This window comes from Cyclopterus lumpus, chromosome 11 (assembly GCF_009769545.1).
Source record: "Cyclopterus lumpus isolate fCycLum1 chromosome 11, fCycLum1.pri, whole genome shotgun sequence".
NCBI lineage: Eukaryota > Metazoa > Chordata > Actinopteri > Perciformes > Cyclopteridae > Cyclopterus > Cyclopterus lumpus.
In genome coordinates, this window is record NC_046976.1 from 21,251,428 (window position 1) to 21,323,516 (window position 72,089).

Here is a 72,089-nt window from a genome sequence, read left to right on the forward strand (position 1 = left end):
TAGAGCATCCTCTCTCCTCTGTCCTTATCCTTCACACTAGAGCATCCTCTCTCCTCTGTCCTTATCCTTCACACTCTCTCATCCTCTCTCCTATGTCCTTATCCTTCACACTAGAGCATCCTCTCTCCTCTGTCCTTATCCTTCACACTAGAGCATCCTCTCTCCTCTGTCCTTATCCTTCACACTAGAGCATCCTCTCTCCTCTGTCCTTATCCTTCACACTAGAGCATCCTCTCTGTCCTTATCCTTCACACTAGAGCATCCTCTCTCCTCTGTCCTTATCCTTCACACTCTCTCATCCTCTCTCCTCTGTCCTTATCCTTCACACTAGAGCATCCTCTCTCCTCTGTCCTTATCCTTCATACTAAAGCATCCTCTCTCCTCTGTCCTTATCCTTCACACTAGAGCATCCTCTCTCCTGTCCTTATCCTTCACACTAGAGCATCCTCTGTCCTCTGTCCTTATCCTTCACACTAGAGCATCCTCTCTCCTCTGTCCTTATCCTTCACACTAGAGCATCCTCTCTCCTCTGTCCTTATCCTTCACACTAGAGCATCCTCTCTCCTGTCCTTATCCTTCACACTAGAGCATCCTCTCTCCTCTGTCCTTATCCTTCACACTAGAGCATCCTCTCTCCTGTGTCCTTATCCTTCACACTAGAGCATCCTCTCTCCTCTGTCCTTATCCTTCTAGACCTTTCCGCTGCCTTTGACACAGTGAACCACCAGATCCTCATGTCCTCCCTCCAGGACCTGGTATCTCAGGCACCGCACTCTTACCGGGTAACCTGGAGAGGATCTGTGTCTGAGCCTTGTCCTCTGACTACTGGGGTCCCTCAGGGTTCAGTCCTTGGTCCTCTTCTCTTCTCTCTGTACACCAACTCTCTCTCTCTGTCATTCTCTCTCATGGCTTCTCCTACCACAGCTATGCTGACGACACCCAACTGATCCTCTCGTTTCCCCAATCTGAAACACAGGTAGCAGCACGAATCTCTGTCTGTCTGACTGACATCTCTCAGTGGATGTCTGATTGACATCTCTCAGTGGATGTCTGATTGACATCTCTCAGTGGATGTCTGACTGACATCTCTGACTGACATCTCTCAGTGGATGTCTGACTGACATCTCTCAGTGGATGTCTGATTGACATCTCTCAGTGGATGTCTGATTGACATCTCTCAGTGGATGTCTGATTGACATCTCTCAGTGGATGTCTGACTGACATCTCTCAGTGGATGTCTGACTGACATCTCTCAGTGGATGTCCGCTCACCACCTGAAAATTAACAGGAAAAGTCTCTCCCACCCACGACCTAACTATTAACTTCAACAACTCAGTGTTGGCCCCGCCCCCGACTGCCATGAACCTCGGTGTGACACCTGTCAGTCAACTCTCCCTGACTGACAACATTACCACAACAACACGCTCCTGTAGGTACATGCTGTACAACATCAGGAGAATACGACCTCTTCTCACTCAGAAGGCAGCACAGGTTCTGGTCCAGGTTCTGGTCCAGGCTCTGGTCCAGGTTCTGGTCCAGGCTCTGGTCATCTCATGGCTAGACTACTGTAACTCCCTCCTTCAGGTCTACCTGCTAATGTCATTCGACCTCTACAGCTCATCCAGAATGCAGCTGCTCGACTGGTCTTCAACCTCCCGAAATTTACCCACAATCCTCCGCTCCTCCGCGACCTTCACTGGTTACCGGTGGCCGCAGCATCCGCTTCAAATCATTGGTACCGTGCTGCGAACAGATCGGGTCCGGTCTACATCCAGGACATGGTCTAACCTCACATCCAGGACATGGTCTAACCTCACACCCAGGACATGGTCTAACCTCACATCCAGGACATGGTCTAACCTCACATCCAGGACATGGTCTAACCTCACACCCAGGACATGGTCTAACCTCACACCAGGACATGGTCTAACCTCACACCCAGGACATGGTCTAACCTCACACCCAGGACATGGTCTAACCTCACATCCAGGACATGGTCTAACCTCACATCCAGGACATGGTCTAACCTCACACCAGGACATGGTCTAACCTCACACCCAGGACATGGTCTAACCTCACACCAGGACATGGTCTAACCTCACACCCAGGACATGGTCTAACCTCACATCCAGGACATGGTCTAACCTCACACCCAGAACATGGTCTAACCTCACACCCAGGACATGGTCTAACCTCACACCCAGGACATGGTCTAACCTCACACCCAGGACATGGTCTAACCTCTACCAATCAGCTTGTAGCTCCTTCACTTCGAGCTAAACACTCAAAGTCCCGACTGTTTGCTGTGCTGGCTCCTCATTGGTGGAACGAGCTCCCCATTGACATCAGGACAGGAAGTCTCTACAGACTAAAAACACATCTTAGTGACTACACCTTGAATAGAGAAGGTAGAGCCGTAGTAGCACTTTAGTAGCACTTAAATGTCCCTTACCGAAAGCACACCTGGAATAAAAACATTTAGCACTTGAATGGCACTTACCTATGGTATTACCTATGGTATTACTTATGGTATTACTCGTGGTATTACCTATGGTATTACTTATGGTATTACTCGTGGTATTACCTATGGTATTACTTGTGGTATTACTCATGGTATTACCTATGGTATTACTCGTGGTATTACCTATGGTATTACTTGTGGTATTACTCATGGTATTACTTATCGTATTACTCATGGTATTACTTATGGTATTACTCATGTATTACTTGTAGTATTACCTATGGTATTACTTGTGGTATTACTCATGGTATTACTTATGGTAATACTCGTGGTATTACTCATGGTATTACTTGTGGTATTACTTATGGTATTACTCATGTATTACCTATGGTACTACTTGTGGTATTACTCGTGGTATTACTCGTGGTATTACCTATGGTATTACTTATGGTATTACCTATGGTATTACCTATGGTATTACTCGTGGTATTACCTATGGTATTACCTATGGTATTACTTATGGTATTACTTATGGTATTACCTATGGTATTACCTATGGTATTACCTATGGTATTACTTATGGTATTACCTATGGTATTACTCATGGTATTACTTATGGTATTACTCATGGTATTACTTATGGTATTACTCATGTATTACTTATGGTATTACTCATGTATTACTCATGGTATTACTTGTGGTATTACTTATGGTATTACTCATGTATTACCTATGGTATTACTTGTGGTATTACTCGTGGTATTAATTGTAGTATTACCTATGGTATTACTTGTGGTATTACTCATGGTATTACTTATGGTAATACTCATGGTATTACTTGTGGTATTACTTCTGGTATTACTCATGTATTACTCATGGTATTACTCATGTATTACCTATGGTATTACTTGTGGTATTACTCATGGTATTACTTGTGGTATTACTCATGTATTACCTATGGTATTACTTATGGTATTACTCATGGTATTACTTGTGGTATTACCTATGGTATTACTTGTGGTATTACTCATGGTATTACTCATGTATTACCTATGGTATTACTTGTGGTATTACTCGTGGTATTACTTGTAGTATTACCTATGGTATTACTTGTGGTATTACTCATGGTATTACTTATGGTAATACTCGTGGTATTACTTATGATATTACTCATGGTATTACTTGTGGTATTACCTATGGTATTACTTGTGGTATTACTCATGTATTACTCATGGTATTACTCATGTATTACCTATGGTATTACTTATGATATTACTTGTGGTATTACTTGTGGTATTACCTATGGTATTACTTGTGGTATTACTCATGTATTACTCATGGTATTACTCATGTATTACCTATGGTATTACTTGTGGTATTACTCGTGGTATTACTTGTGGTATTACTCGTGGTATTACTCATGTATTACCTATGGTATTACTTATGATATTACTCGTATTACTTGTGGTATTACCTATGGTATTACTTGTGGTATTACTAATGTATTACTCATGGTATTACTTGTGGTATTACTCATATATTACCTATGGTATTACTCATGGTATTACTCATATATTACCTATGGTATTACTCATGGTATTAGTCATGTATTACTCATGATATTACTCATGTATTACCTATGGTATTACTTGTGTATTACTTGTGTTATTACTCCATGGTATTACTCATGGTATTACTTGTGTATTACTTATGGCATTACTCATGGTATTACTTATGGTATTACTTATTACTCATGGTATTACTTATTACTCATGGTATTACTTATGGTGTTACTTGTTACTCATGGTATTACTCATGTATTACCTATGGTATTACTTATGGTATTACTTGTGTTATTACTCCATGATATTACTCATGTATTACCTATGGTATTACTTGTGTATTACTTATGGTATTAATCATGGTATTACTCATGTATTACCTATGGTATAACTCATGGTATTAATTGTGGTATTACTCATGTATTACCTATGGTATTACTTGTGTATAACTTATGGTATTACTCATGGTATTACTCATGGTATAACTCATGGTATTACTTGTGGTATTACTCATGTATTACCTATGGTATTACTTGTGTATTACTTATGTTATTACTCATGATATTACTTGTGTATAACTTATGTTATTACTCATGGTATTACTTGTGTATTACTTATGGTATTTTTGTAGTTTAACTTTTTTGAAGAAATGTTACTTTCTTGATTCTTGTAGTTCTGAGTTTGGACTCATGGTTTTTACTTATTGTAAGTGTCTTTGGATAAAAGCGTCAGCTAAATGACATGTAATGTTCTATTAGATTTTGTATATATATATATAAATAAATATACTGAATTGTATGAATAACATGTCCTTAAATGTTAAATATTTAATTACAAAGTAGAAATGCGTGTTTGATACTGTTTTGCATTGAATCATTATGGGATGTTTGCTGAAATTGATTGGATGGCCCTTCAAAAATAAATTCCTCCTGCCGCCACTGGATATGAAGAGTTTACCGACTTCAAAGTGTTTGAGATGATTTTTGGGGCGGTTGCAAAAAAAATAGTCTGGAGGGTTGAAGACAAGCTGCCATAATCAATACCAAGTAAACCTAGAAAATAACAACACGACAAATTATACAAAAAAACTATCAGTTATCCTAACAAACAGAAATCTAAACCAAATAAACAAACAGCTAGAATAATTAAACAATACTACTTGTGAATAAAATAACAAAATACTAACATCAAACAAATAGCTCCTACAACAGGTATTACGAACAATATCACTTTAATCAATACAAATGTATTGTGATTAAATATCAGTTTGTTTTTAAGGACAAATCTTAATGTGAAACATATCCATTTAATAGGAGAACAATCTTTCTCTCTAAAATATAGAGTAGAAATGTAAAGTCATGCCCTTTGAAGTCACGTCTGTGCAGCCTCGGTTCCCCTTTAGAACCACGTATCAGGAACATCCCTCATGAAGAGTGTGTCGTCAGTAAATCTTCAGTTATGGAACACAATTGCAATTTTTACAGTGAAATAAAATCAAATAAGTCATGAATTTAAACCAGAGAGAAAATGTTGCTGAAGAGAAAGAAAGTTAAACACTTTACATTTTTTTGGATTAATATAAACATGACAATACATCACATATGAGTCAATATCATAGAAGCAAGCTTCATCTTAGCTGAATAAACTGTATCAGCCTGACAGTTAAGTGTTTAACCAGGTCTCATTTATTTCTGATGCTCTCACAAATACAATGGTGAGTTTTTAAATAGCAGAGACAAGAGAATCTTTTATAGCAAACTCAACGACTAACTAGTTTTTCCCATGTGGACTTTAAATGTCGTTTCATACTTTTCTGTGTTGTCAATTTTTCACTTGATGTTGGACAACTAAATGCTTTCTCCCCCCTTGTGGAGATTGTTGTGATAGTGTAGGTGTCCCTTTTGTGCAAACACTTTACCACAAACTGAACAACTAAATGGTTTCTCCCCTGTGTGGATGCGTAAATGTCGTTTCATATTTTGCTCTTGTGGGAATGCTTTACCACACACTGAACAACTAAATGGTTTCTCCCCTGAGTGAACAATTGCGTGTTGTTTCAGAGCTTGTGCTCGTAGAAATACTTTACCGCACACTGAACAACTAAATGGTTTCTCCCTCAAGTGGCCAGCTAAGTGTCGTTTCAGAGTTAGCTCTTTTGGGAAATGGCTATCACACATGAAACAACTGAATGGTTTACCCCCCGTGTGGATAGTCATGTGTATTTTCAGGTTTCCCTTTTGTGAAAATGTTTTACCGCAAACTGAACAACTAAATGGTTTCTCTCCTGTGTGGACAAACATGTGATAGTTCAGTCTTCCCTTTTGTGAAAATGTTTTACCACACACTGAACAACTAAATGGTTTCTCCCGTGTGTGGACAGTCATGTGTGTTTTCAGGTTTCCCTTTTTTGAAAATGTTTTACCACAAAGTGAACAACTGAATGGTTTCTCCCCCGAGTGGACGGCCATGTGTCTTTTCAGAGCACGATGTAGTTCAAATCTTTTGCCACAAACCGAGCATTGAAATGGTTTCTCTCCTATTTTGGATTCAGTGTGTTTCTCCAGACGTCCCTTGAGGTCAGAGATTGCAGCCCATTCAGACAACCTAATTGATGCATTTCCAGTATTACAGTCCACTTCACTTACGTCATTGTTTTGCAGATGATTTAAATCTGACTGAGGTTCCGGAGTCTCCTCCCAATATCTACTGCCATCAGTCTCACCAGCAGCTGGTTGTGAAGGACTCATTGGATCTGAGCTGGATCTCACTTCCTCTCCACCAGCTTCTGTTTTAAAATGCTCGGCTTCTCTGTTCTCAGTATGTGAGAACTGAGCTTCCTCCTCACTCTTTACAGGACTGAATGAGAACCTGATACCAGCCTCCTCCAGGCCTTGAAGCTGCTCTCCCTCCTGACTGGTCCAGAGTTCCTCCTGTTCCTCTTTAATGATTGGGGGGTCTGGGTCCTCCTGTTCCTCTTTAATGTGTGGGGGGTCTGGTTCCTCCTGGTCCTCTTTAATGTGGGGGGGCTCTGGGTCCTCCTGGTCCTCTTTAATGTGGGGGGGCTCTGGGTCCTCCTGGTCCTCTTTAATGTGGGGGGGCCCTGGGTCCTCCAGGTCCAGACTGAAGATCCAGTCCTGCTGCTCAGGGGGAACCTCTTCTTGAACCACCAACAGCTGCTGGAGGTCTGTGGAGAATAATAAAATACATTCATACATCTGAGAAACCTCAAACAATGAAATACAAGCCTATATAATGATGATCATGAAAGATGAAAACTGATTCTCTGTGTCGGTGAGTTAGACATCGTGTAAAAATATAAAATATCAACTGCACAAAAACGGTCACCAAATGAAGACTGGGGCTGCAATTGTAGCGTTGTGGCTGGTAGCGGATTAAAAAATATATTAATTAATATCGAAATATGTTACTTTAATTAATATTTAAATTATGAACCAAGATTATGCCATAAAACACCATTAGTAACAGAAACTACACTGAGATTACCAATTTTGGAAGATTAGGGAAAACTTCCAAATTTGTTAATAATCACTTAAATTAAATCTCAGGGTAAATAAAGAGTTCTTGTCATGAAGTACAGCGACCAATTATTTTAATAACTGGCTTGTTCATATTGGGCTTAGGAGCTTAAAACTCATTTGAACGTTTTATTGATCCACCTGATGGCGCCGATGGGCAGAAGGAAGGTAGAACTGAACCAAGTGGTCAAAACTGTGATTAAATCTGAAGAGACGCGGAAAGAAGGAACCAACAATCTGGAATTAACCCATTAAGAACATGATTGAGGCGAAAACACGTACGGTAATAATAATAAACATTTAAAGAATTTAAGAACAGTAGGTCCTCCAACGAAGTCAGTACTCGGCCCTAATAATAATAATAATAATAATAACAAATATACATTTTCATTACATACAATATGGTTAAAGTCATTCATGAACCAACTTCCTTTTTTTGACCTTCAAGGACTGGTTTGCGCTGCTGACACTATATATATATATATATATATATATATATATATATATATATATATATATATATATATATATATATGACACCCTATACAGGACTGTCTCAGAAAATTAGAATATTGTGATAAAGTTCTTTATTTTCTGTAATGCAATTAAAAAAACAAAAATGTCATGCATTCTGGATTCATTACAAATCAACTGAAATATTGCAAGCCTTTTATTCTTTTAATATTGCTGATTATAAGATAAGATAAAATAATCCTTTATTAGTCCCTCAGTGGGGAAATTACAGGATTACAGCAGCATTGCTCACAGTAATAAGTAAAACAAGTAGTATAACAGAATTAAGATAAGAGTAAAAAAACAAGAAGAATATTATATATATATAGACGGACTAGAAATAGAATGAAGTGTATAAAATAAATTTTAAAAAAAAATAAAAAATTTAAAAAGTACTTAAACGTATTAGTACTGGGCAACTGGGCTAAAGTGCTGTTCAGTGCGAAGTCCAAAGTGTTCAAGTGTTTGTGGCCTACTGGGAGCTCAGCTTGTTGTGCAGCCTGACAGCAGCGGGGAGAAAGGACCTGCGGTACCTCTCCCCCAGACACCGGGGATGAATCAGCCGGTGGCTGAAGGAGAAAGGACCTGCGGTACCTCTCCCCCAGACACCGGGGATGAATCAGCCGGTGGCTGAAGGAGAAAGGACCTGTGGTACCTCTCCCCCAGACACCGGGGATGAATCAGCCGGTGGCTGAAGGAGAAAGGACCTGTGGTACCTCTCCCCCAGACACCGGGGATGAATCAGCCGGTAGCTGAAGGAGAAAGGACCTGCGGTACCTCTCCCCCAGACACCGGGGATGAATCAGCCGGTGGCTGAAGGAGAAAGGACCTGCGGTACCTCTCCCCCAGACACCGGGGATGAATCAGCCGGTGGCTGAAGGAGAAAGGACCTGCGGTACCTCTCCCCCAGACACCGGGGATGAATCAGCCGGTGGCTGAAGGAGAAAGGACCTGCGGTACCTCTCCCCCAGACACCGGGGATGAATCAGCCGGTGGCTGAAGGAGAAAGGACCTGCGGTACCTCTCCCCCAGACACCGGGGATGAATCAGCCGGTGGCTGAAGGAGAAAGGACCTGCGGTACCTCTCCCCCAGACACCGGGGATGAATCAGCCGGTGGCTGAAGGAGAAAGGACCTGCGGTACCTCTCCCCCAGACACCGGGGATGAATCAGCCGGTGGCTGAAGGAGAAAGGACCTGCGGTACCTCTCCCCCAGACACCGGGGATGAATCAGCCGGTGGCTGAAGGAGCTGTGCAGCGCTGCCAGAGTACCCTGCATGGGGTGGGAGGTGTTGTCCATCAGGGACGATAGCTTGGCCATCATCCTCCTGTCTCCCACCACCTCCACAGTATCCAGAGGACACCCCAGCACGCTGCTGGCCTTCCCCACCAGTTTGTCCAGTCTCCTCCTGTCAGCTGCTGTGATGCCGCTGCACCAGAAGACCACTCCATAAAAGATGGCTGATGCCACCACCGAGTCGAAGAAGGTCTTCAGGAGTGCTCCCTGCACCCCAAAGGACCTCAGTCTCCTCAGCAGAAAGAGTCTGCTCTGTCCCTTCTTGTAGAGTGCATGAGCGTGGTCAGACCAGTCCAGTTTATTGTTCAAGTGAACACCCAGGTACTTATAAGACTTCACAATCTCAATGTCCAGTCCCTGGATGCTCACTGGTGTTGGAGGAGAGCGTTTACCCCGGCGGAAGTCCACCACCAGCTCCTTGGTCTTGCTGGAGTTGATCTGGAGGCGGTTCCGCTGGCACCATCCTAAGAAGTCCTGGTTCAGTTCCCTGTACTCCCTGTCATCATCGGCCGAGATGAGGCCGACGATCGCAGAGTCAGTCGGCAGAGAACTTTTGCAGGTGGCAGTTGGCAGAGTTGTGTTTGAAGTCCGATGTGTAGATGGAGAAGAGGAATGGAGCCAGAACGGTTCCCTGTGGAGCCCCTGTGCTGCAGTACACCCGATCTGACTCACACTCCCGTATCCGTACATACTGTGGACGGTTGGTGAGGTAGTCCAGGATCCATGCATTGAGGTGGTGTTCCACCCCGGTCTGCTTCAGCTTGTCCCTCAGGAGCAAAGGCTGAATGGTGTTGAAGGCACTGGAGAAGTAATGTAACATGACTCTCACAGTGCTTCCAGCCTTTTCCAGGTGAGAGAGGCATCTCTGCAGCAGGAAGATGACGGCGTCATCCACCCCGATGCCAGATTGGTAGGCGAACTGAAGTGGGTCCAGGGATGAGCTCACCAGGGGGCGGAGATGGACAAGGACCAGCCTCTCCAGGGTCTTCATCAGGTGGGATGTCAACGCCACCGGCCTATAGCTGTTGAGGTCCTTGGGCTGCGGGGTCTTTGGTACCGGTACCACGCAGGATGTCTTCCATAGCTGTGGTACTTTCCCCAGCCTCAAGCTCAAGTTGAAGATGTGCTCCGCTATCCCGCACAGTTGGTCTGCGCAGGATTTGAGGAGCCTTGAGCTGATGCCATCTGGACCCGTGGCCTTCCTCACCTTGATCCTCCTCAGTTCCTTTCTCACCTGGTGACGGGACACGCTGGGGGGTGTGGTGCTGTGTGGTGTTGGAGTGGGGGTGGGTTGCCGGTCGTAGAGTGCTGAGTATGAGTATGAGAGGTGTGAAGGGGGGCCGAGTGCTGTAGAAAGGGGGGAGGTGCAGGGGGGCAATAATCCGCAGGGGGTGCAAAAGATGGGGGCTGCAGCGGCCGCAGCAGGGAGGTCTGGGTGGGGGGAGGGGAGGATGGCTGGTCAAATCTGTTAAAAAATGAGTTCAGATCATTCACCCACTTATGGTCCCCCTCAGGCTGTTTGTTGAGCCCCTTGAACCCTCCCTGATCTCCACCCTCAGCTCCCTCTGCACAGTCCTCAGCGCCTCCTTGTTGCCAGATCTAAAGACCCTCTTCTTCTCCTTGAGGAGGGCCTTTATCTTTGGAGAGATCCAGGGTTTGCCATTTGAGAAGCACCGTACAGTCCTGGTGGGTACGGTGTTCTCAACACAGAAGTTGATGTAGTCTGTGATGCAGTCGGTGAGACCGTGAATGTCTTCCCCATGGGCATCACTGAATACCTCCCACACAGTTGTCTCAAAACAGTCCTTCAGAGCCTCCTCGGCTCCATCGGTCCATTGTCTAACTGTGCGGGTCACAGCTGGCTGCTTCTGTGCAAGAGTGGTGTACACAGGCAGGAGGTGCACCAGGTTGTGGTCAGATCGGCCCAGGGGAGGGAGAGGTGATGATAAGTATGCCTCCTTGGTGTTGGCATAGAGGAGATCCAGTGTCTTATTGTCTCTGGTGTGGCATGTGACGTACTGGGTGAATGTGGGCAGAGTGGAGGACGGAGGGCATGGTTAAAGTCCCCAGAGAGAAGGATGAGGGCATTGGGGTGTTGTGTCAGCAGCCTGCTCGTCGCTGAGTGGATGACGTCACAGGCCGCTTCAGCGGCAGCAGAGGCGGGGATGTACGCAGCCACCATGATAACATGTGAGAATTCCCTTGGCAAATAGTATGGCCTCATGCTAACAGCTAACAGCTCAATGTCCGTTGTGCAGGTCTGCTCTTTAACAGTGATGTGCCCAGAGTTACACCATCTATCATTAACAAACACTGCCAGTCCTCCTCCCTTCCTCTTACCGCTCTCCACTGTCCTGTCCGCCCGTATGATGCGGAACCCGTCCAGCGTAGCGTGCGTGTCCGGAATTAGCTCCGTTAGCCAAGTCTCCGTGAACACCATGAGGCTACACTGCCGGTATTCACTCTGATGGCGAGTTAGAGCCGCTAGCTCGTCCATCTTGTTGGAGAGAGACCTCACATTTCCCATGATGATGGAGGGTAGGACGTGTTTGTAACGCCTTCTCCTGGCGCGACGTTCCGCCCCCGCCCGGCATCCACGTTTCTTCCTCCTCAACTCACGGGGAACATCGGGTCTCTCCACGGGTAGTAGCACCGCCGCGTCCCGGAATGCCAACAGTTGGTCCCTTGAAAAAACAACAACTGGACCATGGCTGCATGCTGGGTCCCCAGACACGGAGGTGAAAAGTTCAATTAGCAGCAGATAGACCACGACAAGCTTGACGTGTCTAGCTGCCATAATGTACCGATTAGGAACGGTAACTAATATGACGGGGAAAAAGCGACAAGAAGTAACAAAATAACATAATGTAAGAAAAAAAAGCTAGGTAGTGAGCTGGAGCTACTGTAAAAGGCAGCCACACGAGCGGCGCCGATTGTTTTTAGGATTATGGCTTACAGCTTAAGAAAACTCAAATATCCTATCTCTAAATATTAGAATATCATGAAAAAGTATACTAGTAGGGTATTTAACTAATCACTTGAATCGTCTAATTTACTCGAAACACCTGCAAGGGTTTCCTGAGCCTTGAAAAACACTCAGCTTGGTTCAGTAAACAAAATCACAAGTATGGGGAAGACTGCTGATCTGACTGCTGTCCAGAGGACCATCATTGACACCCTCCATCAGGAGGGTAAGACACAAAAAGAAATTTCTCAAAGAGCAAGCTGTTCACAGAGTGCAGTGTCAAAGCACATCCACAAAAAGTCTGTTGGAAGGGGGAAATGTGGCAGGAAACGCTGCACAACCAAGAGAGATGACCGCAGCCTTAACAGCATTGTGAAGAAGAGTCGCTTCCAGAATTTGGGGGAGCTTCAAAGACAGTGGACTGAAGCTGGAGTCCAGGTATCAAAAGCCACTGTTCACAGACGTGTCCGGGAAATGGGCTACAATAGCCGTATTCCCACGGTCAAGCCACTTCTGAACTCAAGACAACGGAAGAAGCGTCTGACTTGGGCTATGGAAAAGAAGCACCGGACAGTTGCAGAGTGGTCCAAAGTCCTCTTTTCAGACGAAAGCAAGTGTTGTATTTCATTTGGAAGTCAAGGCGCCAGAGTCTGGAGAAAGGCTGGAGAGGAGCAAAATCCAAGTTGCTTGAAATCCAGTGTGAAGTTCCCACAGTCAGTGATGGTTTGGGGAGCCATGTCAGCTGCTGGTGTTGGTCCACTGTGTTTCATCAAGTCCAGAGTAAATGCAGCTGTGTACCAAGAGATTTTAGAGCACTACATGCTTCCGTCTGCTGAAAAGCTCTATGGAGATGAGGATTTCATTTTCCAGCATGATCTGGCACCTGCCCACAGTGCCAGAACCACCAGTAACTGGTGTACTGACCATGGCATTACTGTCCTCGATTGGCCTGCCAATTCCCCTGACCTGAACCCCATAGAGAATTTGTGGGGTATTGTGAAGAGGAAGCTGAAAGACACCAGACCCAACAATGCAAATGAGCTAAAGGCCGCTATTGAAGCATCCTGGGCATCCATAACACCTCAGCAATGCCACAGGCTGATTGCCTCCATGCCACGCCACATTGATGCAGTAATCCGTGCAAAAGGATTCCCAACCAAGTACTGAGTGCATTAATGGACATTTTCAAATGTTTGATTTTGTTTTGCTGTTATAAATCTTTTTTTTTTTTACTTGGTCTGAGGAAATATTCTAATATTTAGAGATAGGATATTTGAGTTTTCTTAAACTGTAAGCCATAATCCATCCATCCATCCATTATCACCCGCTTATCCGGGGTCGGGTCGCGGTGGCAGCAGGTTCAGCAGGCCGACCCAGGCTTCCCTCTCACCCGCAGCACTTTCCAGCTCATTCTGGGGGATCCCGAGGCGTTCCAAGGCCAGCCGGGAGATATAATCCCTCCAGCGTGTCCTCGGTCTTCCCCGGGGCCTCCTACCAGTTGGACGTGCCCGGAAAACCTCTAATGGGAGGCGTCCAGGAGGCATCCTAACTAGATGCCCGAACCACCTCAGCTGACTCCTTTCGACACGAAGGAGCAGCGACTCGACTCCAAGCTCCCCCCTGATGTCCGAGCTCCTTACCCTATCTCTAAGGCTGAGCCCGGCCACCCTACGGAGGAAGCTCATTTCGGCCGCTTGTATCCGAGATCTCGTTCTTTCGGTCACGACCCAGAGTTCGTGACCATAGGTGAGGGTTGGAACATAGACCGACCAGTAAATGGAGAGCTTTGCCTTCCGGCTCAGCTCCCTCTTCACTAAGACGGACCGGTACAGCGCCTGTTTTACTGCTGCAGCCGCACCGATCCGCCTATCGATCTCCCGCTCCACCTTACCCTCACTCGTGAACAAGACCCCGAGATACTTGAACTCCTTCGCTTGGGGTAGGCAGTTTGCCCCCACCTGGAGGGAGCAATCCGCCGGTTTCCGGCAGAGCACCATGGCCTCAGATTTGGAGGTGCTAACTCTCATCCCTGCCGCTTCGCACTCGGCTGCAAAACGCCCCAGTGAATGCTGGAGGTCACGGTCCGAGGAGGCAAACAGGACCACATCATCCGCAAACAGCAGAGAGGCGATCCCGAGACTCCCGAACCGGATCCTCTACGCCCCCTGGCTGCGCCTAGATATCCTGTCCATGAAGGTCACGAACAGGACCGGTGATAAAGGGCAGCCCTGGCGGAGGCCAACACCCACCGGGAACGTGTCTGACTTACTACCGAGGAGACGAACACAGCTCCTACTGCAGGCATACAGAGACCGGATGGCCCGTGCCAACGGGTCCGGCACCCCATACTCCCGCAGCACCCCCCACAAAAACCCCCGAGGGACCCGGTCGAAAGCCTTCTCCAGGTCTACAAAGCACATGTAAACTGGTTGGGCAAACTCCCAGGACCCCTCCAGTAATCTTGCGAGGGTAAAGAGCTGGTCCACTGTTCCACGACCGGGACGGAATCCGCACTGTTCGTCCTGAATCTGAGGTTCGACAAGCGGTCGGAGCCTCCTCTCCAGCACCCTGGCATAAGCTTTTCCCGGGAGGCTGAGCAGTGTGATACCACGATAGTTCGAGCACACTCTCCGGTCCCCCTTCTTGAAGATGGGAACCACCACCCCGGTCTGCCAGTCCATGGGCACTGTTCCCGACCCCCATGCGACACTGAAAAGGCGTGTCAACCAAGACAGCCCAACAATGTCCAGCGCTTTCAGCATCTCAGGGCGGATCTCATCCACCCCTGGCGCCTTGCCACCAAGGAGCTTTTTGACTACCTTAGCGACCTCTGCCAGGGATATGGGTGAATCCACCCCAAAGTCTTCCGGCGCTGCCCCCTCTCCGGGGGACATGTTGGCCGGGTTTAGGAGTTCCTCAAAGTGCTCTTTCCACCGCCCGACGATGTCCCCAGTCCGGGTCAGCAGTTCCCCCCCCCTGCTGAGAACAGCCTGGGGTAGACCCTGCTTTCCCTTCCTGAGCCGTTGGATGGTTTGCCAGAACTTCCTTGAGGCCAACCGAAAGTCCTTCTCCATGGCCTCCCCGAACTCCTCCCATGCCCGAGTTTTAGCCTCCGCGACCATCGTCGCTGCAGCCCTTTTGGCCCGCCGGTACCCGTCAGCTGCTTCAGGAGACCCCTGGGCCAGCCAGGCCCGAAAGGCCTCCTTCTTCAGTTTGACGGCTACCCTCACCCCCGGTGTCCACCACCGGGTTCTAGGGTTGCCGCCACGACAGGCACCGATGACCTTCCGGCCACAGCCCCGAGCAGCCGCGTCCACAATAGAGGCTTTGAACAAGGTCCACTCGGATTCCATGTCCCCAGCCTCCCTCGGGATTTGTGAGAAGTTCTTCCGGAGGTGGGAGTTGAAGACCTCCCGGACAGGATCCTCTGCCAGACGTTCCCAGTTCACCCTCACTACACGTTTGGGCTTGCCAGGTCTCTCTAGCCGAGTCCCCCGCCATCTGATCCAACTCACCACCAGGTGGTGATCAGTTGACAGCTCTGCTCCTCTCTTCACCCGAGTGTCCAAGACATACGGCCGCAGATCAGATGTAAGCCATAATCAGCAATATTAAAAGAATAAAAGGCTTGCAATATTTCGGAATGCATGACATTTTTGTTTTTTTAAATTGCATTACAGAAAATAAAGAACTTTATCACAATATTCTAATTTTCTGAGACAGTCCTGTGTATGTGTATATATATATATATATATATATGACACCCTAGGCTTACAGCTTCAGGGGGACCGACCGACACAAACACTTGAAGGAAACATGGTGCTTCAGAACAACCCCATAATGACGTCGTGGACTACTCATCATATTCTACACATTGGTACAATACAGCACGATGGTCGTTTAGTGAGGCTACTGTGATTGACAGGTCGCTGCCACGACCAGAGCCGTCTACGTCACTCCTCATTCCAAATATGGCATCGTCCGTTCATTGGAAGAAAAGAAAAAGAAAACATGGCGGCGGCCGTAATCCAAGATGGCGACGGCGAAATCGGTAAGCGAGTCCGTAAACCAACGGATGACGTCACCATAACTACGTTATATGATTGTGATGAACATATTTTAACACGCCGCACGTTCTCATCTACTTTCATGAACCAACCTGCTCTTTGATTCCAGACTTCCGGGTTGAACACAGCGTCCAGAAGTTTCCGTTGTCGCTCGTTCTCCTCTCTGGAACTACAAAGTTCCTCCTCGTACTCTGCTATGGTTCTTTCAAACAGCCCAAATATCTCTTGCGCAGCCGCAGTTAGTCGCTGGTTGACTAAACATCTCAGCATTTGGACTTTAGACATCTTCACACAACGACAGAAACGTTTCCTCCACACAAACTCCGTCACAAAGCCCGTTTGCTCTCCTTTAAACTGGGACTAGCGCTGTGTTGCTGACTTCCGTCCCCGTCGGTCTGTTAGCATGCTAAGCTAACTTGAATATCTTTGTAGGCTACCGGGAGATGAGTCCGAGGAACAACATCCAGAAACAAAGGTGAACCTCTAGAAGTCCATTCAGAGGTTTATCCAGACATACAGAGACTCTGCTGGATCAGGACTGAAGGAGCTAACTGACACTTTAGCAACGCAACAACGAGACGACAATGTTGCTGCTGACGGCGGCCGCCATGTTGCTAATAGTGATGGGTCATGCGCACAAGCATCGGCTCTGAGAGCCGGCTCTTTGTAGTGAATCAGAAGAGCCGGCTCCCAGTTTTTTGCCCATTCGCTGCTTATGTTTCACTTGCAGTGCGCTCACTGAGCACTGCTCAGTCCCAGCTCTGGTTACGACAGAGGTCTGTTATGATTGGCCAGCATGGCGACCAGCATGCGGCATTCACGTGAGAATTAAGGATGTGTAAACAGAGAGGGGGCGGGGCAGACACACCACTTGACTCCACTGCAAGTGAAGAGAGACAGAGCGGTGAGGACTGAGGAGCGTGTGTGCGTCTTGCATTGTCGTGTAGTTTAACTATGAGTGACACTAGAAAGAGAAGCAGCATCTGGCTGCAGTTTAAAGATATTGGGAACAACAAAGCAGAGTGCCTTCACTGCAAAACGAAGGTCACTATAAGAGCAGGTTCCACCATAAACCTGCATAGACATACCAGAACTGTCCATCCTACAGTGCAGTTAGAGGAGAGAGGGCAAGGACAATGAAATTTAGATTTTAGTCCCAATTTGCTACATAGGAAAGAAAACAAACAACAACATAAATATTACACATGGAGGGTGAAGGACTAATTAAGGAGTCTCAGAACCAGAGGGAAGAAGCTGTAATAACGAGGCATCACTGTGGATAAAGTCTGAACATTGGTGTTTCTGAAGTGAAGGTACTATTCCACATTCAGAGTGAACAGTGAAGGTTTCAATCAGAGCACTGAACACACAACCAGCTGTCATCACAACACATGTGGACACAATAATCACAGAAATTGCTCTTTAAAAATAGAAGTTTATTTATCTTAAAAATAATGATTGTGTTCAATAACGTTGTAAAAGAAAAAAAATGTATTGTACAATTACAAGGATAATATTTAAAAGCAACAAGCGATCACGTGATGAAGGGACAGAGAGCGGTGGATAGAGTCCTCCCAGTCACTGAAAGTAAACTTTACCAAGACCAGAACAGCTAAAGGGAGTTCTCTCCTGTGTGAGTTAACATGTGTCCCTTTAAATGTCCACTCCGTGTAAAATATTTATTACAGACTGAGCAGCTGAATGGTTTCTCTCCTGTGTGAGTTAACATGTGTCTCTTTAAATGTCCACTCCGTGTAAAATATTTTTTACAGACTGAGCAGCTGAATGGTTTCTCTCCTGTGTGAGTTAACATGTGTCCCTTTAAATTTCCCCTGTGAATAAAAGTCTTTTTACAGACTGAGCAACTGAAAGGTTTCTCTCCGGTGTGGATTCTCATGTGTTTCTTCAGACTAGCCCTTTCAGTAAAACCTTTCCCACACTCAGAGCAGCCGAAAGGTTTCTCTCCTGTGTGAATCATCATGTGTAACTTCAGACGTGATTTGCGCTTAAAGCTTTTATCACAAACTGAACAGTTGAAAGGTTTCTCTCTTGTGTGGAGTCTCATGTGTTCCTTCAAATCTCCGTTGAGATATATGTTCCCATATTCAGAGCAGCCTAATGGTTTCTCACCAGAACTACATTTTAAATCACTGACATTAACTTCCTCATTATTCAGAGAGTTTAAACCTGACTGAGGTTCTATGTGCTCCTCCTGGTCCTCTTTAATGTGTGGGTCCTCCTGGTCCTCCTGTTCCTCTTTAATGTGTGGGTCCTCCTGGTCCTCCTGTTCCTCCTGTTCCTCTTTAATGTGTGGGTCCTCCTGGTCCTCTTTAATATGTGGGGGGTCTGGGTCCTCCTGGTCCTCTTTAATATGTGGGGGATCTGGGTCCTCCTGGTCCTCTTTAATATGTGGGGGCTCTGGGTCCTCCTGGTCCTCTTTAATATGTGGGGGCTCTGGGTCCTCCTGGTCCTCTTTAATGTGGGGGGGCTCTGGGTCCTCCTGGTCTAGACTGAAGATCCAGTCCTGCTGCTCAGGGGGATCCTCTTCTTGAACCACCAACAGCTGCTGGAGGTCTGTGGAGAATAATGAAATACATTCATACATCTGAGAAAACTGTAATTTCATGTTAACTAATCCAGAGGTCTCACTACTTTCCTGTAGTCATGGCGACATGAAGCACTAAACTAAACTAAAAACTGTTGTGTGTTTTTGTTATTACAAAGAGTGGATGTTGTTTTAAAAAAAGTTTTTATAGTTTTTTTTTTCAAATTATTATTATTTATTGTTCATTTATTATTATATTTATTTATTTATAATATTGTAAAAAATAAAAAAAAATAAAAAAGCTTAAGTAGATAATAATAATAATAATAATATACTACTACTACTACTGACTCTACTACTACTACTACCACTACTACTGATTCTATTACCACTACTACTGATTCTATTACTACTACTACTGACTCTACTACTACTACTACTGACTCTACTACTACTACTACCACTACTACTGATTCTATTACTACTACTACTGACTCTACTACTACTACTACTGATTATATTACTACTACTACTAAAACTACTACTACCACTACTACCACTACTACCGACTCTACTACTACTACTGATTCTACTACTACTACTACTACTAAAACTACTACTACTACTAAAACTACTACTATTACTACTACTACTACTACTACTACTGATTCTACTACTAAAACTACTACTACTACTACTAAAACTACTACTACTACCGACTCTACTACTACTACTCTACTACTACCACTACTACTGATTCTACTACCACTACTACCGACTCTACTACTACTACTGATTCTACTACTACTACTACTACTAAAACTACTACTACTACAACTACTACTACTACCGACTCTACTACTACTACTACTGATTCTACTACTACAACTACCAACTCTACTACTAAAACTACTACTAAAACTACTACTATTACTACTAAAACTACTACTACCAACTCTACTACTACTACTACCGACTCTACTACTAAAACTACTACTATTACTACTAAAACTACTACTACCGACTCTACTACTACTACTGATTCTACTACTACTACTACCGACTCTACTACTACTACTGATTCTACTACTACTACTACTACTACTACTACTACCACTACCGACTCTACTACTAAAACTACCACTACTACCGACTCTACTATTACTACTGATTCTATTACTACTACTGATTCTACTACTACTACTGATTCTACTACTACTACTACTACTACTACTTCTATTACTACTACCGACTCTACTACTACTACTGATTCTTCTACTACTACTACTACTGATTCTTCTACTACTACTACTGATTCTTCTACTACTTCTACTATTGACTCTACTACTACTACTGATTCTATTACTACTACCGACTCTACTACTACTACCACTACTACTACTACTACCGACTCTACTACTACTACTGATTCTACTACTACTACCACTACTACTACTACTACCGACTCTACTACTACTACTGATTGTTCTACTACTACTGATTCTACCACTACTACTACTATTGACTCTACTACTACTACTACTTCTATTACTACTACCGACTCTACTACTACTACTGATTCTTCTACCACTACTACTACTACCGACTCTACTACTACTACTGATTGTTCTACTACTACTGATTGTTCTACTACTACTGATTGTACCACTACTACTACTACCGACTCTACTACTACTACTGATTCTTCTACTACTACTGATTGTTCTACTACTACTGATTCTACCACTACTACTACTATTGACTCTACTACTACTACTGATTCTACTACTACTACCGACTCTACTAATACTACTACCACTACTACTACTGATTCTTCTACTACTACTACTACCAACTCTACTCTGACTGATTTCCATGACTAGCCTCTTCGGGAGAAGATCCTGTTCCTCACTCTCTTTTACAAAGAGGTTCCTGTTTAATTATAGTGGTCAACAGTGTGGTCACTGCCACCACTGGTTAGCGTGAGCGCTAGATGCTCACGTGTGGCGACGGGGAATTGTTTGACACATATTGTTGGTGTAAAAGTATCTGGTTGACTTATGGTTGATTTATGACTTTTTATATTATTTGCTAACCACATGTTGGTGGAGGCACAGCTGGGATAACTGTATGTGGTGAACGATAGAATATACTGCAAGTAGGCGCTTGATCACAGATTGAGATGAGTGCTTTTGATTTGTGCATTTGTATTGAAATGTGTTTTTCCTGTTTGAAGGTTGTTCACCCCTCTGCTTCACGGAGCTTTGCTTCATTAGATGGGATGATTTAAATAGTTGGAGGCTAAACCTGAATAAAAGGAACACGTTGTTGTCATTTGAGTGAAATCCAGTTTAAATCTGTGGTAGATGGATCAATCCCTATCAAGAGGGGAAACGGCAACGGTCTAAAAATGGAAACATGACAACCATTATTATTACTGACTACTACTAATACTCAGTGGCGGCTGGCCAATAGAGGGTCATGGGGGTCTGGCCCCACCTTGAGCAACAAAAAAAGAATTATTGTTATTAATAATAATAATAATAATAATAATAAATACAAATTGCCAATATTTGTGTTTTGTAAATATGGAATGTACCCAGTAAAATTTGTAAAATAGAATATCTGCTTTTCCTGCACTTCCTGTCTGCATGTCAATTTGGCCCAAAAGAGGTGGGTCTAAGAAGCAGTTTAGCCTATTACTGATTAAAGAAATAAATGAGTGATAGACAATTTAGCCAATCGGCATCCTAAAATAGATTCAGCTTTGGGCCAACATGAGAACATGAGAACACCAGGACTCACATGAGAACACCAGGACACACATGAGAACACCAGGACACACATGAGAACACCAGGACTCACATGAGAACACCAGGACACACATGAGAACACCAGGACACACATGAGAACACCAGGACACACATGAGAACACCAGTACACACATGAGAACACCAGGACACACATGAGAACACCAGAACACACATGAGAACACCAGGACACACATGAGAACATCAGGACACACATGAGAACATCAGGACACACATGAGAACATCAGAACACACATGAGAACACCAGGACACACATGAGAACATCAGGACACACATGAGAACACCAGGACACACATGAGAACACCAGGACACACATGAGAACATCAGGACACACATGAGAACACCAGGACACACATGAGAACACCAGGACACACATGAGAACACCAGGACACACATGAGAACATGAGAACACACATGGGAACACCAGTACACACATGAGAACACCAGAACACACATGAGAACACCAGGACACACATGAGAACACCAGAACACACATGAGAACACCAGGACACACATGGGAACACCAGGACACACATGAGAACACACATGAGAACACCAGGACACACATGAGAACATCAGGACACACATGAGAACACCAGGACACACATGAGAACACCAGAACACACATGAGAACACCAGGACACACATGAGAACACCAGAACACACATGAGAACACCAGGACACACATGGGAACACCAGTACACACATGAGAACACCAGAACACACATGAGAACACCAGGACACACATGAGAACACACATGAGAACACCAGGACACACATGAGAACACCAGGACACACATGAGAACATCAGGACACACATGGGAACACCAGGACACACATGAGAACACACATGAGAACACCAGGACACACATGAGAACACCAGGACACACATGAGAACACCAGAACACACATGAGAACACCAGGACACACATGAGAACACACATGAGAACACCAGGACACACATGAGAACATCAGGACACACATGAGAACACCAGGACACACATGAGAACACCAGGACACACATGAGAACATCAGGACACACATGAGAACACCAGGACACACATGAGAACACCAGGACACACATGAGAACATCAGGACACACATGAGAACATCAGGACACACATGAGAACACCAGTACACACATGAGAACACCAGGACACACATGAGAACACCAGGACACACATGGGAACACCAGGACACACATGAGAACATCAGGACACACATGAGAACATCAGGACACACATGAGAACACCAGGACACACATGAGAACATCAGGACACACATGAGAACACCAGGACACACATGAGAACACCAGTACACACATGAGAACATCAGGACACACATGGGAACACCAGAACACACATGAGAACACCAGGACACACATGAGAACATCAGGACACACATGGGAACACCAGAACACACATGAGAACACCAGGACACACATGAGAACATCAGGACACACATGAGAACATCAGAACACACATGAGAACACCAGGACACACATGAGAACATCAGGACACACATGAGAACACCAGGACACACATGAGAACACCAGGACACACATGAGAACATCAGGACACACATGAGAACACCAGGACACACATGAGAACACCAGGACACACATGAGAACACCAGGACACACATGAGAACATGAGAACACACATGGGAACACCAGTACACACATGAGAACACCAGAACACACATGAGAACACCAGGACACACATGAGAACACCAGAACACACATGAGAACACCAGGACACACATGGGAACACCAGGACACACATGAGAACACACATGAGAACACCAGGACACACATGAGAACATCAGGACACACATGAGAACACCAGGACACACATGAGAACACCAGAACACACATGAGAACACCAGGACACACATGAGAACACCAGAACACACATGAGAACACCAGGACACACATGGGAACACCAGTACACACATGAGAACACCAGAACACACATGAGAACACCAGGACACACATGAGAACACACATGAGAACACCAGGACACACATGAGAACACCAGGACACACATGAGAACATCAGGACACACATGGGAACACCAGTACACACATGAGAACACCAGAACACACATGAGAACACCAGGACACACATGAGAACACACATGAGAACACCAGGACACACATGAGAACATCAGGACACACATGAGAACACCAGGACACACATGAGAACACCAGGACACACATGAGAACATCAGGACACACATGAGAACACCAGGACACACATGAGAACACCAGGACACACATGAGAACATCAGGACACACATGAGAACATCAGGACACACATGAGAACACCAGTACACACATGAGAACACCAGGACACACATGAGAACACCAGGACACACATGAGAACACCAGGACACACATGGGAACACCAGGACACACATGAGAACATCAGGACACACATGAGAACATCAGGACACACATGAGAACACCAGGACACACATGAGAACATCAGGACACACATGAGAACACCAGGACACACATGAGAACATCAGGACACACATGAGAACATCAGGACACACATGAGAACACCAGGACACACATGAGAACATCAGGACACACATGAGAACACCAGTACACACATGAGAACACCAGGACACACATGAGAACACCAGAACACACATGAGAACATCAGGACACACATGAGAACATCAGGACACACATGAGAACACCAGGACACACATGAGAACATCAGGACACACGAGAACACCAGGACACACATGAGAACACCAGAACACACATGAGAACACCAGGACACACATGAGAACACCAGGACTCACATGAGAACATGAGAACACCAGGACACACAAGAGAACACCAGGACACACATGAGAACACCAGGACACACATGAGAACACCAAAACACACATGAGAACACCAGGACACACATGAGAACATCAGGACACACATGAGAACACCAAAACACACATGAGAACATCAGGACACACATGAGAACATCAGGACACACATGAGAACACCAGAACACACATGAGAACATCAGGACACACATGAGAACACCAGGACACACATGAGAACACCAGGACACACATGAGAACACCAGGACACACATGAGAACACCAAAACACACATGAGAACACCAGGACACACATGAGAACATCAGGACATCCTCCAGATGACCTCCTAACGTCTATTCCTAACCACTTCTCCTTGACCGCTGAGGAAAACGTCACAGGGTCAAGGAAAGAAGTGAAGGAGAGTTCATGAGGAGCCAGAAAAAGACTTTATTAACAACCTGGTTCATAGTAATACTAGATATTATAATCTGGTAAGAATATGCAGACAATAGTTTATGAAACACCTTATTTACACGATCTGATTGTTTGTTCTCGTCACTTTAAATGTTGTGGGGCGGCGTTGTCTCCTTTCCTTTCCTAAAGGAAGGACCTGTGTTTCCTAAGCTAAAGGAGCTAAATAAGGAAGCATTGAAGCTCCTTTCCTTTAAAGGAAGGACCTGTGTTTCCTAAGCTAAAGGAGCTAAGGAAGGAAGCATTGAAGCTCCTTTCCTTTCCTAAAGGAAGGACCTGTGTTTCCTAAGCTAAAGGAGCTAAGGAAGGAAGCATTGAAGCTCCTTTCCTTTCCTAAAGGAAGGACCTGTGTTTCCTAAGCTAAAGGAGCTAAATAAGGAAGCATTGAAGCTCCTTTCCTTTGCATTTAGAGAATTCAAACAGCTCTTATCATGGCGGCCACTTAGATACTTCCGGGTCATTTCACTCAGAACCGTCCTAACCAAAAAGGACTACTCGACATCAGCCAAAGAGAACCAACCTGCTCTTTGATTCCGGACTTCCGGGTTGAACACAGCGTCCAGTCGTTTCCGGTGTCTCTCGTTCTCCTCTCTGGAACTACAAAGTTCCTCCTCGTACTCTGCTATGGTTCTTTCAAACAGCCCAAATATCTCTTGCGCAGCCGCAGTTAGTCGCTGGTTGACTAAACATCTCAGCATTTGGACTTTAGACATCTTCACACAACGACAGAAACGTTTCCTCCACACAAACTCCGTCACAAAGCCCGTTTGCTCTCCTTTAAACTGGGACTAGCGCTGTGTTGCTGACTTCCGTCCCCGTCGGTCTGTTAGCATGCTAAGCTAACTTGAATATCTTTGTAGGCTACCGGGAGATGAGTCCGAGGAACAACATCCAGAAACAAAGGTGAACCTCTAGAAGTCCATTCAGAGGTTTATCCAGACATACAGAGACTCTGCTGGATCAGGACTGAAGGAGCTAACTGACACTTTAGCAACGCAACAACGAGACGACAATGTTGCTGCTGACGGCGGCCGCCATGTTGCTAATGGAGGAACATCCGGGTCAGCTTCAAAATAAGAGCCTGAGATCTTCTATGTTGACTTCACTCAGTGGCTCTCAAACTGCGGGACGGGCCCCTCTAGTGGGTTGCGGTTACAGGTGGGGCGCTATGTTACGACAATAACGGGTTACGCTTGCGCATGCGCGACGGCCAAGATTCTTGGCGACTCGCCACGTCCTACAGGAGATTGACTTTGTTGCCCTTCAAAACAAAAGCTCGACATTGAACATGAATTAAGAGTGGTCGTATAAAGCCATATATCTGCACTCAATCTGTTTTGTTTTGCAAGGGTTGCATGTTATTGTTGTTTTGAAAAGATATGCAGTGCACAACTGAGTAAAACTCTTTGTTGCCAAATATTTGAACTTGTTTGAAACATTTTTACAGGTTGCGCTTTATTGTTATTATCTTGAAATAATATTCAGTGCAAAACAGGTTAATTGCTGCCACAATAAGATATTTTTTGCCAAATATTAGGTTTTTGCACAGACATAACTTTATTTGCATTGTTCTAACAAAATGATTGCACATTTTATTTATTTTTGTCTGATGGAGCAATCTTGTTTAGTTGAAAGTGATTACAATTTTCAATTCAAAATTCCAATATTAAACTAGATTCGTTATTACAAAGAGTCTTATTTTAATCTTATTTTATTTGTATTTTATTTTTGAAATTATTATTTACTGTTCATAATTTATTATTATTATATTGTTTTTAGTTAATTGTAATATTGTAAAAAATCAAATAAAAAAATTCAGTTAAGTAAATTATAATTTAGAATAATAATAATAATATACTACTACTACTACTACTACTACTACTGACTCTAAAATAAAAAAATATATTTTTATATTGTTTTCCTGATCATTTTTACACCGCTGATGAAATATTGAGTTTGACTTGTTTTATATATTTTACAATTTAAATGTACTGACAGTTATGGCTCACTTGAGCACAAATAACACTGCTGGTTTGTTTATGATGACGAGTCAGTATTGGACTCATCTCAGATGGGGATGAGTCCAATGAGGGTGGTGTCATCGATGGAGATGAGTCCAATGAGGGTGGTGTCATCGATGGGGATGAGTCCAATGAGGGTGGTGTCATCGATGGAGATGAGTCCAATGAGGGTGGTGTCATCGATGGAGATGAGTCCAATGAGGGTGGTGTCATCGATGGAGATGAGTCCAATGAGGGTGGTGTCATCGATGGAGATGAGTCCAATGAGGGTGGTGTCATCGATGGAGATGAGTCCAATGAGGGTGGTGTCATCGATGGGGATGAGTCCAATGAGGGTGGTGTCATCGATGGAGATGAGTCCAATGAGGGTGGTGTCATCGATGGAGATGAGTCCAATGAGGGTGGTGTTATCGATGGGGATGAGTCCAATGAAGGTGGTGTCATCGATGGGGATGAGTCCAATGAGGGTGGTGTCATCGATGGAGATGAGTCCAATGAAGGTGGTGTCATCGATGGAGATGAGTCCAATGAGGGTGGTGTCATCGATGGAGATGAGTCCAATGAGGGTGGTGTTATCGATGGGGATGAGTCCAATGAAGGTGGTGTCATCGATGGGGATGAGTCCAATGAGGGTGGTGTTATCGATGGGGATGAGTCCAATGAAGGTGGTGTCATCGATGGGGATGAGTCCAATGAGGGTGGTGTCATCGATGGAGATGAGTCCAATGAGGGTGGTGTCATCGATGGGGATGAGTCCAATGAGGGTGGTGTCATCGATGGAGATGAGTCCAATGAAGGTGGTGTCATCGATGGAGATGAGTCCAATGAGGGTGGTGTCATCGATGGGGATGAGTCCAATGAAGGTGGTGTCATCGATGGAGATGAGTCCAATGAGGGTGGTGTCATCGATGGGGATGAGTCCAATGAAGGTGGTGTCATCGATGGAGATGAGTCCAATGAGGGTGGTGTCATCGATGGGGATGAGTCCAATGAAGGTGGTGTCATCGATGGAGATGAGTCCAATGAAGGTGGTGTCATCGATGGAGATGAGTCCAATGAGGGTGGTGTCATCGATGGAGATGAGTCCAATGAAGGTGGTGTCATCGATGGAGATGAGTCCAATGAGGGTGGTGTCATCGATGGGGATGAGTCCGCCTACAGGTGGTAGACTGACCATCTGGTGACCTGGTGCAGCCAGAACAACCTGGAGCTCAACGCTCTGAAGACAGTGGAGATGGTTGTGAACCACCAGCTGCTCCACAACTAACCATGAGTGTCTGTAGTCCGGCCTTCTTCTGTGCACGGAGAGCAGACAGCGCTGATAAAATGTTATATAAGATAACGTTAGCTAACATTTAACGTTAGCTATGTTTTATGGAAACACGTCATGGTAAAACAAACAAATTCACTTCCGTAAAGCAAAACCATTTTGGGCATCTGAACAACATTGAAACACACTTAGCGTAGCAATACATTTAACGTTCTACCAGAGAAAATGCCCCTTAATTTACTTACGTTAAATAATTGCTAGCTAGCTAGCATGTTAACCTAAACTAGCATTAGCTAGCTAATAGCCACCAGCTTCAATGACACATATGTTGCTTCACACTTGACGTTAAAACAATATTTTATATAATGATAAACGGCCTGTATAAGTAAGTATATTTAATTATTGCCTTCTGAAATACTATATTCCAGAAACTGAGTTTTCGCCATCACCGTGAGTTCAAGAAGAAAGAGCGCGTTAAAACCAGATGTGTAAGTCAGGAGAGCGCAAGAGCTCCGCCCCCAAAGCTCCGCCCCCAGAGCTACTTCATCACTGCAGGTGCAAAAAGAAAACCCAGATCAACACTCAACTCTACATATTTATAACTGGAAATCTAACCAACTCATACTAAAGATGTTACTGTGCAAACTGGATAAAGTTTAAAAAATGTCTGTTCCCTAAAAATGCCAACAGTCCTTTAAAGTACTCTTCCACATTTAGAGTGAACAGTGAAGGTTTGAATCTGAGAACTGACGATAACAACCAGCTATCATCACAACACATGCAGAAAATAATCACAGAAACGGCTCTTTAAAACTCAAACAGAGTTTATTTATCTTAACAATACTGATCAAAGTCAATAATATTAGAGATCAACACAAAATGTTTTATACAATTACAAACATACGGGACTCGGAGGTCCATAAAATACCCAATGACAAGTTAACAGGACAGTTAAAGTTAAACAAAACAAACAAGGTGACCTCTGCCAGATAATAGCCTCGTACTGGAGATCGCTTCGTAGTGGTTACTGGGTTTTTATGACTTGTTCAGAGTTTCTCCTGCTTAGGACCGTGACCACGCTCTGTCAGCCCAGTGGGCAGCAGTCAGGATGAGTCAGGACCTCTGAGTCTGAGGCCATGGTTCTCTGAAGGAGATCGGTGGATAGACTCCTCCCAGTTGGAGGTGAGTCACTACCCCAAGCGAGGGAGATCCAGTACCTCAAGGTCTTATTTACAAGTGAGGGAGTGGAATTAATGTCATTTTTATCAAAACAAGAACAACTAAAAGTTCTCTCCTGTGTGACTTAACATGCGTCTCTGTACACTTCCACTCTGTTTAAAAGATGTCTAACAGACTGAAAGGTTTCTCTCCTGTGTGGATTTTTATGTGTCTCTTCAGACCTCCACTTCCAGTGAAACCTTTACCACACTCTGAGCAGCGATACGGTTTCTCTCCTGTGTGAGTTAACATGTGTGTCTGTAAAGATGATTGCTGTGAAAAACATTTCTTACAGACCGAGCAGCTGAAAGGTTTCACACCTGTGTGGATTTGTATGTGTCTTTTCAGACTTCCATTTTCAATGAATCCTCTACCACACTCTGAGCAGCGATATGGTTTCTCTCCTGTGTGAGTTAAAATGTGTCTCTTTAAAGCTCCTCTCTGTGTAAAAGATTTTTTACAGACAGAACAACTGAATGGTTTTTCATCCATGTGAGTTAACATGTGTCCCTTCAAAGCACCTCTCTGTATAAAAGTCTTTTTACAGACTGAGCAAATGAAAGGTTTCTCTCCTGTGTGGATTTTCATGTGTTTCTTCAGATCACCACTTCCAATAAAACCTCTCCCACACTCTGAGCAGCCGAAAGGTTTCTCTCCTGTGTGAATCATCATGTGTAACTTCAGACCTGACTTGCGCTTAAAGCTTTTCTCACAAACTGAACAGTTGAAAGGTTTCTCTCTTGTGTGGAGTCTCATGTGTTCCTTCAAATCCCCCTTGAGGTGAAATCTTTTCCCACATTGAGAGCAGTCCTCTCCGTCAGCATCAGTTTCAGTTTCAGTTTGTCTTTGATAAAGATGAGAGGACTGAGCTTCCTCTTCCTCATCCTCATCTTCACTCTTGACAGGAGTGAATGAGAAGTTGATACCAGCCTCCTCCAGACCTTGAAGCTGCTCTCCCTCCTGGTCCTCTTTAATGTGGGGGGGCTCTGGGTCCTCCTGGTCCTCTTTAATGTGTGGGGACTCTGGGTCCTCCTGGTCCTCTTTAATGTGGGGGGGCTCTGGGTCCTCTTGGTCCTCTTTAATGTGGGGGGGCTCTGGGTCCTCCTGGTCTAGACTGGAGATCCAGACCTGCTGCTCAGGGGGATCCTCTTCTTGAACCACTAACAGCTGCTGGAGGTCTGTGGAGAATAATAAAATACATTCATACATCTGAGAAACCTCAAACAATGAAATACAAGCCTATATAATGATGATCATGAAAGATGAAAACTGATTCTCTGTGTCGGTGAGTTAGACATCGTGTAAAAATATAAACTGCACGAAAACGGTCACCAAATGAAGACTGGGGCTGCAATTGTAGCGTTGTGGTTGGTAGCGGATTAAAAAATATATTAATTAATATCGAAATATGTTACTTTAATTCATATTTAAATTAAGAACTTAGATTATGCCATAAGACACCATTAGTTTAACTAGCTCTAAGTTAAGTCTTAAGTCTATTCTTGAATGAGGTGACTGTCTGCCTCCAGGACTGAAAGTGGAAGCTGGTTCCATAAAAGAGGAGCTTGATAACTGAAGGCTCTGGCTCCCATCCTACTTTTTAGGACTCTAGGAACCACAAGTAGCCCCGCATTTAGTGAGCAGCTCTCTAGTGGGGCAATATGGTACTACAAGCTCCTTAAGATATGATGGTGCATCACCAATCAAGGCTTTGTAGGTGAGGAGAAGAATTTTAAATGTGATTCTTGATTTTACAGGGAGCCAGTGCAGAGCAGCTAATACAGGAGTCATGTGATCTCTTTTCTTAGTTTTTGTGAGTACACGAGCTGCAGCATTCTGGATCAACTGGAGGGATTTAAGAGACTTATTAGAGCAGCCTGATAATAAGGAGTTGCAGTAATCTAGTCTGGAAGTAACAAATGCGTGAACCAGCTTTTCTGCATCTTTTTGGGACAAGATGTGCCTGATTTTTTAAATGTTACGTAGATGAAAAAATGCAATCCTTGAGATTTGCTTAACGTGGAGTTAAAGGACAAGTCTCGGTCAAAGATAACTAGAGATTCTTTACAGTGGTGTTGGATGCCAGGGCAATGCCATCTACAGAAACCACATCACCAGATAATTGATCTCTGAGGTGTTCAGGGCCAGTAAAATAACTTCAGTTTTGTCTGAGTTTAACATCAGGAAGTTGCAGGTCATCCATGTTTTATGTCTTTAAGACATTCTTGAATTTTAGCGAGCTGGTTGGTCTCCTCTGGTTTGATCCATAGATATAATTGAGTATCATCTGCATAGCAATGAAAGTTTATGGAGTGTTTTCTGATAATGTTGCCCAAAGGAAGCATATATAAGGTCAATAAAATTGGTCCAAGCACAGAACCTTGTGGAACTCCGTGATTAACGTTGGTGGTCATTGAGGCTTCATCGTTTACAAATACAAACTGAGATGGATCTGATAAATAGGATTTAAACCAACTTAGTGCGGTACCTGAAATGCCAATCGACTGATCCAGTCTCTGTAATAGGATGTCATGATCAATGGTGTCGAACGCAGCACTAAGGTCTAACAAGACCAGTACGGAGATGAGTCCTTTATCAGCACTAAGGTCTAACAAGACCAGTACAGAGATGAGTCCTTTATCTGCACTAAGGTCTAACAAGACCAGTAAAGAGATGAGTCCTTTATCAGCACTAAGGTCTAACAAGACCAGTACAGAGATGAGTCCTTTATCAGCACTAAGGTCTAACAAGACCAGTACGGAGATGAGTCCTTTATCAGCACTAAGGTCTAACAAGACCAGTACGGAGATGAGTCCTTTATCAGCACTAAGGTCTAACAAGACCAGTACAGAGATGAGTCCTTTATCAGCACTAAGGTCTAACAAGACCAGTACAGAGATGAGTCCTTTATCAGCACTAAGGTCTAACAAGACCAGTACGGAGATCTGTTATCACTACCTAGGTCGTTTATCATGTTAACACTTGTCACAAACCGGGCCGCATGGCCATGACAACAAAGGGGGATACACACAAGTAGTAGTTAACAGAAAGGGTTTTATTTAACTTAGGTAGCATGAACATAACTTATGTAGAATAACCAGCGGCGTGTGGAGTCAGTAGTTTCAGTGGTGGAGGTGAGTGTGTGCGTGGGAAGTGTGTGTGAGATGTTGTAGTGTGTGTGTGTGTGTGTGAGATGTTGTAGTGTGTGTGTGTGTGTGTGAGATGTTGTAGTGTGTGTGTGTGTGTGTGTGTGTGTGTGTGTGTGAGATGTTGTAGTGTGTCAGGATCAGACTCTCCTACAGACAGACAAACAGGGTCTCAGGACAGCGAGAGAGAGAGCGCTCCTGAGAACAGAGGGCCTTTTAAATGCAGCACTGGAACACAAGGCCCAGGTGTTTCCACTCTCCTGATGACCCTTGGCCACGCCCACCTGCAGGGACACGAGCCAGTGGCAGAGAGGGTCGTCACCCCCACCCCCACCCCCATAAGACAGGGTCCCACAGGATCACCAACAATTAATTCAATTCAGTTTATTTTACATAGTCCAATATCACAAATCACAAACTCCCCTCAGAGGGCTTTACAATCTGTACGCATACGACATCCCTGACCTTTGACCTCACATCGGATCAGGAACAACTCCCAAATGATAGAAAAAACCCTTTCAGAGGGAAAAAAGTGAAGAAACCTTCAGGAGAGCAACAGAGAGGATCCCTCTCCCCGGATGGACCGATGTCATGTGACCAGATGAACAGAGTTACAGATTACATTAACAAACACAACATCAAAGCGTACTCTGCCGGACCTCACGCCATCCCCACAGCAACCACCCCGCTCATATGGAGTAACTTTCAAAAGGGTTTGCACAGGGAAATAACAGCAAGAGATATTTACATCTGACCTACCGGATCGGAGCTCAAGAGAGTGCATCCGCGACCACGTTATCTGGCCTCTAATGTGCCGGATGTCCAGATCGTGAGATTGAAGGAACAGTGACCACCTAATCCACCTCTGGTTAGGGCAACACAGGGTACGCAGAAAGATCAATAGGTTGTGGTCTGTGTAGACCACCACTGGTGACACCCCAGACCCCACATAGACTGCAAAATGTTGCAGGGCCCAGATCAAGGCAAGAGCCTCCTTCTCAAGAACAGAGTAATTTAACTGATACCGGTTGAATTTCTTTGAAAAGAAACTGACTGCTCTGTCAACTCCCTGCATCAACACGGCTCCTCTGCCAACCGGTCAAACAATGCTCTAATATATATATATAGACCACTACATCATCCAGGTAAACTACGCAACCCGCCAGACCAGCCACCACACGATTCATCAGCCGGTGCATTTCTTAACCCGAATGGCATCACTTTATACGAATGCAGTCCAAATGGGGTGATAGAAGTCCAAATGGGGTGATAGAAGTCCAAATGGGGTGATAGAAGTCCAAATGGGGTGATAGAAGTCCAAATGGGGTGATAGAAGCTGCCACATTCCTGTGCTCTTTTGGACAAGGGCACCTGCCAGTAACCCTTCAGCAGATCAAATGTGCTGCCATACTTTGCTGCCCCAACCTGGTCTATGCAATCATCCATACGAGGTAACGGAAAAGAATCTGGCTTCGTCACTTTATTGACTTTTCGAAAATCTGAACAGAACCTGGGTGTCTTGTCACTTTTAGGCACCAACAAATACGGAGAAGCCCAGCTTGATGATGAAGGCACTGCAATGTCATTATCAACCATATACTCTACTTCAGCCTCCAAATATGTACGCTTCTCAGGAGAAACTGCTCAATCCAGTTAGTGAAGGACCCAAACAAACCTGGATACTTTAAAACCAGCTCTTCAAAATGCCCAGCCTGTTCCTCTGGCAAATGGCCGAACAACCCTCCTAACCGTTTGAGGGTCTCTGAACCAGACAACAACCCCTTGTCAGGCTGGAGAACAGCGTCTTCCATTCTCTGGACCGAAAGCACACCCACTGTACCAGCCACCAACACCGGACTGCCTGGCATGAACTCCTGCTGCACCCCACCAGGCGCACAGCACAGTGAGCATAATAGAGTTTAAGCAAGTTGACATGGAACAACGTCACAAGAATATAAACAGAGCATTAGTGTTTCCACCTAGTTTAGCATTAATAATGGAAATCATGAATTGACGTACAATGAACCTTCAGCAGAAGAAGAACAAATCCCTTTCTCTCAAAGGCTACATTTTGTTTTCACTAATTTGATTATTATTCATTTAATAACATGTACTTAACTCTTGAATGTGTGATGAACATATTTTAACACGCCGCACGTTCTCATCTACTTTCATGAACCAACCTGCTCTTTGATTCCGGACTTCCGGGTTGAACACAGCGTCCAGTCGTTTCCGGTGTCGCTCGTTCTCCTCTCTGGAACTACAAAGTTCCTCCTCGTACTCTGCTATGGTTCTTTCAAACAGCCCAAATATCTCTTGCGCAGCCGCAGTTAGTCGCTGGTTGACTAAACATCTCAGCATTTGGACTTTAGACATCTTCACACAACGACAGAAACGTTTCCTCCACACAAACTCCGTCACAAAGCCCGTTTGCTCTCCTTTAAACTGGGACTAGCGCTGTGTTGCTGACTTCCGTCCCCGTCGGTCTGTTAGCATGCTAAGCTAACTTGAATATCTTTGTAGGCTACCGGGAGATGAGTCCGAGGAACAACATCCAGAAACAAAGGTGAACCTCTAGAAGTCCATTCAGAGGTTTATCCAGACATACAGAGACTCTGCTGGATCAGGACTGAAGGAGCTAACTGACACTTTAGCAACGCAACAACGAGACGACAATGTTGCTGCTGACGGCGGCCGCCATGTTGCTAATGTTGTGTGACGTTGGAGGAGAGAACTTCCGGGGCAGACGCGCTTCAGAATAAAGGTCCAGGAACACTCGCAGGAAGCTAAATGACAAAAAGAAATCCACAGTTTAAAGAATGGAATTCATCGAACACACTTTTATCAACACAAGTTTTAATAAATATGTTGTTTTCCTCAATGGCTCCGACGTCATGGAGATGTCATCAAATAAAAAGGTAAAATGATATTCAACCTTTATTTAAACGGAAGATACACGTATACAGTGTTGGTATCATCCATCCATCCATCCATTTTCAATACCGCTTATCCTCATTAGGGTCGCGGGGTGCTGGAGCCTATCCCAGCTGACATAGGGCGAAGGCAGGGGACACCCTGGACAGGCCGCCAGTCCATCGAGGGCACATGTAGGGACATACAACCATTCACTCTCACATTCACACCTATGGGACATTTAGAGATCAATTAACCTGCAGCATGTCTTTGGACTGTGGGAGGAAGCCGGAGAGCCCGGAGAGAACCCACGCTGCCACGGGGAGAACATGCAAACTCCACACAGAAGGACCGCTCCGACCGGGAATCAAACCCACGGCCCTCTTGCTGTGAGGCGACAGTGCTAGCCACTACACCACCGTGCAGCCCGTGTTGGTATCAGAGTATAATAATAATAATAATACATCTAATATTTCATCTGTTTTTGTTGCTGCAAAAATAGTTTGGGAGTTTTTTAGTTGTAGAGGTCATGTAGGTTGAACCCTGTGTATGACACCTGTCTTCACTACTACACCTGTGTGGTGTGATGTCAAAATATAACCATGATGGTTTTCACTCTCAGGGCTTTGAGTGAGCAGACATGGCCGTAGCCGATAGTTATTGGATGAGCATGAAGGCGTAGAAAACATAATTAGAGTAAACAAGGCAGAGGAGGCAACGTATATTTAGATGGTGTATCGCAACCCAGAGGAATCCCTGAAGAGTTTAAATTGAGAAATGAGGTCAAAGCAGGGCCTCAAATTCATATTTCACCTGAATAACACCAGGTTTATTGATCAATTATATCTAATATAAGCAGCAGCGATTCATTATTTACACAAATGAGGCTCTAAGGGCACTAGAGACGCTACAGGAAGTGGAAAGGCCCAGCAAAATAGAAAGACAAACAAACAAAGCCATTAACTACGAGTGTTTGTTATCTCGTGTAAACCATCACAGGACTTTCATCCAGCAAACAGCTGTTTGTCCGTCAGGTTGACGTCAACCAGGTTTCCTCAACCCAACTTCCTGTGAAGTATATTTTTAAAGACACTGCATGTAATGAGTGGAAACTACCACGTCTGAAACTGATGCTAGAGCGTCACCCTATGAAGAGTAGGACCACAGACCAGCATCTGGATCTGATGAGTGGCAGCCTTCAGTTCTTTAAAGTGAAGCCAAAGCTTTATTTGGTAAAGCTGCATTCTCTCTCCTGACCACCAGGGGGCGACTCCTCTGGTTGTATAGAAGTCTATGCTTCATGTGTTAAAGCTGCATTCTCTCTCCTGACCACCAGGGGGCGACTCCTCTGGTTGTATAGAAGTCTATGCTTCATGTGTTAAAGCTGCATTCTCTCTCCTGACCACCAGGGGGCAACTCCTCTGGTTGTATAGAAGTATACGCTTCATATGTTAAAGCTGCATTCTCTCTCCTGACCACCAGGGGGCGACTCCTCTGGTTGTATAGAAGTCTATGCTTCATGTGTTAAAGCTGCATTCTCTCCTGACCACCAGGGGGCGACTCCTCTGGTTGTATAGAAGTCTATGCTTCATGTGTTAAAGCTGCATTCTCTCTCCTGACCAACAGGGGGCGACTCCTCTGGTTGTATAGAAGTCTATGCTTCATGTGTTGAAGCTGCATTCTCTCTCCTGACCACCAGGGGGCGACTCCTCTGGTTGTATAGAAGTCTATGCTTCATGTGTTAAAGCTGCATTCTCTCTCCTGACCACTAGGGGGCGACTCCTCTGGTTGTATAGAAGTCTATGCTTCATGTGTTAAAGCTGCATTCTCTCCTGACCACCAGGGGGCGACTCCTCTGGTTGTATAGAAGTCTATGCTTCATGTGTTAAAGCTGCATTCTCTCTCCTGACCACTAGGGGGCGACTCCTCTGGTTGTATAGAAGTCTATGCTTCATGTGTTAAAGCTGCATTCTCTCTCCTGACCACCAGGGGGCGACTCCTCTGGTTGTATAAAAGTTTATGCTTCATGTGTTAAAGCTGCATTCTCTCTCCTGACCACCAGGGGGCGACTCCTCTGGTTGTATAGAAGTCTATGCTTCATGTGTTAAAGCTGCATTCTCTCTCCTGACCACCAGGGGGCGACTCCTCTGGTTGTATAGAAGTCTACACTTCATGTGTTAAAGCTGCATTCTCTCTCCTGACCACCAGGGGGGCGACTCCTCTGGTTGTATAGAAGTCTATGCTTCATGTGTTAAAGCTGCATTCTCTCTCCTGACCACCAGGGGGGCGACTCCTCTGGTTGTATAGAAGTCTATGCTTCATGTGTTAAAGCTGCATTCTCTCTCCTGACCACCAGGGGGCAACTCCTCTGGTTGTATAGAAGTATATGCTTCATATGTTAAAGCTGCATTCTCTCTCCTGACCACCAGGGGGCGACTCCTCTGGTTGTATAGAAGTCTATGCTTCATGTGTTAAAGCTGCATTCTCTCTCCTGACCACCAGGGGGCGACTCCTCTGGTTGTATAGAAGTCTATGCTTCATGTGTTAAAGCTGCATTCTCTCTCCTGACCACCAGGGGGCGACTCCTCTGGTTGTATAGAAGTCTATGCTTCATGTGTTAAAGCTGCATTCTCTCTCCTAACCACCAGGGGGCGACTCCTCTGGTTGTATAGAAGTCTACACTTCATGTGTTAAAGCTGCATTCTCTCTCCTGACCACCAGGGGGCGACTCCTCTGGTTGTATAGAAGTATATGCTTCATATGTTAAAGCTGCATTCTCTCTCCTGACCACCAGGGGGCGACTCCTCTGGTTGTATAGAAGTCTATGCTTCATGTGTTAAAGCTGCATTCTCTCTCCTGACCATCAGGGGGCGACTCCTCTGGTTGTATAGAAGTCTATGCTTCATGTGTTAAAGCTGCATTCTCTCTCCTGACCACCAGGGGGCGACTCCTCTGGTTGTATAGAAGTCTATGCTTCATGTGTTAAAGCTGCATTCTCTCTCCTGACCACCAGGGGGCGACTCCTCTGGTTGTATAGAAGTCTACACTTCATGTGTTAAAGCTGCATTCTCTCTCCTGACCACCAGGGGGCGACTCCTCTGGTTGTATAGAAGTCTATGCTTCATGTGTTAAAGCTGCATTCTCTCTCCTGACCACCAGGGGGCGACTCCTCTGGTTGTATAGAAGTCTATGCTTCATGTGTTAAAGCTGCATTCTCTCTCCTGACCACCAGGGGGCAACTCCTCTGGTTGTATAGAAGTATATGCTTCATATGTTAAAGCTGCATTCTCTCTCCTGACCACCAGGGGGCGACTCCTCTGGTTGTATAGAAGTCTATGCTTCATGTGTTAAAGCTGCATTCTCTCTCCTGACCACCAGGGGGCGACTCCTCTGGTTGTATAGAAGTCTACGCTTCATGTGTTAAAGCTGCATTCTCTCTCCTGACCACCAGGGGGCGACTCCTCTGGTTGTATAGAAGTCTACACTTCATGTGTTAAAGCTGCATTCTCTCTCCTGACCACCAGGGGGCGACTCCTCTGGTTGTATAGAAGTATACGCTTCATATGTTAAAGCTGCATTCTCTCTCCTGACCACCAGGGGGCGACTCCTCTGGTTGTATAGAAGTCTATGCTTCATGTGTTAAAGCTGCATTCTCTCTCCTGACCACCAGGGGGCGACTCCTCTGGTTGTATAGAAGTCTATGCTTCATGTGTTAAAGCTGCATTCTCTCTCCTGACCACCAGGGGGCGACTCCTCTGGTTGTATAGAAGTCTATGCTTCATGTGTTAAAGCTGCATTCTCTCTCCTGACCACCAGGGGGCGACTCCTCTGGTTGTATAGAAGTCTATGCTTCATGTGTTAAAGCTGCATTCTCTCTCCTGACCACCAGGGGGCGACTCCTCTGGTTGTATAGAAGTCTATGCTTCATGTGTTAAAGCTGCATTCTCTCTCCTGACCACCAGGGGGGCGACTCCTCTGGTTGTATAGAAGTCTATGCTTCATGTGTTAAAGCTGCATTCTCTCTCCTGACCACCAGGGGGCGACTCCTCTGGTTGTATAGAAGTCTATGCTTCATGTGTTAAAGCTGCATTCTCTCTCCTGACCACCAGGGGGCGACTCCTCTGGTTGCATCTCCACAGCGCTTCACTCCGCCCTCTCCCACCTCGACAATAAAAACATTTACATGAGAATGCTGTTCATCGATTTCAGTTCAGCATTCAACACCATCATCTCCTCCAAACTAGGTGACCGTGGCATCAACACCTCCCTCTGCAGCTGGACAATAGATTTCCTAACCAACAGAACCCAGTATGTTAGGTAATCACACCTCCTCTACCCTCACCTTGAGCACTGGTGTTCCACGGGCTGTGTGCTGGGTCCTCTCCTCTACTCCCTGTTCACCCACGACTGCAAGCCTGTACATGGTTCCAACACCAAGTTTGCAGACGACACAACGGTGGTGGGCCTCATCAACAACAATGAGTCGGCCTACAGGGAGGAGGTCCGGCAACTGGTGCTGTGGTACACCAACAACCACCTTGCCCTCAACACCGGAAAGACCAAGCAGATCATTGTGGACTTCAGAAAGACCAAACGCTGCACACACGCCCCCGTCCACATCAACGGAACGGAGGTTGAGCGTGTCTCCAGCTTCAGGTTTCTGGGTGTCCACATCTCCGAGGACCTCTTGGACCCTAAACATCTCAACGCTGGTCAAGAATGCAGACCAGCGTCTCTTCTTCCTGAGGAGACTGAAGAAGATCCACATGTCTCCTCAGATCCTGGTGAACTTGCCGCTGCACCATCGAGAGCATCCTTACTAACGGCATCACAGTCCTGTATGGGAACTGCTTCAGACCGCCATCTCCTGCAAATGGTGGTTAAAACTGTTCAACGCATCACCGGAACTTCACTCCCTGACATTCAGTCCATCCACCTTGAGCGTTGCCTGCGGAGGGCACGCAGCATCGTCAGGGACCCCCCAGCCATGGACGGTTTGCCCTCCTTCGCTCTGGGAGGCGCTACAAGAACCTCCGTTCCAGGACCAGCAGGCTCAGGAACAGTTTCTTCCCAATCATCGGTGAACACCCTCAACTCTGCACCACAGGCGACTTTGTGGTCGTGAAGGACTTAAACGGATCATTGCAGACAAAAAATGTCTGTTCCCTAAAAATGCCAACAGTCCTTTAAAGTACTCTTCCACATTTAGAGTGAACAGTGAAGGTTTGAATCTGAGAACTGACGATAACAACCAGCTATCATCACAACACATGCAGAAAATAATCACAGAAACGGCTCTTTAAAACTCAAACAGAGTTTATTTATCTTAACAATACTGATCAAAGTCAATAATATTAGAGATCAACACAAAATGTTTTATACAATTACAAACATACGGGACTCGGAGGTCCATAAAATACCCAATGACAAGTTAACAGGACAGTTAAAGTTAAACAAAACAAACAAGGTGACCTCTGCCAGATAATAGCCTCGTACTGGAGATCGCTTCGTAGTGGTTACTGGGTTTTTATGACTTGTTCAGAGTTTCTCCTGCTTAGGACCGTGACCACGCTCTGTCAGCCCAGTGGGCAGCAGTCAGGATGAGTCAGGACCTCTGAGTCTGAGGCCATGGTTCTCTGAAGGAGATCGGTGGATAGACTCCTCCCAGTTGGAGGTGAGTCACTACCCCAAGCGAGGGAGATCCAGTACCTCAAGGTCTTATTTACAAGTGAGGGAGTGGAATTAATGTCAACTTTATCAAAACCACTAAAGGGAGTTCTCTCCTGTGTGACTTACCATGTGCACCTTCAGTTGTCCATTGCACAGAAATGTTTCATCACACTCTGAGCAGCGATATGGTTTCTCTCCTGTGTGGATTAGCATGTGTGTCTGCAAAGATGATTGCTGTAAAAAGGATTTATTACAGACTGAGCAGCTGAACGGTTTCACACCTGTGTGGATTAGCATGTGTTTCTTCAGGCTTCCCCTGACAGTGAAACCTTTACCACAATCTGAGCAGCTGAAAGGTTTTTCTCCTGTGTGAGTTAACATGTGTACCTCTAAATGTCCCCTCCGTGTAAAATCTTTACCACAATATGAGCAGCTGAAAGGTTTCTCTCCTGTGTGAGTTAACATGTGTCTCTGCAAATTTCCCCTGTGTGTAAAATATTTTTTACAGACTGAGCAACTGAAAAGTTTCTCTCCTGTGTGAGTTAACATGTGTCTGTGTAAATTTCCACTCCGTGTAAAAGATGTTTTACAGACGGAGCAGCTGAACGGTTTCTCTCCCGTGTGGATTACCATGTGTCTCTGTACACTTGCACTGTGTTTAAAAGATTTCTTACAGACTGAACAGCTGAAAGGTTTCTCTGTTGCGTGGATTCTCATGTGTTTCTTCAAACCTTCCTTCATGTGAAATCTTTCCCCACATTCAGAGCAGCTTAATGGTTTCTCTCCAGAACTAAATTGTGAATCACTGACATAAAATTCCTCATTATTCAGAGAGTTTAAACCTGACTGAGGTTCTCTGGTTTCCTTCCAATCATCACAGTCATCAGTCTCAGGTTCAGAAGAGTCTCCAGTCTTCTCATCAATATCTGGTTCTGTAGGTCTATGTGGATCTGACTTCCTGTCTGGTTCTGGTCCTCCACAGTCCTCTCCATCAGCTTCTGTTTCCATGTGTTCAGTTTGTCTTTGATGAAGCTGAGAAGACTGAGCTTCCTCTTCTTCATCTTCACTCTTCAGAGGAGTGAATGAGAACTTGATACCAGCCTCCTCCAGACCTTGAAGCTGCTCTCCATCCTGACTGGTCCAGAGGTCCTCCTGTTCCTCTTTAATGTGTGGGGACTCTGGGTCCTCCTGGTCCTCTTTAATGTGGGGGGGCTCTGGGTCCTCTTGGTCCTCTTTAATGTGGGGGGGCTCTGGGTCCTCCTGGTCTAGACTGGAGATCCAGTCCTGCTGCTCAGGGGGAACCTCTTCTTGAACCACCAACAGCTGCTGGAGGTCTGTGGAGAATAATAAAATACATTCATACATCTGAGAAACCTCAAACAATGAAATACAAGCCTATATAATGATGATCATGAAAGATGAAAACTGATTCTCTGTGTCGGTGATTTAGACATCGTGTAAAAATATAAAATATCAACTGCACGAAAACTGTCACCTTTACAAGAAAAGAAAAGATGGATATAGAAATTGTAAATCTGCAATAGTTTACGGTAAATATATATACATATATGTCTATGCATGTGGTAAATATGCATGTGTCTATACATGGTGAACTGGCAATTTAATCAACTTTATTAAGACATTTAAAACAAATTTTCAATTTAATTTCTGGCTGTGCCAAAATGAATGTGTTTTTGCAGATGCCAAACATCCGGCAAATCCGGAAGAGGGAGAGGAAGATGAGGAAGTGGTCCCAGGAGGCCAACGCAGGCCCTACAGGCAGGCTCACTACGGCAGGCAGCCCAGCAGTTTGGGGTCCCGACGTCCAGCCTGAGTGACCGAGTCAGTGGAAGGGAGTCCTCTGACTGTGTCCTGGGTCAGAGGACACTCCTCACCCCTGAAGATGAGAATTCCCTGGCGGAGTACTGCTTGTACTCTGCCAGTTATGGCTTCCACTGACGAAGCCTCAGGTCCTGGCCCACGCTCTGGCCATTTATGACCGTGCTTGGCCAGACGTGGTGGATTAACTTCCGGGAGCGGCACCACCATCGCCTTACCGCTTGGACCCCAGACATCATTGACCGTGGGAGGGCATCCTGTGCCAAGAGGGGGCCAATAGAGGAGTACTTTAGGCTCCTCACCACCAGCCTGGAGGAGCACGGGTTGAGGGAGAAACCCTGTTAAGTATACAACTGCAACGAGCTGGACTCAGCTGGACCCCGGGGACTAAACATGGTTACAGGCAGGTCCAACAAACCAGGGACCACATCACCGGGTATATCCAGGGGGCCCCTATAACAAGGAAGGGGTTCCCGATGCCCTCTACGGGAAGTCGCCAGCAGGGTACATTGACAGTGAGCTGTTTAGGAAGTGGTTTGTCGGGCACTTCTTGAAGTTCGCTATGAAGGATCGGCCGCTGCTGCTCTTAATGGATGGACATCAGTCCCACCTGGATCCAGAGCTGGTCCGGGCGGCACAGAGGGAGGGGGTCATTCTTTTGTGCCTGCCACCTCATTCGTCTCACATCCTTCAGCCTTTGGATGTGAGTTTCTTTGGACCCTTGAAGGCAGATTTCTCTGGTGTTACAGGAGATCTGTCGGCAGTGAGCCACTCCTCCTTGGTTTCTAAGAAGGAGTTTTCAAGGGTCCTAAGAGACTCCTACCAGACGGTGAAGGGTCGGAGAGTGGTGGTGACTGGGTTCAGGAGGTGTGGCCTCTACCCTCTGGACCCAATGGCCATTGACTGGTCACGGGTGTGTGCCCTCCTCACCTCCTCCGCCAACCCCATCAGCATCTTCCTGGGCTGGGCCTGATGTCGCCCTTCCCTCCCAACATCCCCTTTACCCCATCTTTTGAATCCACCCCATATACCCCATCCCCAGAACCAACCTCCACCTACCTCTCCCCCTCCCCTCCCAATCCTTACATCACCCATCCCCTGGTGACATCAGGCTGGATTTCACTTGACCTGGCCCACCTCCTGGCCGAAATAAATTATAACCGCCACACCGGTAAGGTCAGGAGGAGCGTCACCACGGCCAGCTTACTGACCGCCCAGGAGATGTCTGATGTGATTGAGGAAGTGGAGGACCGAGCTTTGAGGAGGGAGGCTCAAGCTCTGGTCAGAAAGGCCAGAGAGCAGCAGCGGGCCGAAAACACCGGCCCGGCAGCCACTTCCTCTACCCCGTCTGGCGGCTCCGGCCCCAGCTGCAGAAGACCAGTGTCCCTCGGGGCTACCTCGGCCACCAGCTCCGGACTTTCCATCGCCGGTCCCTCATCCCGCTCCGTCCCCTCTTGTGCCTCCCACGGTCCCCGGCTGCCTGCTGAGGGACACGCCACCTTCCCCCGTCTCCTGGTCAGCGCACACTTATTTTGCATTTGGATTCACACATAAATCTAAATGCATTAGGTATTTTAGTATTGTTATAATAAAATATGATTATTATTTTAGAGCCTTCAACATCGGCAGCGGGATGTGACCAAAGACCTTCCTCTCCCTCTCACTGTAAATGTTTTATGTAACCTGAAAAAAAACATTATAGCATGATGGTGACATTAGTCACGATGAAGACTAAACAAAACATGGTTATTCTTTTTCTGTTGTTCATACAGCGTCCCAACCTGCAGAGAGCTCATCATCCAGCTCCTCGTCTGTGGACCCACGACATCCACCGGTAGTCTACTTAATGTTAACTTTCTTTGTATGCCAACGCGTGAAGATCTGATCATTTTCTGTGTGGCCGATGCAGAACCCGACCCTCCCGAGAGCTCTGAGGGACTGGAGTCGTGGGTCCAGTGTGACCGCTGCCACACGTGGAATCACACGTGTGTGTGTGTGTGTGTGTGTGTGTGTGTGTGAGTGCGCTGGGATGAGGAGGATTATTTTAAATGTTACTTGTATTTTGTCTCTTTTGTATTTTGTTTTTGTCTCTTGTATTTAAATAAATATTTATCATCTTTTCCAAGATGTGCACAAGTCATTTGTCTTTTGCTTTAACAATGTAGCTTTTCAATCATGAAGACTTTTAGTTGTAATAGAACTCTTACTCTGCACTGTGTTGATAGTAATTGTTATATACAAGATTTGTGTGTGCATAATTTTTAAAGGTCATGCACGAGCTGGTGACATGAGAAGAGTTTAACAGAACATCCAGCAGGTGGTGGTATAGACTCAAATGGAAACTACGGAGCTTTTATTGCATAGTGTGGACTTGTTGAAGCGTGATATCTTATTGTGAAGGACAGAACTACGGTCCCGGATATGTTGACAGCATGTTGGTGACCGTGTAACAAGTTAATATCCCCGAAAAACCAGAAGCGCCGTGTGTTTACTACGACGATAGAAGTTTGGCCGGATCAGGACAAGCCCAGCGCACGGCTAGTTTACCGACGATAGCGTCCTTTAACTGGCTCTAGTAAAGGCAAAGATAACTCAAACAATTAAAACCATATTTAGCTCGAAAGGTAAGAAGTTAAAGCTTAGTTTAACATCATTAAATCAGCTGAAAACGTGATACGATCATTTCTATCAATATTTTAAGTGACATTTTATTAGCTAAAATCTGCACGAGATTTGGAAACAATTCCGTTAGCGACATATACATTTGTGTGTGTGTGTGTGTGTATATATATATATATATATATACACATATATATATATACACATATATATATATATATATATATATATATATGTGTGTACACAAGTCTGTACTTAGCGGACTTGGTATTGATAAACGGCCCTTGTTTCATGAACCAACCTGCTCTTTGATTCCGGACTTCCGGGTTGAACACAGCGTCCAGTCGTTTCCGGTGTCGCTCGTTCTCCTCTCTGGAACTACAAAGTTCCTCCTCGTACTCTGCTATGGTTCTTTCAAACAGCCCAAATATCTCTTGCGCAGCCGCAGTTAGTCGCTGGTTGACTAAACATCTCAGCATTTGGACTTTAGACATCTTCACACAACGACAGAAACGTTTCCTCCACACAAACTCCGTCACAAAGCCCGTTTGCTCTCCTTTAAACTGGGACTAGCGCTGTGTTGCTGACTTCCGTCCCCGTCGGTCTGTTAGCATGCTAAGCTAACTTGAATATCTTTGTAGGCTACCGGGAGATGAGTCCGAGGAACAACATCCAGAAACAAAGGTGAACCTCTAGAAGTCCATTCAGAGGTTTATCCAGACATACAGAGACTCTGCTGGATCAGGACTGAAGGAGCTAACTGACACTTTAGCAACGCAACAACGAGACGACAATGTTGCTGCTGACGGCGGCCGCCATGTTGCTAATGGAGGAACATCCGGGTCAGCTGCCGCTTGCGGAGTCACCTTCAAAATAAGAGTCTTGAGAAGCTTGAATGTGGATTTCATTGCAGAGTTGGCATATAACCTTCAAAATAAAACCCCTTAAATTAATACAAATAATAGATCATTATTCTTAAATCTTAAATTAACATAGACTTCTATACAACCAGAGGAGTCACCCCTGGTGGTCAGGAGAGAGAGCGGAGTGAAGCGCTGTGGAGATGGCGTCTTCTGTACACCTGTTCTGGCGGTAGGTGAATTGGAGGGGGTCCAGTGTGGGTGGTAAGCAGGTTTTCAGATGAGCCAAGACCAGCCTCTCATACACTTCATGATGATGGGTGTAAGTGCAGCGGGGCGAAAGTCGCTAAGGCTCGCTGCAGTGGCGTGTTTGGGCACTGGCACGATAGAGGTGGCTTTAAAGCACGTTGGCACAGCTGCTTGGGCCAGTGACAGGTTGAAGATGTCAGTCAGGACCCCAGTCAGCTGCCCAGCACAGGCCTGGAGCACACGTCCGGGATGCCGTCAGGGCCCGCAGCCTTACGTGAGTTGATGCTGCGCAGCGCAATCCACACATCCGTGGGGGAGAGGGGGAGGGGCTGGTGGTCTGCAGGGGGCACAGTTATGATGGGCGCCTCCTGGTTATCCCTGTCAAAGCGAGCATAACAGTTGTTCAGCTCATCAGGAAGGGAGGTGTCGCCGGTTGGGTGGGTGGTATTGGAGGATTTGTAGTCCGTAATGGCCTGGATGCCTTGCCACATGCGCCGAGGGTCGGAGTTGTTGTGGAAGTACTCCTCAACCCTTAGCTTGTGGCTGTGCTTGGCCCTCTTGATGCCCCTCTTCAGGTTGGCTCTGGATGAGCTGTAGGCTTGCAGATCACCTGATCTGAAGGCGATGTTGCGGGCCTTCAGTAGTAGGCGGACCTCACTACTCATCCATGGCTTCTGATTCGGGAACATCTTGATGTGTCTGACGGAGGTGACGCTATCAATGTTGGTACTGATGTAGTCAAGAACGGAGGAGGCAAAAGAGTCAATGTCCAAACATACTCCAGGCCGTGTGTTGAAACCGGTGCTGTAGTGGAGAGTCCGCTTGCCTGACCAACTTTGACTGCTCTCACTGATGGTTTCTCACGTTTAATGAGTGGTACGTATTTGGGGATTAAGAACAATGTGAGATGATCCGACTGTCCCAGGTGGGGGAGGGGGATGGCTTTGTATGCATTACATTACATTACATGTCATTTAGCTGACGCTTTTATCCAAAGCGACTTACAATAAGTGCATTAAACCATGAGTCCAAACTCAGAACAACAAGAATCAAGCAAGTACAATTTCTTCAATAAAGTTAAACTACAAAGTGCTATCGGTAAGGGACATTTAAGTGCTACTAAAGTGCTATCGGTAAGGGACATTTAAGTGCTACTACGGCATTTAAGTGCTACCTATTCAAGGTATAGTCGAAAAAGATGTGTTTTTAGTTTGCGACGGAAGATGTAGAGACTTTCTGCTGTCCTGATGTCAATGGGAAGCTCGTTCCACCAATGAGGAGCCAGCACAGCAAACAGTCGTGATTTAGTTGAGTGTTTAGCTCGAAGTGACGGAGCTACAAGTCGATTGGCAGAAGCCGAGCGAAGTGAACAAGCTGGGGTGTACGGTTTGACCATGTTCTGGATGTAGACCGGACCCGATCTGTTCGCAGCACGGTACCAATGTTTTGAAGCGGATGCTGCGGCCACCGGTAACCAGTGAAGGTCGCGGAGGAGCGGAGGATTGTGGGTAAATTTCGGTAGGTTGAAGACCAGTCGAGCAGCTGCATTCTGGATGAGCTGTAGAGGTCGAATGGCATTAGCAGGTAGACCTGCCAAGAGGGAGTTGCAATAGTCCAGCCGTGAGATGACCAGAGCCTGGACCAGAACCTGGACCAGAACCTGTGCCGCCTTCTGAGTGAGAAGGGGTCGGATTCTCCTGATGTTGTACAGCATGTACCTACAGGAGCGTGTTGTTGTGGTAATGTTGGCAGTCAGGGAGAGTTGACTGTCGAGCGTCACTCCGAGGTTCCTGGCAGTCGGAGTCGGAACCAACACTGAGTTGTTGAAGTTAATAGTCAGGTCGTGGGTGGGAGAGCCTTTTCCTGCAAGGAGGAGAAGTTCAGTCTTGTCCGGGTTAATTTTCAGGTGGTGAGCGGACATACACTGAGAGATGTCAGTCAGACATCCACTGAGAGATGTCAGTCAGACATCCACTGAGAGATGTCAGTCAGACATCCACTGAGAGATGTCAGTCAGACATCCACTGAGAGATGTCAGTCAGACAGGCAGAGATTCGTGCTGCTACCTGTGTTTCAGATTGGGGAAACGAGAGGATCAGTTGGGTGTCGTCAGCATAGCTGTGGTAGGTGAAGCCATGCGAGCGAATGACAGAGAGAGAGAGTTAGTGTACAGAGAGAAGAGAAGAGGACCAAGGACTGAACCCTGAGGGACCCCAGTAGTCAGAGGACAAGGCTCAGACACAGATCCTCTCCAGGTTACCCGGTAAGAGCGGTCGGTGAGGTAGGATGAGAAGAGTGAGAGCAGAGCCTGAGATACCAGGTCCTGGAGGGAGGACATGAGGATCTGGTGGTTCACTGTGTCAAAGGCAGCGGAAAGGTCTAGAAGGATGAGGACAGAGGAGAGAGAGGCTGCTCTAGCAGTGTGAAGCTGCTCAGAGACAGCAAGGAGGGCAGTCTCTGTTGAGTGGCCTGTCTTGAATCCAGACTGGTGGGGGTCTAGAAGGTTGTTGCTGTGGAGAAAGGAGGAGACTTAGTTAAAGATAGCCTCAGCCATATTCATGTAAACATGGTCCATGGTTCATGTAAACATGGTCCATGGTCTTGTCTCCTCTGGTGGGGCAGGGGACATGTTGGTGGAATTTGGGGAGAATAAAGGCTGCCTCTGGGTGTTTGGTCTGTTGTTTGCTATTGGCAGCATGCAGTTCTTTCATAGCAAGCTTAGCTTTAGCATCCGGGGGCATATATGCTGCAGTCACAATAGCTGATGTAAACTCTCTGGGCAGATAGAAAGGTCTACACTTAACCATGAGGTATTCAAGGTCAGCAGAGCAGTGGCTCTCGATTAGAGCAGTGTCCGTGCACCAAGCTTTGTTTATATAAGTGCACAGGCCCCGCCTCTGGTCTTACCGGAGTCGTCTGCTGTCCTATCTGTCCTGAGCAAGTGGCGTCCCGTTAGCTCAATGGCGCTATCTGGAACGCCACTGTTGAGCCAAGTTTCCGTAAAGATCATGATGTTGCAGTCCACAATCCTTCTCGGAGTGATGATCCGCAGCCACAGTTCATCCATCTTGTTCGCCAGGGACCGCACATTGACAAGGAACATGCTGGGTAGAGACAGCCGATGTGGAGTGAGCCTTAGCCTAGCCCTCCTCTCTTCCCCGCCTCTGTTTACAATCTCGATGCCGCCTGTGAGCGCTTTCAGCCGGTGGAGCTGGATTGGTAGTCTCCGGTGTCTTGGCGATCTCAGGAATGAGCCGTAGAGTGACAATATAATTTTCCAAATTGCGAAAACGAATGTCCAGAAGTTCTTGTCGGCTGTATGAAGTTAATGCAAGACTGAACTGTGTGAACAGACTTGAGACTAATAGGCATATGAATACTAACTTGCAAAGTGTGGAGAGACGCAGAGCCTCGCGTTGTGCACATGCCGCCATTTCAATGGTCATCAATTTAAATAATTAAAGTTAAGTCAAATATAATTTCTAATAATATTATGTTACTTCTACTGTTACGACTACTACTACTACTGACTCGACTACTCCTACGACAAGGATCAGCTGCAGCTGATTAACATCAGCGGGTCTGGAAGGGCCTCAAGGCGATGTCTGGGTACAAGGGGCCCAACCCCCAGCCTGTGAGGGACCAAAAGTGGGTGAATTAAGTTATTATTTAACATATTTTATCAGCTTACCAAGCTGGAGCAGACCGGGGTGGACCACCACCTCAATGCATGGATCCTGGACTACTTCACCAACCGTCGACAGTTCTATTCCAGCTTGATCAATAAAAACCCTGGCAACTCTAAACAGCATTTTTCCAGCATAAAGCATCTCCTGAAGCCACAACCATCCTCTTCAACTGAGGCTACAGAGGAGCAATGCAACAGCTTCATTGACTTTTTCACATCAAAGGTCAACAACATTCGCTCTCTGACATCATCTCTCCATCTCTGCTGTACCTCTGACACCAACACCTTATTTGCCAGTGTGCTGTCTCCTCTACATCTCGCTGAGGTTCAGGAGAGCCAAGTTGAGGAAATCCTCAGAAAAATGAAATCCTGTACCTGTACCCTGGACCCCATTCCCACTGCTCTACTCAAGGATCTAGCCAATTAAGATGCCTATCTCCAACCTTGCCTTCTGGTCCAAGGTGTTAGAGAAGGTAGTTGCTTCTCAACTTCAGAACCACCTCAAACACAACAACTTGTTTGAAAAATTTCAGTCAGTATTCCGTTCAGCCAACAACACTGAAACAGCTTTGCTCAGGGTGACCCAGTGAGACATATTCAGTTCTACCTTTCAGAACTGAATGTCTCACTGGGAAGATGCAAGTCCAGACTGATCCCGGTCTCCTGTGGTGGTCCTCGGCCCCCCTCGGATGTCCTTCCACTGTTATCCTGACGACACACAGATTTACATCCAAACTGCCCCAAACCCCTGTGCAGCCATGTCAAGATCCCCCGATATGAGTTAATCCGTTCTGGCTTGATGAGTGACAGAGGAACAGGACAACAGGTCTACGCCCTGAGTTCCTTGTTCAGCACTACCCTGCCGACCACGCGTCACCCCGTGTGCGCCTTGGATGACCTCAGCGGAGAGAAACCTGGTTTTAGCTTTTGGACTATTTGAAAAAAACAAACAATAAAGTGTATATACCGTCGTTATTTATTTATAGAGCTCGGTTAGCGGTCGTTATGAACAATCAAGATGGAATAATTTGTGACAAACCCTGCAAAGAGATTTAACATCTATGAATCTCTCTCCTAGCCTGTAGACAAAGGGGTCCAGGTGTCTCCCAGTAATATTCCTCTCCTTATCTAAGCCAATGTGTGTAGCCTTGAGGGCGGAGCTCAACTCACCTTAGGGGCTGGACGATGACGTCATGGAGCCTCGCTCTCGGCAGGTGACGACTCCATTGAGGAACTGATTAATTGGCGGCTCAAAAAGGCTAATAACAAGTTATTTAGTTAAACTGCATTTATTTAATTTACTCCGATTTATTTAACACAAGATTAAGATGTTACACCCGTAAGTAATTGAAACTCAAGCTAATGAGCAAAGTGTTTCGCCGGAAAGTACGAAGATTTGAAAAATGTATATCTACGACCTGAAGTCTCTGGATCTCTCCAAAAAAGTTCCTAAAAAACTCTTCTCTCCTCCCTTACTTGGACATATACAGTCTATTGCACAGAGCAAGTGCCCCTCTGCACCAGACACTCGTGACCATGTAGCGGTGGCCTTGGGTGAAAGGGGATCTACCCCCGCCCCCTTTTTCTGACCTTTGGGAGAAGCTCCTTAATTTATGACTATAATTGTTTAGTATCAAGTGATACTGACACTTATGACTTTAGTTGGCAACACCTGCTCATATAGCTCAAGACAATCAAGGCTACCTTACAGTGACCTCTCAGTACACATTAATACAAGACTTCAAGATAAAGCATGTCAAAAAGGAATGACATCGTAATACAGATTACATCAGTTACATACATCAAACATTGATTATATTGTAGAGTAAACACACTATTTAGGTACTCAATTTAATAGCTGCTGTTATGTGGTGTGCAGCGCTAAAACACCATAGTCCTAGAAAGCTTTATTATGATAAATAAAACATGTAACAAGTAGTAAAGATGGATAATAGATCATGCAGAAAAAAGTAGATGAATAAACCCGTCTTTGTTCTGCTGCGTGTGGGATGCGTATGTGCAAAGTCGTAAAATACACCACCAACAGGAGGCTCTTTATTCCCTTTACCATTAGGACCGGACGATTCACGGTTACATGCAATAGTTTCTAACCCATCTAACTAACACAGCTACATGTGTGTATTGCCCATTCATACAGAGCTCTCTGTCCTGTGACTTGTTCCAAAGGAAGAGTCTTAATCCCGGTCGTCTATGATAAATTCACATTAAATTGCAGGCCTTCCAACACAGTGAAGTACAGTAACTGTAATTGTATCACACAAAAGCTGAAGCACTGGACATATAACTGATGAAATACAGTCTACTGACATATTCTTGGTGGCAGATTTAAACTCATAAACTTTATGTATTTCTGCTGCTTAAGCTCGGGGACCGTGACCACGCTCTGTCAGCCCAGTGGGCAGCAGTCAGGATGAGTCAGGACCTCTGAGTCTGAGGCCATGGTTCTCTGAAGGAGATCGGTGGATAGACTCCTCCCAGTTGGAGGTGAGTCACTACCCCAAGCGAGGTCTTGTTTAGTGAGGGAGTGGAATTAATGTCAACTTTATAAAAGCCAGAACAGCTAAAGGGAGTTCTCTCCTGGGTCGCATGTGCACCTTCAGTTGCATTGCACAGAAATGTTTCATCACAAATGTGGGACTTCAGACGTGACTTGTGCATAAAGCTTTTATCACAAACTGAGCATTTGAAACCACCAGAACTACATTTTGAGTCACTGACATTAACTTCCTCATTATTCAGAGAGTTTAAACCTGACTGAGGTTCTCTGGTCTCCTTCAAATCATCACTGACATCAGTCTCAGGTTCAGAAGAGTCTCCAGTCATCTCATCAGTATCTGGTTCTGGATGTATGTCTGGATCTGACTTCCTGTCTGGTTCTGGTCCTCCACAATCCGCTCCATCAGCTTCTGTTTCCATCTCTTCAGTTTGTCTTTAATGAAACTGAGAGGACTGAGCTTCCTCTTCTTCATCTTCACTCTTCAGAGAAGTGAATGTGAACCTGATACCAGCCTCCTCCAGACCTTGAAGCTGCTCTCCATCCTGTTCCTCTTTAATGTGTGAGGGCTCTGGGTCCTCCTGGTCCTCTTTAATGTGTGGGGGCTCTGGGTCCTCCTGGTCCTCTTTAATGTGTGGGGGCTCTGGGTCCTCCTGTTCCTCTTTAATGTGTGGGGGCTCTGGGTCCTCCTGTTCCTCTTTAATGTGTGAGGGCTTTGGGTCCTCCTGTTCCTCTTTAGTGTTTGGGGGCTCTGGGTCCTCTTTAATGTGTGGGGTCTCCTGGTTCTCCTGTTCCTCCTGTTCCTCTTTAATGTGTGGGGGCTCTGAGTCCTCCTGGTCCTCTTTAATGTGTGGGGTCTCCGGGTCCTCCTGTACTGAGCAGCTGAGAGGTTTCTCTCCTGTGTGAGTTAACATGTGTTTCTTCAAATTTCCCCTTTCAGCGAACCCTCTACCACACTCTGAGCAGCTGAACGGTTTCTTTCCTGTGTGGATTATCTTGTGTTTCTGCAAAGATGAACGCTGTGTAAAATATTTTTTACAGACTGAGCAGCTGAAAGGTTTCTCTCCTGTGTGGATTCTCATGTGGTCCTTCAGACCTCCACTAGCATTAAAACCTTTACCACACTCTGCGCAGCTGAAAGGTTTCTCTCCTGTATGGATTCTCATGTGTGTCTGCAAAGATGAACGCAGTGTAAAATATCTTTTACAGTATGAGCAGCAGAAAGGTTTCACTCCTTTGTGGATTCTCATGTGGTACTTCAGACCTCCACTTTCAATAAAGTTTTTACCGCACTCTGTGCAGCTGAACGTTTTCAGTCCTGTGTGACTTACCATGTGTCCCTTTAAAGCTCCCTTCCATGTAAAAGATTTGTTACACTCTGAGCAGCTGAACGGTTTCTCTCCTGTGTGGACTCTCATGTGTGACTGCACAGATGAACGCTGTGAAAAAGATTTTGTACAGACTGAGCAGCTGAAAGGTTTCTCTCCTGTGTGAGTTAACATGTGTTTCTGTATATATGCCTTCTGTCTAAAAGATTTTTTACAGACTGAGCAGCTGAAAGGTTTCTCTCCTGTGTGACATAGCATGTGTTTCTTAAGACCGCCACTTTCAATGAAACCTTTATCGCACTCTGAGCAGCTGAACGGTTTCTTTCCTGTATGAGTCACCATGTGGGACTTCAGTTGTCGCTGGCATTTAAAGCTTTGATCACAGACTGAGCAGCTGAACGGTTTCTCTCCTGTGTGACATAGCATGTGTTTCTTCAGAGCTCCCCTTTCACTAAAGCCTTTATCACACTCTGAGCAGCTGAAAGGATTCTTTCCTGTATGAGTCACCATGTGGGACTTCAGACGTGGCTCACGATTAAAGCTTTTACCACACTCTGAGCAGCTGAAAGGTTTCTCTCCTGTGTGAATCATCATGTGTCTCTTCAGACGTGACTTGTGCATAAAGCTTTTATCACAAACTGAGCATTTAAAACCACCAGAACTACATTTTGAATCACTGACATTAACTTTTTCATTATTCAGAGAGTTTAAACCTGACTGAGGTTCTCTGGTCTCCTTCAAATCATCACTGACATCAGTCTCAGGTTCAGAAGAGTTTCCAGCCTTGTCATCAATATCTGGTTCTGTAGGTCTATGTGGATCGGAGTTCCTGTCTGGTTCTGGGCCTCCACAGTCCTCTCCATCAGCTTCTGTTTCCATGTGTTCAGTTTGTCTTTGATGAAGATGAGAGGACTGAGCTTCCTCTTCATCATCTTCACTCTTCAGAGGAGTGAATGTGAACCTGATACCAGCCTCCTCCAGACCTTGAAGCTGCTCTCCATCCTGACTGGTCCAGAGTTCCTCCTGTTCCTCTTTAATGTGTGGGGGCTCTGGTTCCTCCTGGTCCTCTTTAATGTGTGGGGGCTCTGGGTCCTCCTGTTCCTCTTTAATGTGGGGGGACTCTGGGTCCTCCTGTTCCTCTTTAATGTGTGAGGGCTCTGGGTCCTCCTGGTCCTCTTTAATGTGTGGGGGCTCTGGGTCCTCCTGTTCCTCTTTAATGTGTGGAGGCTCTGGGTCCTCCCGGTCCAGACTGAAGATCCAGTCCTGCTGCTCAGGGGGAACCTCTTCTTTTACCACTAACAGCTGCTGGAGGTCTGTGGAGAATAATGAAATACATTCATACATCTGAGAAACCTCAAACAATGAAATACATGCCTATATAATGATGATCATGAAAGATGAAAACTGATTCTCTTTGTCGGTGAGAGTTAGACATCGTGTAAAAATATAAAATATCGACTTCCGGTGTAGAGCAGTATGGAGTAGTCGCACACGTTGCACTCCCCCGCAAGTTTTTCAATAATAACTTGTATTTAACTCCAAACTTTAGTAAACAGCTTCTACAAAAGGCAGGTACTGTCCTTAAACAGCACCATGGCCACCAGAACTAAACCAAGCAAGAAGGAGATGGACGCAAAAATGATGAGCCGGAACCCCAGGCTAGTCAGGTTAGCATGTCTGCTCTGACCGGCCTGCTGGAAGAACACCGCAAGTCCATATCATCGGCCCTCTCTGCCGAACCTAAATCTGCTTTTGTATCGCTAGAAACCAAACTAGATGTGATACAAACCAGTGACTGAAAACAGAGAGCGAATCACGAGTCTGGAGAACAACGGCAATTCCAACGAGGGTCGCTTTCAGGCCCTCGTAAGCTCGTGCTCGACCCTGACTGAGCTAAGTGCTAAACTCAAAGCTGAAAACACCGATCTGGAGGGACAAAGCCGCCGAAACAACCTGAGAGAACCTTTTACACAGGACCAACTCCAGGACATACCATAGTATAGTCATTTTAGACCATGCCCCTACTTCAACTGACATACTGTATGTTTTCCTAATCCTAGCCTTTTATCAAGACAATGGAGGCCATCTCCCACAATACTATCTGTGGTGGCATGGGGCGTGGTTAGGCTCACCTGCAGGGGGGGAGCGGGGGAGTGGCTCAGGGAACAGGTGCCGGGAAGAGGCTTAATTAACCTCAGCTGCTTTGGATCAGGGGCAATGTGTCTTGCCCCTATATCAGGTGTGTTGCGGAGGAAGCATGGGACCGGCAGTGCAGGATCAAAAATAAAGATCATTGCCAAACGTCACACAACGTGTCCTCATTCCTTGCTGCTGGGGGGTGGAAACCAGGGGGTTGCGACAGGACGTGTTACAGTGGAGCCCAATGTGGGGCCCCCTCAAGTAAAGGAGATGGAAGGAGATGGACAGCACCCGAATCTGCCGGACCAGCCGATGATCGCGTTGGGGCAAATGCTGTGCGTGATTGCAGTGAAACCGCCAGCTTCTGGGGGCGCTCAAGGTCCAGACGGAGAGGCAGACCTACGCCCTCGAGCAGCTCGATGCCCGGACATCTGCAGCGGCGTCGACGCAGAACCCCTCCCCCTGTGCAGAGGTAACTTTGCACAAAATGACAGCGGCCGACGACGGACAATCTTTTCTGGAGACGTTTGAGGTGACAGCGGAGGCGTGCGGCTGGCCAGCAGCGGAGTGGGCGGTCCGTCTCCTGCCTCTTCTCACCGGGGAGGTGCAGACAGCGGCCCTGGGGCTGCCTCCGACAGCTCGACATAATTACGCCGATGTGCGTAAAGCCGTCATGGATCGGCTGAGACTGACCCCACAGGACCACCGGAGGAGGTTCCGCGAGGCAACGCTGCGGCCCGAGGACCGGCCCTTTACTTACGCGCACCAGCTGGAGGACGCCGCCACCCGATGGCTACAGCCCGGGAGCACAGGGGGGGCGCAGGCAACGGTGGAGAAGGTCGTTTTGGAGCAGTTCATGGAGGGGCTGCCGGCCAGAACATCAGAGTGGGTCCGCTGTCACGGCCCCGCGTCGCTGGAGGCCGCCATCACGCTGGCGGAGGATCACGCTGGCGGAGGATCACGCTGGCGGAGGATCACCTGGCGGTTCATCCCGGCGGTCAGGGGGACAGTGGCGGTGCCCGGGCTATAGCCCGACCGACGCAGTTCCTGACGCGGCCCAGACCGGCCCCACATTCAGAACCCCTCCCTCGGTTCCCCAATCCTCTGACCCAAGCAAATGCCGGCACCCTTCCCGACCCACAGGGGGTCCCTCAAACAGCAGGACAGGAGTGTTGGAGGTGCAGGCAGCCCGGACACGTCCGGAGGGAGTGTCCGCTGATGGAAGTGGGCCAGGTGATCCGGGTTGCCGGCTCTTCAACACCCTCCCCAGGTCCAGGAGCGACGTACCGCGTTCCGGTAAGAATCCAGGGGGGTACACATCAGGCGATGATGGATTCCCGCTGTACGCAGTCTATGATCCATCAGAGCCTGGTTCGGCCTGGGGCATTGATGGAGGCATTGTGGGTGAAGATAAGGTGTGTGCATGGGGATGTTCACGAGTATCCTATAGTGTCAGCGGAAATTAGACACGGGGGAAAAAAGCATAATGTGAAGGTCGCGGTTAGCTCCCACCTTACGTACCCCCTAATCTTGGGAACAGATTGGCCGGGGTTTAATAAGTTAATGGGACAGGCGGCGGGGGTGCGTTCACGGCCGACAGGGACATGTCATATCTGTGCTGTGCTCAGCGGTGACGCAAGTTCGTCCAACACGGCAGACGGGGAGAGGGAAACGGCGGAGCCTCCTGTGGGGACTCCACCGGCTCCCGAGTTTCACTCCATGGAAGATTTTCCACTCGAGCGACGATACTCTACGCTCAGCCTTTGACCAAGTGATACGAATTGATAGTCACCTGGTGCGCCCTGACGCAGCGCAGTCATATCCGCACTTTTCATTGATTAGGGACAGACCGTACAGAGTGAGCCGTGACGCTCAGACAGGAGAGGAAAGCACCCAGTTGCTGGTGCCGAAGAGCCGCCGGGAAATGATTTTCCAGGCGGCTCATTATAACCCGATGGCTGGTCACATGGGATACGATAAAACACTAGACCGGATAATGACCCGATTTTATTGGCCGGGCATCCGGGCGGATGTGCGCCGTTGGTGTGCGTCCTGCCCGGAGTGTCAATTGGTAAATCCCCCGGCCATTCCCTCTGCCATTAATGGAGGTTCCGTTCGAGCGAATCGCTATGGACCTCATCGGGCCATTTCACCGGAGTGCACGCGGATATCGCTTTGTGTTAGTCCTGGTGGATTACGCAACGCAATATCCGGAGGCAGTGCCGTTGCGCAACATTTCTGCAAAGAGTGTCGCGCAGGCGCTGTTTCAGGTCATCTCCCGAGTCGGAATCCCGAAAGAGATTCTGACTGACCAGGGCACCCAGTTCATGTCAAGAACACTTGGAGAACTTTACGGGTTACTGGGCATCAAGTCTATTCGGACCAGTGTGTACCACCCACAGACAGACGGTCTGGTGGAGCGTCTGAATAAGACTTTGAAGTCCATGATCCGTAAATGTATTAATGAAGATGAACGTAATTGGGATAAATGGCTTGACTCTCTGTTGTTTGCAGTGCGGGAGGTCCCCCAGGCCTCCACGGGATTTTCTCCCTTTGAACTTTTGTTCGGCAGGACTACGCGGGGGGTGCTCGACCTGATTAAGGAAAACTGGGAGGAGGGGCCGAGCACCAGTAAAAGTGAGATCCAATACGTCCTGGACCTGCGAGCAAAGCTCCACACACTGGGTAGGATGTCACGTGAGAATTTGCTCCAGGCCCAGGAGCGTCAACAACGGCTGTACAACAGAGGGGCCAGGCTGAGACAATTCACGCCGGGAGAGAAGGTACTTGTATTGCTTCCTTCTTCCAGCTCCAAACTCCTCGCCAAGTGGCAAGAGCCCTTTGTGGTCACACGGCGAGTGGGGGATGTCGACTATGAGGTGGTGCGTTCTGACAGGGGCGGAGCTACACAGCTCTACCACCTCAACCTTCTGAAAGCATGGAGGGAGGCGGAGTCGGTTTCTCTGGTGTTCGCAGTATCTGAGAGAGAGGAGCTGGGGCCTGAGGTCCCAAAATCCACCATTCCAGCCTCGCTCCTTTGTGAAGACCATCTCTCCGGGACCCAGAGAACAGATATTGCTCAGTTGCAAGAACGGTTTTCTGACATGTTCTCTCTCCTGCCAGGACGCACAAACCTCATAGCGCACCAGATTGAGACTCCTCCGGGCGTGACGGTGCGGTTACGGCCCTACCGGTTACCTTAACACAAGAGAAAAGTGGTTCAGAGGGAATTGGCTGCTATGCTGGAGATGGGGGTAATAGAAGTGTCACACAGTGCCTGGTGTAGCCCCATTGTTCTTGTGGTCAAGAAGGATGGATCTATACGGTTCTGCGTGGACTATCGCAGGGTGAATGATGTGTCACGGTTCGATGCTTATCTGATGCCCCGGGTCGACGAGCTCCTGGACCGACTGGGCACTGCGCGTTTCTTTACGACCCTGGATTTAACCAAGGGCTACTGGCAGATTCCTCTGTCGCCAGAGTCCAAGGAAAAGACGGCCTTCTCCACTCCGTTTGGTTTATACCAATTTACCACGCTTCCCTTTGGGTTGTTCGGGGCCCCAGCCACTTTTCAACGCCTCATGGACCGGGTGCTGAGTCCGCACGCTGTATATGCTGCCGCCTACTTGGATGATGTGATCATCCACAGCACCACCTGGGCAGAGCATGTGCAGCGGGTGGGCGCGGTGCTGGAGTCCCTGAGGCAGGCGGTATCTGGGGTACCGCTTGGGCGCCGGGCAGGTGCGCCCGCAGGTAGACAAGACTGCCGCCATCGCCGCCTGCCCACCGCCCAAGACAAAAAAAAAGAGGTGAGGCAGTTTTTGGGGCTGGTGGGTTACTACAGGCGCTTTATTCCAAATTTCGCAGATTTGACCAGCCCTATGACTGATCTAACCCGGAAAGGTGCCTCAGATCCGGTCCAGTGGACGGAGCAGTGCCAGTTGGTGTTTGAGAAGGTAAAACAAGCTCTCTGTGGGGAACCACTCCTTCACACACCTAACTTCTCTCTCCCTTTTACTCTGCAGACTGATGCATCGAACAGAGGGCTGGGGGCCGTTTGGTCCCAGCAGGTAGAGGGGGTTGACCGCCCGGTCCTGTACATCAGCCGGAAACTTTCAGAGAGGGAGGCCAGGTACAGCACAGTAGAGAAGGAGTGCCTGGCCATCCGGTGGGCGGTCGACTCCCTGCGCTACTACCTCCTGGAGCGCTCATTCACCCTCTGGTCGGACCACGCCCCGCTCCAATGGCTCCACCGCATGAAAGATACCATTTATTATGCAGATGATACTCAATTATATCTATTGATCAAACCAGAGGAGACCAACCAGCTCGCTAAAATTCAAGAATGTCTTAAAGACATAAAAACATGGATGACCTGCAACTTCCTGATGTTAAACTCAGACAAAACTGAAGTTATTTTACTGGCCCTGAACACCTCAGAGATCAATTATCTGTTGATGTGGTTTCTGTAGATGGCATTGCCCTGGAATCCAACACCACTGTAAAGAATCTCTAGTTATCTTTGACCGAGACTTGTCCTTTAACTCCCACGTTAAGCAAATCTCAAGGATTGCATTTTTTTATCTACGTAACATTTCAAAAATCAGGCACATCTTGTCTCAAAAAGATGCAGAAAAGCTGGTTCACGCATTTGTTACTTCCAGACTAGATTACTGCAACTCCTTATTATCAGGCTGCTCTAATAAGTCTCTTAAATCCCTCCAGTTGATCCAGAATGCTGCAGCTCGTGTACTCACAAAAACTAAGAAAAGAGATCACATGACTCCTGTATTAGCTGCTCTGCACTGGCTCCCTGTAAAATCAAGAATCACATTTAAAATTCTTCTCCTCACCTACAAAGCCTTGATTGGTGATGCACCATCATATCTTAAGGAGCTTGTAGGACCATATTGCCCCACTAGAGAGCTGCGCTCACTAAATGCGGGGCTACTTGTGGTTCCTAGAGTCCTAAAAAGTAGGATGGGAGCCAGAGCCTTCAGTTATCAAGCTCCTCTTTTATGGAACCAGCTTCCACTTTCAGTCCTGGAGGCAGACACAGTCACCTCATTCAAGAATAGACTTAAGACTTTCCTCTTTAATAGTGCTTATAGTTAGGGCTGAATCAGGTTTGCCCTGGTCCAGCCCCTTGATATGCTGCTATAGGCTTATAGGCTGCTGGGGGATGTTTTAGGATACACTGAGCACCTATCTCCTCTTCTCTCTCTCCTTATGGATGAATTTACATCCCTCCATTGCACCTTATTAACTCTGCTTCCTCCCCGGAGTCGTTGTGACTTCACGTCTCATAGGGTCCATTGGACCTGGAGATGTCTGATGCTGGTGAGCCGGCCTCCCATTGGCCCTGCTGATGCCCCTCCTCCCTACCTCCTTCTGTTTCATGGATTGGAGTTCCATTCATACATTGTCATATTCATGTAATGTGTTTATGTAACTTTGTAACTCTGTTCATTCTGTACACATGACATCTATTCATCTGTCCATCCGTGGAGAGGGATCCTCCTCTGTTGCTCTCCTGAAGGTTTCTTCCCTTTTTTCCCTGTGAAAGAGATGTAAATGCATCCATAAGCAGAGAGAGAAGAGGAGATAGGTGCTCAGTGTATCCTAAAACTTCCCCCTGCAGTCGGGAGTCATTACCGCCGGCGTGTATAATAATCTTACTGTAACTACGCTCATCTTTAGCCAGCAGTTTTAAACAAGATTCAATGTCGCCCGCTCTGGCATGTACCGTTATCATTAAGGGAGGCAGAGGAATAGCTCTACATGAGACACTCTGAGCAAGAGGGAGGGGGAGGGGGAGACATCGCAAGCTGCTAAACTGGTAACTGGAAGTGATGCAATACGCTTACCGGAAGAGAACGATGCGTTTACGACTTTACAACTTAAACTTTTTACAAATACACTGCATGTATTATAATTATTTTTCCATATTTTCTCATTGCACACATCCTGTCTTCCTCTGCTGCTCTGCTTTCAGTGCAGCTTGTTTTAAGGAGAACTTTTATCCAATCAGATTTCACCTGTATGTCTCTCTATGTAAGAAGAGAAGCCTTTTCTGTAGCCCTTGCAGATTAAAGTACATGGGGAAGTTATGGTTGATTGTCATCGTCTTCAACCAATCACATCTTTAGTTTGACATGCTGACATACGTGCCAGAGCTACCTCTGCAGCCTGTATGTACGTCAGCATTAAAGTGCGCTGTGATTGGTCAGTGGACCAGCGTGACTTTTGTCCAACAGAAAGCTAGCTAGCAGAACTCGTTGGTAGTAGTAAGAAGAGTTCAGGTTGAAACGTATGTAAGAGAAGTTATTCCTTTTTTCGTGTTTTGCTCAGTGTAGTTTATACCTAACTGTGTTTTTTTTAACCACTTAATGGCTGAAGGTGGCGGAGAACCGGACTTGGTGGAGGATTTACTGACAAGGCCTTTCTCACGGAGGACGTTTCAGGAAAAGCGGGAAATCTTAACAAAGGGCCGCCCAACCCCACATCTAGCAGCCTTGACCAAGCAAGTAAAATCATGTGTGCGTCACTTTCAGTCCACCAACTACGAACGATATTCCTGGATGACGGCATCGCAGAAGAGTTGCAAACTGTACTGCTGGGAATGCCTTTTATTTGCGCCTGAGCGTCTTGCCGCTTGGAGCCACGTTGGATTCTCTAACCTGGGTTGCCTTACCAAGGCTGCAACACGACACCAAAGAACGGCCGGACACCTGCAAGCCACGGTGCTCTTGAAAACGTTTGGGCGGACCCGAGTGGATTCTCAGATCAACAAACAAGTTTGCAGGGAAACGAAGCTCCACAACGACAAAGTTAAGAAGAATATGTTGGAGTCCTTGATGAGGAGGAAGAGAGTTCAACAGCAGGGTGAGTCATTACAGAATCCTACCTTTGTTCTGTTTTAAAGTGAGGAACGTAACGTCCCTACAGCAGCTCTTCAGGTGCTGCTGTTTACTTGTTATAACAGTAGTACGTAGTTAGCGTTAGCTTGTTAATAACAGTAGTACGTAATTAGCGTTAGCTCGTTAATAACAGAAGTAACTAGTTAGCATTAGCGTGTTAATAACAGTAGTAACTAGTTAGCGTTAACTCGTTAATGTTTGTTAGCATTAGCGTGTTAATAACAGTAGTAACTAGTTAGCGTTAGCTCGTTAATAACAGTAGTAACTAGTTAGCGTTAACTCGTTAATAACAGTAGTCACTAGTTAGCTCGTTAATAATAGTAGTCACTAGTTAGCTTGTTAATAAAAGTAGTAACTAGTTAGCATTAGCTCGTTAATAATAGTAGTAAAGCAGGGGCGGTAGGTTTTCAAGACTCAAGTTTTTATTCACTCACCTTTTTTGGCCCATTAATTTTTCAATCTTGTCATATATATATATTCCATATCCGTTATTGTTGACAAATATATTTGTGTGTGTTGTACTTTTTAATTTCCTCTCCACAACCCTTCAGACACTTTGCAGGAGGGAAAGGACGGATGTGTAGTGAACGATGGAGAATTGAGCTTCACCTGGTCCTGATGCAGACACACCTCCGGTTACATCTCAATGTACTATGACACAGACTTCAACATGCGGCCGATACGTAGCCTCCATCAAGGGGCAGAATAATCCACTGCAGCTATGTTGGTGACTGGTAGTCCACCCAGATCCCAATAGTTCAGGTTTATGTTAAATACCGTAACTGTTTCATTAATTAAAAAATAAAACTGTTAAGTGCCACAACAAGTTTAAATCCTGAAGAGATTTTGAAAAAGTAAATGTCTGTTTTTTTACAAACAATATTTAGTCATACAGAAGATGTTGACAGACGATATTATGTATTTTGCAGGATGTCTTAAATGCCTCAAAGAAAGTGTGACGTGAAATGGTACTTGATTGACATACAGAGCGATCGGGTGTATGTGACATCATAGAGGGGCGTGGACACATCTTGGAGGTGAACAGTCAGTCACAGTCTCGGTGTTATGCTAATGTTGAGCTAAAGCAGTTAGCCAAAGATACAACGGTCATACAGTTATCATCTGCTTTCAAGAACCAACCTGCTCTGTGTAACCGGACTTCCGGGTTGAACACAGCGTCCAGTCGTTTCCGGTGTCGCTCGTTCTCCTCTCTGGAACTACAAAGTTCCTCCTCGTACTCTGCTATGGTTCTTTCAAACAGCCCAAATATCTCTTGCGCAGCCGCAGTTAGTCGCTGGTTGACTAAACATCTCAGCATTTGGACTTTAGACATCTTCACACAACGACAGAAACGTTTCCTCCACACAAACTCCGTCACAAAGCCCGTTTGCTCTCCTTTAAACTGGGACTAGCGCTGTGTTGCTGACTTCCGTCCCCGTCGGTCTGTTAGCATGCTAAGCTAACTTGAATATCTTTGTAGGCTACCGGGAGATGAGTCCGAGGAACAACATCCAGAAACAAAGGTGAACCTCTAGAAGTCCATTCAGAGGTTTATCCAGACATACAGAGACTCTGCTGGATCAGGACTGAAGGAGCTAACTGACACTTTAGCAACGCAACAACGAGACGACAATGTTGCTGCTGACGGCGGCCGCCATGTTGCTAATGGAGGAACATCCGGGTCAGCTGCCGCTTGCGGAGTCACCTTCAAAATAAGAGCCGTTTGACGCTTCCATGTTGATTTCACTGCTTGGTGGGTGACTTTCAAAATAAAAGCCCTAAATGAATAAAAATAGTATATCATTTTTCCAATCTTAAATTAACAGTTACAAAAATGGCACCTAAATATAAAAATAAAAATATATAAAAAATAAACACTTTTAATTTAACAGTAAAAAAACACTATAAAGCGTTGATAGGATCTGTCAGGAGAGGGTTTGGTTATGAGCAAGTATTAAAATTAAATAATCTATGTTAATACAATTATTTATATCAATAGGATTATTAACATATATGTATAATAGCGTGGCACCAACCTGGGATTAGGGACCAATAACCACACAGCAAAATTCAAAGTTAATTCAATTTATGTTCAGTGTTTTCATAATTCTTGTGGGTTTCACACTAAATTGTGTATCTGTATTAACATACGTTAAAATGTGTTCACCCACAATATGTAAGTGAACAACTGTTACAAATAATCATTGAAACAATTTTATCTTTCTTTTTATTCAGAAGACAATCTTCCAAGCACCATGGGCATAACTTCCCTGCATTTACACATTTACATATATTGTTTAAATTATTTTCGATATTTAGGTTTGATTTTTTTAGGTTTATTTTTCATTTTGAACGTTTTTAGTTTAGTTTAATTCTTTGTTGTTGTTGTCTAGATATATTTAGTCTTTTGGTTGTTCATTTGTTTATTAATTGGGTAACGCTGTTGGCACCTGGGGTTATATGTATGAGTCGGCAGGTACAGGACCATCATGCACCTGGGTAGGCCCTTTTTTTTTAACCAGAGCAGGAGAGGCAGCATGAGGAGGTCCTTTGTTCTTTTGTTTGTTTGCTGGTTTTGTTTAGTTAAATATATTATGAAAAAAACCGAATCCTGTCTGGACAATGCATTCTTTTGCCTTAAACCACAAACCCTTTGATTGATGTTTGTTTTTTATTTATTGGACAAATGGCCACTACATGTTATAAAAAAAACCTTGCCTTTGGACTTAAGGGGCGGATCCCGCAGCATTGGACGGGTCGGGTCGCGTTGGATTTCACATGGACGGTCAGCACGGATTGTTTTATTCATAACTCTTTGGATCATCGACGGGGAAACTGCTTTGGCCCGGATCAACAAATAGCTCAACCTTCTCACAAGAAACTGGTATGTGATCCGACTGCTGTAGAGGACAACGGCCAAACGAGTGGACTTTAAAAGTCGCTGTTCACATCCACGTTTCGTGAAGTTTGAGAGGTTTGACTGCGGTGAATCGCTGCATGTGATCATTGCGCAATACCTGCGCAACACTATCGGCGGCTTTCATTGATTAAAAACCCGAGGAGGAACGGTTGAGGAAGGAGGAGGAATGGTTGTGGAAAGAGAAGGTACGGTTGAGGAAGGAGGAGGAATGGTTGAGGAAGGAGAAGGTACGGTTGTGGAAGGAGGAGGAATGGTTGAGGAAAGAGGAGGAACGGTTGAGGAAGGAGGAGGAACGGTTCAGGAAGGAGGAGGAACGGTTGAGGAAAGAGGAGGAATGGTTGAGGAAAGAGGAGGAACGGTTGAGGAAGGAGGAGGAATGGTTGAGGAAGGAGAAGGTACGGTTGAGGAAGGAGGAGGAATGGTTGAGGAAAGAGGAGGAACGGTTGAGGAAGGAGGAGGAACGGTTGAGGAAAGAGGAGGAACGGTTGAGGAAGGAGGAGGAACGGTTGAGGAAGGAGGAGGAACGGTTGAGGAAGGAGGAGGAACGGTTGAGGAAGGAGGAGGAACGGTTGTGGAAATAGGAGGAACGGTTGAGGAAAGAGGAGGAACGGTTCAGGAAGGAGGAGGAACAGTAGAGGAAAGAGGAAGAACAGTTGAGGAAGGAGGAGGAATGGTTGAGGAAAGAGGAAGAACAGTTGAGGAAAGAGGAGGAACGGTAGAGGAAAGAGGAAGAACAGTTGAGGAAGGAGGAGGAATGGTTGAGGAAAGAGGAACAGTTGTGGAAGGAGGAGGAATGGTTGAGGAAGGAGGAGGAACGGTTGAGGAAGGAGGAGGAACAGTAGAGGAAAGAGGAGGAACGGTTGAGGAAAGAGGAGGAACGGTTGAGGAAGGAGGAGGAACGGTTGTGGAAAGAGGAGGAACGGTTGAGGAAGGAGGAGGAACGGTTGAGGAAGGAGGAGGAATGGTTGAGGAAAGAGGAACGGTTGAGGAAGGAGGAGGAACGGTTCAGGAAGGAGGAGGAACGGTTGAGGAAGGAGGAGGAACGGTTGAGGAAAGAGGAGGAACGGTTGTGGAAGGAGGAGGAACGGTTGTGGAAGGAGGAGGAATGGTTGAGGAAGGAGGAGGAACGGTTGAGGAAGGAGGAGGAACAGTAGAGGAAAGAGGAGGAATGGTTGTGGAAGGAGGAACGGTTGAGGAAAGAGGAGGAACGGTTGAGGAAAGAGGAGGAACGGTTGAGGAAAGAGGAGGAACGGTTGAGGAAGGAGGAGGAACGGTTGTGGAAATAGGAGGAACGGTTGAGGAAAGAGGAGGAACGGTTGAGGAAGGAGGAGGAACAGTAGAGGAAAGAGGAAGAACAGTTGTGGAAGGAGGAGGAATGGTTGTGGAAGGAGGAACGGTTGAGGAAGGAGGAGGAACGGTTGAGGAAAGAGGAGGAACGGTTGTGGAAGGAGGAGGAACGGTTGTGGAAAGAGGAGGAACGGTTGAGGAAGGAGGAGGAACGGTTGAGGAAGGAGGAGGAACGGTTGAGGAAAGAGGAGGAACGGTTGAGGAAGGAGGAGGAACGGTTGAGGAAAGAGGAGGAACGGTTGAGGAAGGAGGAGGAACGGTTGAGGAAGGAGGAGGAACGGTTCAGGAAAGAGGAGGAACGGTTGAGGAAGGAGGAGGAACGGTTGAGGAAAGAGGAGGAACGGTTGAGGAAGGAGGAGGAACGGTTGAGGAAAGAGGAGGAACGGTTGAGGAAAGAGGAGGAACGGTTGTGGAAGGAGGAGGAACGGTTGAGGAAGGAGGAGGAACGGTTGAGGAAAGAGGAGGAACGGTTGAGGAAAGAGGAGGAACGGTTCAGGAAGGAGGAGGAACGGTTCAGGAAGGAGGAGGAACGGTTCAGGAAGGAGGAGGAACGGTTCAGGAAAGAGGAGGAACGGTTGAGGAAGGAGGAGTAGGAGGAACGGTTGAGGAAGGAGGAGGAACGGTTGAGGAAGGAGGAGGAACAGTAGAGGAAAGAGGAGGAACGGTTGAGGAAGGAGGAGGAACGGTTGAGGAAGGAGGAGGAACGGTTCAGGAAGGAGGAGGAACGGTTCAGGAAGGAGGAACGGTTAAGGAAGGAGGAGGAACGGTTCAGGAAGGAGGAACGGTTGAGGAAGGAGGAGGAACGGTTCAGGAAGGAGGAACGGTTGAGGAAGGAGGAGGAACGGTTCAGGAAGGAGGAGGAACGGTTGAGGAAGGAGGAGGAACGGTTCAGGAAGGAGGAACGGTTGAGGAAGGAGGAGGAACGGTTCAGGAAGGAGGAGGAACGGTTCAGGAAGGAGGAGGAACGGTTGAGGAAGGAGGAGGAACGGTTCAGGAAGGAGGAACGGTTGAGGAAGGAGGAGGAACGGTTCAGGAAGGAGGAGGAACGGTTGAGGAAGGAGGAGGAACGGTTGAGGAAGGAGGAGGAACGGTTGAGGAAGGAGGAACGGTTCAGGAAGGAGGAGGAACGGTTCAGGAAGGAGGAGGAACGGTTCAGGAAGGAGGAACGGTTCAGGAAGGAGGAGGAACGGTTCAGGAAGGAGGAGGAACGGTTGAGGAAGGAGGAGGAACGGTTCAGGAAGAAGGAGGAACGGTTGAGGAAGGAGGAGGAACGGTTGAGGAAGGAGGAGGAACGGTTGAGGAAGGAGAAGGTACGGTTGAGGAAGGAGGAGGAACGGTTGAGGAAAGAGGAGGAACGGTTGAGGAAAGAGGAGGAACGGTTGAGGAAGGAGGAGGAACGGTTGAGGAAAGAGGAGGAACGGTTGAGGAAAGAGGAGGAACGGTTGAGGAAGGAGGAGGAACGGTTGAGGAAGGAGGAGGAACGGTTGTGGAAATAGGAGGAACGGTTGAGGAAAGAGGAGGAACGGTTCAGGAAGGAGGAGGAACAGTAGAGGAAAGAGGAAGAACAGTTGAGGAAAGAGGAGGAACGGTTGAGGAAAGAGGAACAGTTGAGGAAGGAGGAGGAACGGTTGAGGAAAGAGGAACGGTTGTGGAAGGAGGAGGAATGGTTGAGGAAGGAGGAACGGTTGTGGAAGGAGGAGGAATGGTTGTGGAAGGAGGAGGAACGGTTGAGGAAGGAGGAGGAACAGTAGAGGAAAGAGGAGGAACGGTTGAGGAAAGAGGAGGAACGGTTGAGGAAGGAGGAGGAACGGTTGTGGAAAGAGGAACGGTTGAGGAAGGAGGAGGAACGGTTCAGGAAGGAGGAGGAACGGTTGAGGAAGGAGGAGGAACGGTTCAAAAAGGAGGAGGAACGGTTGAGGAAGGAGGAGGAACGGTTCAGGAAGGAGGAACGGTTGAGGAAGGAGGAGGAACGGTTCAGGAAGGAGGAGGAACGGTTGAGGAAGGAGGAGGAACGGTTCAGGAAGGAGGAGGAACGGTTCAGGAAGGAGGAGGAACGGTTGAGGAAGGAGGAGGAACGGTTGAGGAAGGAGGAGGAACGGTTCAGGAAGGAGGAGGAACGGTTGAGGAAGGAGGAGGAACGGTTCAGGAAGGAGGAACGGTTGAGGAAAGAGGAGGAACGGTTCAGGAAGGAGGAACGGTTGAGGAAGGAGGAGGAACGGTTCAGGAAGGAGGAGGAACGGTTGAGGAAGGAGGAGGAACGGTTGAGGAAGGAGGAGGAACGGTTCAGGAAGGAGGAGGAACGGTTGAGGAAGGAGGAGGAACGGTTGAGGAAGGAGGAACGGTTGAGGAAGGAGGAGGAACGGTTGAGGAAGGAGGAGGAACGGTTGAGGAAGGAGGAGGAACGGTTGAGGAAGGAGGAGGAACGGTTCAGGAAGGAGGAGGAACGGTTGAGGAAGGAGGAGGAACGGTTCAGGAAGGAGGAACGGTTCAGGAAGGAGGAGGAACGGTTGAGGAAGGAGGAGGAACGGTTCAGGAAGGAGGAGGAACGGTTGAGGAAGGAGGAGGAACGGTTGAGGAAGGAGGAGGAACGGTTCAGGAAGGAGGAGGAACGGTTGAGGAAGGAGGAGGAACGGTTGAGGAAGGAGGAGGAACGGTTCAGGAAGGAGGAGGAACGGTTGAGGAAGGAGGAGGAACGGTTCAGGAAGGAGGAACGGTTCAGGAAGGAGGAGGAACGGTTCAGGAAGGAGGAGGAACGGTTCAGGAAGGAGGAGGAACGGTTCAGGAAGGAGGAGGAACGGTTCAGGAAGGAGGAGGAACGGTTGAGGAAGGAGGAACGGTTCAGGAAGGAGGAGGAACGGTTGAGGAAGGAGGAGGAACGGTTCAGGAAGGAGGAGGAACGGTTCAGGAAGGAGGAGGAACGGTTGAGGAAGGAGGAACGGTTCAGGAAGGAGGAGGAACGGTTCAGGAAGGAGGAGGAACGGTTCAGGAAGGAGGAGGAACGGTTGAGGAAGGAGGAGGAACGGTTCAGGAAGGAGGAACGGTTCAGGAAGGAGGAGGAACGGTTCAGGAAGGAGGAGGAACGGTTCAGGAAGGAGGAGGAACGGTTCAGGAAGGAGGAGGAACGGTTCAGGAAGGAGGAGGAACGGTTGGAGCTTGAAACAGAATTGATCTTTGTTCCAGGTAATATGGATGAAAACGATCCTGTTTTTTCTGTGTCTGATCCCACAGCTCAACACTAGTTTTCCGGCCTAAACAAAGGTCAGAAACACAAACGGTGAATGGAAATCAAGAGACTTGGTTACTCTGCGTTTCTGTTCTGGCACTCGGTAAAAACGCTGGCGGATTGGCTGCGCCCCACCCACGTCAATTTCATGCTCTATCAAATGCGTTTGAGTTGGCACGTCACTAAACAAACACAAATAGTTGTTAATCAGAGCAGTCAACTCCGTAAAATGCTCCTTTGCCCAAACAAGAACTCCAAGTTACCCTTCGTTTCAAAATTCTTTAACCGGCCCCGCAACAGACTCACCAGGGCAAACCACCCCATCGTCCTCATGTACCGTCAAATTAACCAGCGACTGTCTTCCCACAGTACCTTCCATCAAGGAACACTTGAGGAAGGAGGAGGAACGGTTGAGGAAGGAGGAGGAACACTTGAGGAAGGAGGAGGAACGGTTGAGGAAAGAGGAGGAACGGTTGAGGAAGGAGGAGGAACACTTGAGGAAGGAGGAGGAACACTTGAGGAAGGAGGAAGTCACTGTTTCTGCGACCCCTGATGATGACGCCTATTTTCTCAATTCTGTCATTCTTCAGTTATGGAACTCATCAAGTCATGAATTCAAACAAAGAGAGAAAAGAAAGAAGGTTAAACATTTGCCTCCGTTTCATCACCTATGATAACTCAAAACACAGTGCTGCATACTTTGCCAATTTCAAACATTTTTTATTAATATAAACATGACAATACATCACATATGAGCCAATATCATAGAAGCAAGCTTCATCTTAGCTGAATAAACTATCAGCCTGACAGTTAAGTGTTTAACCAGGTCTCATTTATTTCTGATGCTCTCACAAATACAATGGTGAGTTTTTAAATAGCAGAGACAAGAGAATCTTTTATAGCAAACTCAACGACTAACTAGTTTTTCCCATGTGGACTTTAAATGTCGTTTCATACTTTTCTGTGTTGTTCATTTTTTACTCGATGTCGAAAAATTGAATGCTTTCTCCACCTGTATGGACAGTCATGTGATCATTCAGTCTTCCCTTTAGTGCGAATGTTTTACCACAAAATAAACAACTAAATGGTTTCTCCTCTGAGTGGACCGTTAAATGTCGTTTCAGAG

General features: G+C 46.5%; 3 protein-coding genes and 1 pseudogene across 6 annotated transcripts in view; all 4 read right to left on the bottom strand.

Moving 5' to 3' along the window:
- Positions 1-5,237: 5,237 nt before the first annotated feature.
- Positions 5,238-26,149, bottom strand: LOC117739239 (annotated as a pseudogene).
- Positions 26,150-29,175: 3,026 nt separating this feature from the next.
- LOC117739331 (oocyte zinc finger protein XlCOF6.1-like) lies at positions 29,176-35,443 on the bottom strand. The gene is made up of 2 exons (XM_034545681.1): positions 34,917-35,443; positions 29,176-30,765 (listed from the first exon to the last, which is right to left on the bottom strand). The coding sequence occupies exons 1-2, from the start codon at positions 35,107-35,109 to the stop codon at positions 29,705-29,707; spliced, it is 1,254 nt and encodes a 417-aa protein (XP_034401572.1). The 5' UTR covers positions 35,110-35,443; the 3' UTR covers positions 29,176-29,704.
- Positions 29,176-46,627, bottom strand: LOC117739325 (gastrula zinc finger protein XlCGF57.1-like). 3 transcript variants are annotated; one of them, XM_034545669.1, is made up of 3 exons: positions 46,076-46,627; positions 41,394-42,650; positions 29,176-29,624 (listed from the first exon to the last, which is right to left on the bottom strand). In XM_034545669.1, exons 1-2 carry the CDS (start codon positions 46,266-46,268, stop codon positions 41,413-41,415), a joined length of 1,431 nt encoding a protein of 476 aa, XP_034401560.1. In that variant the 5' UTR covers positions 46,269-46,627; the 3' UTR covers positions 29,176-29,624; positions 41,394-41,412. The 3 variants fall into 3 exon arrangements, with proteins under 3 accessions (XP_034401560.1, XP_034401561.1, XP_034401559.1); XM_034545670.1 differs by lacking the exon at positions 29,176-29,624 and having other exon boundaries at positions 40,945-42,483; positions 42,556-42,650; XM_034545668.1 differs by lacking the exon at positions 29,176-29,624 and having other exon boundaries at positions 40,945-42,650.
- Positions 46,628-71,662: 25,035 nt separating this feature from the next.
- LOC117739332 (oocyte zinc finger protein XlCOF8.4-like) overlaps positions 71,663-72,089 on the bottom strand; it is a 7,149-nt gene continuing 6,722 nt past the window's right edge. The window contains exon 3 of one of the 2 annotated variants that reach the window (XM_034545683.1): positions 71,663-72,089. This exon is cut by the window's right edge and continues 654 nt beyond it. In XM_034545683.1, the coding sequence (XP_034401574.1) occupies positions 71,941-72,089 (149 nt within the window). In that variant the 3' untranslated portion in view covers positions 71,663-71,940. The other variant, XM_034545682.1, reaches the window with a different exon arrangement.

What these genes read in the sequence shown, in the direction of transcription:
- LOC117739331 (XM_034545681.1), bottom strand. Translation starts at nt 35,109, where the DNA reads ATGTCTAAAGTCCAAATGCTGAGATGTTTAGTCAACCAGCGACTAACT. An exon ending in AGTCCGGAATCAAAGAGCAG is followed by an intron (nt 30,766 to 34,916) that starts GTTGGTTCATGA and finishes TATTCTCCACAG; the next exon opens with ACCTCCAGCAGCTGTTAGTG.
- LOC117739325 (XM_034545669.1), bottom strand. Translation starts at nt 46,268, where the DNA reads ATGTCTAAAGTCCAAATGCTGAGATGTTTAGTCAACCAGCGACTAACT. An exon ending in AGTCCGGAATCAAAGAGCAG is followed by an intron (nt 42,651 to 46,075) that starts GTTGGTTCATGA and finishes TATTCTCCACAG; the next exon opens with ACCTCCAGCAGCTGTTGGTG.